The 70,744-nt window shown below is 48.0% G+C and overlaps 2 protein-coding genes across 9 annotated transcripts; one reads left to right on the top strand and one right to left on the bottom strand.

Annotated features, from left to right (window-relative positions):
* Positions 1–3,424: 3,424 nt before the first annotated feature.
* On the top strand, positions 3,425–37,154 carry telo2 (TEL2, telomere maintenance 2, homolog (S. cerevisiae)). 5 transcript variants are annotated; one of them, XM_068056684.1, is made up of 21 exons: positions 3,425–3,499; positions 4,038–4,382; positions 5,073–5,350; positions 10,263–10,331; positions 15,276–15,423; positions 16,289–16,391; positions 16,629–16,697; positions 16,793–16,934; positions 17,456–17,592; positions 18,533–18,621; positions 19,127–19,288; positions 19,868–19,956; positions 21,694–21,785; positions 27,297–27,413; positions 28,070–28,141; positions 28,258–28,434; positions 29,152–29,243; positions 32,493–32,592; positions 32,825–32,889; positions 33,490–33,605; positions 34,819–37,154. In XM_068056684.1, the coding sequence occupies exons 2-21, from the start codon at positions 4,051–4,053 to the stop codon at positions 34,920–34,922; spliced, it is 2,553 nt and encodes an 850-aa protein (XP_067912785.1). In that variant the 5' UTR covers positions 3,425–3,499; positions 4,038–4,050; the 3' UTR covers positions 34,923–37,154. The 5 variants fall into 5 exon arrangements, with proteins under 5 accessions (XP_067912785.1, XP_067912782.1, XP_067912787.1 ...); XM_068056681.1 differs by having other exon boundaries at positions 3,497–3,556; XM_068056682.1 differs by lacking the exon at positions 3,425–3,499 and adding an exon at positions 3,509–3,592.
* A 2,548-nt stretch (positions 37,155–39,702) lies between these two features.
* On the bottom strand, positions 39,703–70,369 carry LOC137383569 (SEC14-like protein 5). Of its 4 annotated transcripts, XM_068056688.1 has the most exons (17): positions 70,053–70,369; positions 69,170–69,286; positions 69,003–69,072; positions 64,079–64,228; positions 63,006–63,137; positions 62,378–62,506; positions 60,717–60,957; positions 59,345–59,457; positions 54,874–55,063; positions 52,723–52,811; positions 49,231–49,301; positions 48,550–48,721; positions 47,511–47,645; positions 46,415–46,552; positions 45,820–46,068; positions 43,568–43,743; positions 39,703–42,899 (listed from the first exon to the last, which is right to left on the bottom strand). In XM_068056688.1, exons 3-17 carry the CDS (start codon positions 69,063–69,065, stop codon positions 42,794–42,796), a joined length of 2,154 nt encoding a protein of 717 aa, XP_067912789.1. In that variant the 5' UTR covers positions 69,066–69,072; positions 69,170–69,286; positions 70,053–70,369; the 3' UTR covers positions 39,703–42,793. The 4 variants fall into 4 exon arrangements, with proteins under 4 accessions (XP_067912789.1, XP_067912788.1, XP_067912790.1 ...); XM_068056687.1 differs by lacking the exon at positions 69,170–69,286; XM_068056689.1 differs by lacking the exons at positions 62,378–62,506; positions 69,170–69,286.
* Positions 70,370–70,744: the final 375 nt, after the last annotated feature.

Here is a 70,744-nt window from a genome sequence, read left to right as displayed (position 1 = left end):
CTCAATGGGGAAAGACCACAGTGTAAGGTCCCCCCACCAAGTTGAACTGAGGGGCTGGATCCATGGGAAACCCCTCGAACTGTATTGGAAAAATTTTGTGTGCTGTAAATGTAAAAATGTATATGGCATGACAATGAAATGGAAGGGTTGTGAGGCAACTCATAATTGTATAGAAGGAACCTTTGCACTGTTTGTATTTTTTGACTTGATGCTGTTTTAAACTGTTTGGGAATGTAATTTTTACAGATTTTTATGAATAAAGTATATTTTGGAAATAAAATTAAAAAAATGTTGGCCTTCATAGCGAGAGGATTCAAGTACAGGAGCAAGGATGTCTTGCTGCAATTATACAAGGCCTTAGTGAGGCCACATCTGGAGTATTGTGTGCAGTTTTGGTCTCTACTCCTCTGAGAAAAGATGTTCTTGCTATGGAGGGAGTGCAGCGGAGGTTCACCAGACTGATTTGGGATGGCAGGACTGACTTATGAAGAGAGATTGGGTCAATTAGGCTTGTATTCACTAGAGTTTAGAAGAATGAGAGGGCATCTCATAGAAACCCACAAAATTCTAACAGGACTGGACAGACTAGATGCAGGAAGGATGTTCTTGATGGCGGGGGAGTCCAGGACCAGGGCTCACAGTCTAAGGATAAGGGGTAAGCCATTTAGGACTGAGATGAGGAGGGATTTCTTCACCCAGAGAGTGGTGAACCTGTGGAATTCGCTACCACAGAAAGCAGTTGAGGCCAAATAATTAAATATATTCAAGAGTTAGATATAGTTCTCAGGGCTAATGGGATCAAGGGATATGGGGAGAAAGCGGGAGCAGGGTACTGAGTTTGGACGATCAGCCATGATCGTATTGAATGGCGGTGCAGGCTCGAACGGCCGAATGGCCTACTCCTGCTCCTATTTTTCTATGTTTCTATTCAAGAAGGGGGGGGAGGCAGGAAACAGGTAACTATAGGCCAGTTAGCTTGACGTCTGTCATGGGGAAGGTGTTGGAATCGATCATTAAGGAGGTTGTAGCTGGGCACTTAGAAAAACTCAAGGTAATCAGGAATAGTCAGCATGGTTTTGCGAAAGGGAAATCATGTTTAACCAATTTGTTGGAGTTCTTTGAAGGAGTAACATGCGCTGTGGATAAAGGGGAGTCCGTTGATGTACTGTACTTGGATTTCCAGAAGGCATTTGACAAGGTACCACACAAAAGGTTATTGCGCAAAGTAGGAGCTCATGGTGTAGGGGATATCATATTAGCATGGATAGAAGATTGGCTGCCTGGCAGCAAACAGAGAGTATGCATAAATGGGTCCTTTTCTGATTGGCAGGATGTGACGAGTGGAGTCCCGCAGGGGTCTGTGCTGGGGCCTCAACCTTTTACAATTTATATCAATGACTTAGATGAGGGGAGCGATGGCATGGTAGCTAAATTTGCAGATGACACAAAGATAGGTAGGGAAGTATATTGTGTAGAGGACATAAGGAGATTGCAGATTGATATAGATAGGTTGAGTGAGTGGGCAAAAATCTGGCAGATGAGTATAATGTGGGAAAATGTGAAGTTGTTCCCTTTGGCAGGAAGAATAAAAAAGCAGTGTATTACTTAAAAGGAGAACGACTGCAGAATTCCGAAGTGCAGAAGGATCTAGGTGTTCTAAATGCAGGAGTCACAAAGAGTTAGTAAGCAGGTCCAGCAGGTAATAAAGAAGGCTCATGGAATGCTATCCTTTATTATGAGAGGAACTGAAAATAAAAGTATGTTATGCTTCAGTTATAGAGTCTTAGTGAGACCACATCTCGAATACCGTGTGCAGTTTTGGTCTCCTTAGTTAAAGAAGGATGTGAATGCGTTAGAGGTGGTTCAGAGGAGGTTTACTAGCTTAATACCTGGAATGAGCAGGTTGTCTTATGAGGAAAGGTTGGACAGACTGGGCTTGTTTTCACTGGAGTTTAGAAGAGTGAGGGGAGACTTGATTGAAGTTTATAAGATCCTGAACGGTCTAGACAAGGTGGCTTTGGAAAGGATGTTTTCTCTTGTGTGTGAGTCCAGAACTAGGAGGCGCTGTTTTAAAATTAGGGGTCACCCTTTTAGGACAGAGATGAGGAGAAATGTTTTCTCTGAGGGTTGTACGACTTTGGAACTCTGCCTCAGAAAGTGGTGGAGGCGGGGTCATTGAATATTTTCAAGGCGGAGGTAGATAGATTCTTGGAACCGCTCAGCAGGTCCGGCAGCATCCGTAGAAAGAGAAGCAGAGCCAACGCTTCGGGTCAGTGACCCTTCTTCCAAAGTTCCAAAGAAGGGTCACTGACCCGAAGCGTTGGCTCTGCTTCTCTTTCCACGGATGCTGCCGGACCTGCTGAGTGGTTCCAGCGTTTCTTGTTTTTATTTCAGATTTCCAGCATCCGCAGTATTTTGCTTTTATTGTAGATAGATTCTTGTTAGTCAAGGGAATCAAGGGTTATTGGGGTAGATGGGAGTGTGGAATTTGAAACACAAACAGATTAGCCACGATTTTATTGAATGGCAGAGCAGGTTTGAGGGATCGAATGGTCTACTTCTGCTTCTAGTTCTTATGTTCGTATTAAAAAGCAGCTTTGAAGTAGAAAAATGTCTCAAGGCGCTCACAGAGGCATAAGGAAAAATGGATATTGAGCCAAAGAAATTTGATTTTGGAAATGAGTAGAAGCTTAATCAAAGAGGTGGGCTTTAAAGGAGGAAAGGGAGGTAGAGAGGTTTAGGGGAGGGAATTCCAGAGTGTGGGGCTACATGATTCATGGCATGGCTATCAGTGGTGGGAGAGAGGATGTACAAGAGGCTAGAGTCAGAGAGTTTGGAGTGGGAGAGGAGGTTGTAGGGCTGAAGTTGGCAGTTCGTGTTATACCCTTTTAATTGAAACCCTTAAGGAGACACTGGGTTGCCCTAGTGTCATCAACCAAATAATTCTCAGTGCCCCATTTTCAGTGGGGTGCAATTAATAAAACCCAAATCATAAAACGGGAAACATAACAAATTAAATGTGTTTAGTTTTTAAAGTTGGTATGTATGCCCAGTTTGAGCTCATTCCCTCGCATTCTGAGCAACATGTCTGTGGTTCCAATCTCCAACAGGCCCAGAGCCTGACTGTTAGGCCTGGGCCGCGTTGTCATGGCAACTGACGCTGACTGACACACTGGACACTACCGTTCCCTTCACTTCTCGGTTTATCTCCCCGATTTATTAACCTCTGCTAACGCAATAATCTTACTAAAAACGCTGAATCTGGACGAATGCAAAGGCTCAAAATACGGCAGGCGCTCAGCAACCCTGCACCAAGGTGGCGCCGGCCCTCCATTTCCGGTCGCCTATACTACGATGGCGCACGCCCAACACTCCCGGTCACCCCCTGCGCGTTGCACTTCCGGTGTCCTCTACCAAGATGGCGCCGGATACCCACGTGCTCAGCGAGCCAATGATGTCACCTGTGAAATGAGTTGTGAGATTCCAGTCGGCAGATTCGGTAAAAAACCTTCCCCAGAATGAAATGCAGAAAAAGCGCGGGGAGCGGCGGCTGTGGGTAAATTTACTGCTGGGATGTTGGGGGGAGTTTGAGGTAAATCTGTTCCAAATCTGTTTTGAGGTACGGGTGGAATGGGGGTGAGGAGGAGGGAGGTTATAGGCCTGAGGTTTTTTTGCTGCCTGTTTTTTTTTAGATATTATCCCGTCTGTAGTTGTAATTAATAGATTTTCATGATCACCATAGTCTTTTAAATTCCAGATTTATTTAATTAACTGAATTTAAATTCCCCAGCTGCTGTGGTGGGATTTGAACTCATGTCTCCAGATCATTAGTCCAGATCTCTGGGCACTGGACAAGTAAGATAACCACAGTTCTACTGTCCACCCTACTTTTAGGGGGTTGTTTATTAGTGGTGATAAGTTCTGTTGTTCACTAACTGGAAACTGCAGAGTTCGGGGAATTGGGGTGATATTCAAGGAGCTTGTTTTGCCTAAATTTGTAACTTTTTTTTGTGTGTCTGTGTATCTGACTTTTTCAGGATCTTCACAACCATGGAGCCTGAAATTCTTGAAGTTCGTTGCCTCGTCAAACAAGCTATCATTACTCTGTCTTCCTCCAGGGACAGTGCAGAAATCACACACAGCTTACAGTCTGTCAAGCAGTACCTGGGGGGAACCAAGGCCGCCAAAGCCTCACCGCAGAGCAAAGAGTTTGTAAACACACACTATTCCCGCTTCCTACAGGTTCTGACCAGCAATCTCACTGCTGATTGGCTGCGACTTCTGCCAGTTGACCAGAGAAAAGAATTATTGGATGATTTTTTTCTGAATGGCCCGCCCCATGAAGCATACCTCGTGCTGCTGGACACTATCACTACGGCCAGGTAACCTCACAACGTGGTAGGCACCCTGTGCTGAATGATTCATTCTGCCCAACATTGTCACTGGTACTGGTGGCTGTGTGAAATTATTCCACTGTGCAAAACACATAACATTACACTTAAAAATTCAGTCTTCTAGAATGTGGGCAGTGTCTACACAGCAGTTAGGGACTGTCAGTAAAGACCCTCACACTCTTGGGAACTGCCTGTAAATATGAACGCGCTCCCAGGGCCCGTCTGGCAGCGTGGACGCGCACCCAGGGCCCGTCTGGCAGCGTGGACGCGCACCCAGGGCCCGTCTGGCAGCGTGGACGCGCACCCAGGGCCCGTCTGGCAGCGTGGACGCGCACCCAGGGCCCGTCTGGCAGCGTGGACGCGCACCCAGGGCCCGTCTGGCAGCGTGGGCGCGCACCCAGGGCCCGTCTGGCAGCGTGGGCGCGCACCCAGGGCCCGTCTGGCAGCGTGGGCGCGCACCCAGGGCCCGTCTGGCAGCGTGGACGCGCACCCAGGGCCCGTCTGGCAGCGTGGACGCACACCCAGGGCCCGTCTGCTAACGTGGGCACACTTTGGGAATTTGTACTAGGTGGGAGGAGGTATCAGGCAGCCCGTTGTTGGATAGGTTGTATGATCTGGGATTGGAGCCTGGGGCCAGATCGCCTTTTGAATCTGCTGTGATGTGGTCTTGTGTCGCAGACCAAGCTTACGACAGGAGCGATGTGTGGAGATTCTGGAGCAGTTCCTGCGGGAGGGCCGAATGTCCCAGTTAATCTGGGAGGTTTGTCTTGTACACAACTCACTACACATGGCCAGTCTGCGAGAGACACTGCTGGGTAAAATCGCTGCATTGGCAGATCACATGGCAAACAAACTGGAGAAGAGCAACCGAGCAATATTCTATCCTCAGAACTACTACCAGCTGTTGGGAGAGGAGATGATGTCTGTGTTGGAGCGAATCTTTGAGCGGCTGAAAGGTGAGAAAGGCCAAGATGTGATGTAATGGAACATAAACCGTCTTTAGCAATTAGAAGAGGCCTTTTAAAGCTTTATTGGCACCTCATCCACCACCTTAAACATTCACCTCTCCACCACTAGTGCCACAGTGACAGCAGTGTGAACTATATACTCATTGATGGAACACAGAAAGTTAACATGCAGGTACAGCAAGCAATTAGGAAGGCAAATGGCATGTTGGTTTTGATTGCACAGGGACTGGAGTGCCAGAATAAGGAAGTCTTGCTATAATTGCGCTGGGCTTTGGTGAGACCACATCTGGAGTACTGTGCACAGCTTTGGTCTCCACATTTAAGAAAGGTTCACTGGACTGGTCCCTGGGATGAGGGGGTTGCCCCACGATGAGAGGCTGAGTAAATTGGGCCCATACTCTCTGGAGTTTAGAAGAATGAGAGGTGATCTCATTGAAACATATGAGATTCTGAAGGGGGCTGGATAGGGGAGATGGCCACTGAGAGGTTGTTACTCCTGGCTGGGGATTCTAGAACACGGAGACACAGTCTCAGGATAAGGGGCCAATCATTTAGGACTGAGATGAGGAGAAATTTCTTCACTTGAAGGGTTTGAATCTTTTGAATTCTCTACCCTAGAGGATTGTGGATCCTCCATCGTTGAATACATTTAAGGCTGGGATCAATAGTTTTTGGTCACTTGGAATCGAGGGATATGTGGAGCGGGTAGGAAAGTGGAGTTGAGGTAGAAGATCAGCCATGATCATGTTGAATAGCAGAGCAGACTCGAGGGACGGTCTACTCCTATTTCTTATATGAAATATAAGTTGCTGTAAACTATGTAGTAATTCTTTGAAGATTATCCATTGTTTATGCACTGTTATACCTTTTAATGTATTTTCCCAATCCTAGATCTAAAATAGCCTGTTCTCCAGTCAGTTCCTCAATATACTTCTCTAGAAAACTACCCCTAACACACTCCAGTAGCTCGTCCTCCACAGCATTAGTGCTCACTAGGTTTACCCAGTCTATGTGCAGATTGAAGTCAGCCATAATTACTGTATTACCCATGCAACATGCTTCTCTAATCTGATTAATACCATGCCCCACACTACCGCTACTGTTTGGTGGCCTATAAACAACTACCACCAATGTCTGCTGGCCCCTGCTGTTTCTTAGCTCCACCCAAAGAGATTCCACATTTTGTTCTTTCGGTCTGAGATCCTCTCTTACTAATGTTCTGATCCCATCCTTCTTATCAGTGCAACACCACCTTCTTTTTCTTTTTTCCTGTCCTTCCTAAATGTTGAATATCCTTGAATATTCAGTTCCCAGTCTTGATCACCCTGTAGCCACATTTCCATAACGGCAGGGATAGATTTCAAACAGATCTAGCAATGCAAAACTGGGCATCCATGAGGTGCTGTAGACTATCAGCAGCAGCAGAATTGCACTCAATCACAAACTGTAACCTCACGGCCCAGCATATCCCACAATCTACCATTACCATCAAGCCGTGGGATCAACCCTGGTTCAATGAAGAGTGCAGGAGGGCATGCCAGGAGCAGCACCAGGCATACCTCAAAATGAGGTGTCAGCCTGGTGAAGCTACAACACAGGACTACTTGCATGCCAAACTGCAAAAACAGCATGCAATAGACAGAGCTAAGCGATCCCAGAACCAACGGATCAGATCTAAGTTCTGCAGTCCTGCCATAAGCTCTGCAGTCCTGCCATATCCAGTCGTGAATGGTAGTGGACAATTAAACAATGAACAGGAGGAGGTGGCTCCACAAATATCCCCATCTTCAATGATGGGGGAGCCCAGCACATCAGTGCGAAAGATAAGGCTGAAGCCAATTTGATTCACCACGTGATATCAAGAAACGACAGAAGGCATTGATACTGCAAAGGCTATGGGCCCTGACAATATTCCGGCAATAGTACTGAACTCCTGTGCTCCCTTCCTTGCTGCGCCCCTAGCCAAGCTGTTCCAGTACAGCTACAACACTGGCATCTACCCTGCAATGTGGAAGATTGCCCAGGTATGTCCTGTACACAAAAAGCAGGACAAATCCAACCCGGCCAATTACCGCCCCATCAGTCTACTCTCAATCATCAGTAAAGTGATGGAAGGTGTCATCAACAGTGCTATCAAGTGGCACTTGCTTAGCAATAACCTGCTCAGTGACACTCAATTTGGGTTCCGCCAGGGCCCAATCAGCTCCTGCCCTCATTACAACCTTGGTTCAAACATGGACAAAAGAGCTGAACTCCAGAGGTGAGGTGAGAGTGACTGCCCTTGACATGAAAGCAGCATTTGACCGAGTATGGTAGCAAAACTGAAGTCGATGGGAATTGGGGGGAAAACCCTCCGCTGATTGGAGTCGTACCTAGCACAAAGGAAGATGGTTGTGGTCGTCGGAGGTCAATCATCTCAGCTCCCGGACATCACTGCAGGAGTTCCTCAGGGTAGTGTCCTCTGTTCAACCATCTTCAGCTGCTTCATCAATGACCTTCCTTCAATCATAAGGTCAGAAGTGGGGATGTAAAGCACCATTTGCAACTCCTCAGAAGCAGTCCGTGTAGAAATGCAGCAAGACCTGGACAATATCCAGGCTTGGCTGTTAAGTGGCAAGTAACATTCATGCCACACAAGTGCCAGGCAATGACCATCTCCAACAAGAGAGAATCTAACCATCTCCCTGACATTCAACAGCATTACATCCTGGGGGTTACTGTTGACCAGAAACTGAACTGGAGTAGTCATATAAATACCATGGCTACAAGAGCAGGTCAGAGGCTAGGTATCCTGTGGCAAGTAACTCACCTCCTGACTCCCCAAAGCCCGTCCACCATTTGCAAGGCACACGTCAGGAGTGTGATGGAATACTCTCCACTTGCCTGGATGGGTGCAGCTCTAACACTCATGAAGCTTGACACCATCCAGGACAAGGCAGCCCACTTGATTGGCACCCCATCCACAACCATTCACTCCCTCCACCACCGACGCACATTGGCAGCAGTGTGTACCATCTACAAGATGCACTGCAGCAACGTACCAAGGCTCTGGCTGCACTCACCTGAGGAACCATTGCCCTCATCAGTATCCAAAATGGAAAACCGATTAGCAAGCAAGATCGGTTCAGGACTTCTGCACTGTCTGCCTGGTTCTCTTAGACTGCCTGGCAGTCACCCATTCCTTTTCTGTCTGCATGCTCCTAACCTGCGGTATGACCACCTCACTAAATGTGCTATCCATGTAGTCCTCGGCCTCGTGGATGCACAACAGTGACTCCAGACGCTGCTCAAGTTCCGAAACCCGGAGCTCAAGCTTGTGTAGCCCGTGACTCTTCCTGCAAATGTGGTCGTCTAGGACATGTGGTGCATCCATGACTGCCCACATTCCGCAGGATGTACATTCCATTTGGCCGAGCTGCCCTGCAATACCGTAACTTTAAAAACTATTTATTACAATAAGTAGAATAACTTACCAGTTACTCACCAATCAGCTTCTTCCCTGTACTGAAGAGAGAGGCAGTTACTGGAGGCTGGAAAAAGGAGCCCCTCCCTCACTGAATTCCCTCATGCACTAACTCCCACTTTACACTCTGTGCACTCAAAGTAGCTCTCAGTGCAGACAAATTTATTTTCTTAACTAATTTATAGTTCCCCTCCTTACCGAACTCCCTCATTTACCAACTCTGGTCTTCAGACTCTGTGCCCTCCAGCAGCACTCAATGCGGAGAAGCAGCACTGAGTCCCCTGAATTTATACTCTGAATATAATGCTGTGCTAGAGCTCAGAAACCAGTTTAAGTTACTTAATTAACTAGCTACAGCTACTCTTGTATATCCCTGTTTAAAACAATAAGAAACCTAACTCTCCTTTTAACTTAAACAGTAATTTCAATTAATTGCTAAATTTAAACAAAACAATAACTAGACTTCAGAGAGATTAATCCTTAAAATCCACTCACTTACTAAACTCCCATCTTTACACTCTGTGCCCTCCAGCAATACTCAGTACCTGAGGGAGGTATATTGGCCCAGGAGAGAACTCTTCTTTGAATGGTATCATGGGATCTTCTGCATCCAGCTGAGAGGGCTGATCAAAAAGACAACATCTGACAGTGCAGCACTCCCTCAGTCCTGCACTGGGAGTGTTAGCCTGAATTTTGTGCTCAAGTCTCTGGAGTGAGACTTTACCCCACAGTATTCTGACTCAGCTGAGAGAGAGCTGAGCTTCTTAATGTCTATAAAGTAGGAGAGAGTTTCAGATTGCACCAACTTACAGCCAGCACAGAGCAATAGATTCTGCCCTTCCAAACCTTCCTGTGTGTGGTGGGAGCAAATGTTTTGAGTTGTGGCTTGAGGGGACACACTGAGGGCACTGGGAACAGTTTGACACAATATTGAAGCATACTGGCTTTAGTTTGCTGTGGGCTTGGGTAGTGAGGGGTAAGCAGTGTTGGGGAGACAGTGGTGTAGTGGTAATGTCACTGAACTAGTAATCCAGAGGCTCAGGCCCTGGGGATATGGTTTCAAATCCCACCATGGCAGCTGGTGAAATTTAAATTATAATTAATAACCATCTGGAATTGAAAGCTAGTCTCAGTAATGGTGCCATGAAGCTATCATTGATTATCATTAAAAAAAAAACATCTGGTTCACAAATGTCCTTTTAGGGAAGGAAATCTGCTGTCCTTACCTGGTCTGGCCTACATGTGACTCCAGACCCACAGCAATGTGGTTGACTCTTAAATGCCCTCTGAAATGGCCTAGCAAGTCACTCAGTTGCTGAGGACAATTAGGGATGGGCAGCAAGTTTGTTGGCCTTGCCAGCGATACCCAAATCCCATGAAAGAATGAGAAAGAAATTGAGTGCTGCATCCTGACTCTCTCTTTGTGTTCTGTCACAGGTGGGATGGACTGTTCTCTCTCCTTTGTGTCTCAGCTGCTGGGGAAGGTCTGCATACAGGGACATACTGGTGAGTCTGAGTGTCACACTGGTTGGGGGATTGGGAATGACCCCTCTAAGAGTGCGGTAGGTTAAAATTATCTGAGTGTTGAGAGTGTTGGGTGGTTGCGGGGGGGTTTCTGGCTCCGGTAACGTGGCAGTCCAGGTGGAACCAGTTCACACACATACACCTTTCCAGAAGGAGGTGCCGGAGAGCACTCGGGAGCAAGTATTAACCCTGGGACCCTCCTAGACTGGGTGGATTGGCTGGTGAGGAGGGGTAGCCCTGATAGTAAAGGATGGCAGAAGGGCATGAATAAGAAGGAATCTGGCTTCAGAAGATCATGAAGTAGAATCAGTTTGGGTGGAAATTAGGAATAGCAGGAGTCAGAAAACACTGGTGGGAGTAGTTTACAGGCCCCTGAGCAGTACTTATATTATTGGATAGAACACTAAACGGGAAATTATTGGAGTGTGTAAAAAAGGTAATGTATTAATTGTGGGAACTTTAATCTGCATATAGACTGAGACAACCAAATTGGCAACAGTGATCTAGAAGATGAATTTGTAGAATGCTTGCGTGACAGTTTCTTGGAGTAATACGGTGTAGAACCGACTAGGGATAAAGCTATCTTAGACCTTGCATTGTGGAATGAAGCAGGGTTAATAAGCAATGTAATCGTAAAAGATCTCTGGTGTTCAGAAGAATGAGAGGTGATCTAAGTGAGACATACAAGATTCTGAAAGGGCTTGATAGGGTAGAAGCTGAGAGATTGTTCCCACTGGTCGGGGAATCTAGAACACGGGGACACAGTCTCAGGATAAGGGGCCAATCATTCAGGACTGAGATGAGGAGAAATTTCTTCACTCAAAGGTTTGTTAATCTTTGGAATTCTCTACCCCAGAGGGTTGTGGATGCTCCATCATTGAATACATTTAAGGCTGGGATAAATAGATTTTTAGTCTCGCAGGGAATCGAGGGATATGGGGAGTGGGCAGGAAAGTGGAATTGAAGCCCAAGAGCAGCCATGATTGTATTGAATGGCGGAGCAGGCTCAATGGGCCATATGGTCGACACCTGCTCCTATTTAGAGTCATAGATATACAGCACAGAAACAGGCCCTTCAGCCCATCATGTCTGTGCTGGCCATCAAGCACCTAACTATTCATATCCCATTTTCCAGCACTTGGCCCGTAGCCTTGTATGCTATGTCGTTTCAAGTGCTCATCTAAATACTTCTTCAATGTTGTGAAGGTTCCTGCCTCTACCACCTCTTCAGGCATATTTGTTACAATTCATCCTAAAGAGGTCATCCTAGACTGGGTATTGTGTAATCAGAAAGGAATAATTGACAATCTAGTATTCCTGGGCTGGTACATTAACCTGCTGAACCACTGAGGGACCTTGGACTCTGACTGTGATTGGACAACAGCTCTGGGTTAGATTCTTGCATTAACTGGTCACTGTCAAGTTGCAGTGTGGGAGCTTTAGTTGTCCCCAGGACCCCTAGGTTAGCCACGGTTCATGCGTCTGATTGACATCCAGTGAGCCCTGTGAAAAGTGCGTGTGATTATCCAGTGAGGACAGGATTAGCCACCAGCTGTGATGCCTTTCACAGTCAAAAAACAGCAAGGCACTATTTAAAAAAATAGTACAGTGCTGGATGCATAGAATAGATCCTTGGCACCACATCACAGCAAGAGTCACAGCGTTCAGGGGAGGAGCAGAGATGGGAGGTAAGAATGCAAACCCACCTGACAATATTCTCTGCACATGGTGTGAGTGAGAGCTTTAACACGGCGGCTGATATAGAGGCCTGGCGAGGGATACCGGATCAATACTCTGTATAAGAGCACTCTGGTATCGCAGAAGGTTGAGGCAGTTGGGTCACTGATTCTAGGAAAGAGTAGGCTTTGAGGAGTAAAAACAAGAAATGCTGGAAATACTCAGCAGGTCTGGCAGCATCTGTGGAGAGAGAAGCAGAGTTAACGTTTCAAGTCAGTGACCTTTCATCAGAACTGACAGCGGTTCTGAAGAAGGGTCGATGACCTGAAACGTTAACTCGGCTTCTCTCTCCACAGATGCTGCCAGACCTGCTGAGTATTTACAGCATTTCTTGTTTTTATTTCAGATTTCCAGCATCTGCAGTATTTTGCTTTTATTTTAGGCTTTGAGGAGGTTTGACTGAGGTCTTTAAAATAACGAAAGGTTTAGATTCTGTTCATGTGACTGTTTGTTTGAGTTAGACAGATTAGAGAGGATGATAAGTGATGAGATACAGTGGTGTAGTGGTAATTTCACTGGATTAGTCATCGCTCAGGATAATGCCCTGGGGACGTGTCGCACCATAGCAACTGATGGAATTTAAATTCAATTAATTCATAAAAATCTGGAACTAGTCTCAATAATGGTGCCATGAAACTATCATCGATAGTTGTAAAAACCCATCACAGAACTTTTTTATTTATTCATTCATGGGATGTGGGTATCACTGGCTAGGCCAGCATTTATTGCCTATTTCTAATTGCCCTTGAGAAGGTGGTGGTGAACTGCTTTCTTGAACCGCTGCTGTCCTTGGGGTGCAGGTACACCTACAGTGCTGTTAGGAAGGGAGTTTCAGGATTTTGACCCAGTGACAGTGAGGGAACGGCGATATAGTTCCAAGTCAGAGTGGGATGTGTCTTGGAGGGGAACTTGCACGTGGTGGTGTTCCCATGCATTTGCTGCCCTTGTCCTTCTAGGTGGTAGAGATCGTGTGTTTGGAAGGTGCTGTCGAAGGAGTCTTGGTGAGTTGCTGCAGTATATCCTGTAGATGGTACACACTGCTGCCACTGTGCATGGGGGTAAAGGGAGCGAATGTTTAAGATGGTGAATGGGGTGTCAATCAAGCGGGCTGCATTGTCCTGGATGGTGTCGAGCTTCTTGAGTGTTGTTGGAGCTGCACCCATCCCGGCAAGTGGAGAGTATTCCATCACATGCCTGACTTGTGCCTTGTAGATGATGGACAGGCATTGGGGAGTCAGGAAGTGAGTTACTCACCACAGAATTCCCAGCCTCTAACCTTGTAGCCATAGTATTTATGTGGCTGGTCCAGTTCATTTTCTGGTCAATGGTAACCCCCAGGATGTTATTAGTGGGAGATTCATCGATGGTAATGCCATTGAACATCAAGGGGAGATGGTTAGATTCTCTCTTGTTTGAGATGATCATGCCCACTTATGTGGCGCGAATGTTACTTGCCACTTATCAGCCCAAACCTGGACATTGCCCATGTCTTGCTGCACCTGGACATGGACTGCTTCAGTATCTGAGAAGTCACGAATGGTGCTGAACATTGTGCAATCATCAGCGAACATCCCCACTTCTGACCTTATGATGGAGAGAAGGTCATTGATGAAGCAGCTGAAGATGGTTGGGCCTGGGACACTACCCTGAGGAACTCCTGCAGTGATGTCCTAGGACTGAGATGATTGATCTCCAACAACCACAACTATCTTCCTTTGTGTTAGGTATGACTCCAACCAGCGGAGAGTTTTCCCCCTGATTCCCATTGATTCCAGTTTTGCTCGGGCTCTTTGATGCCAAATTCGGTCAAATGCTACCATGATGTCAAGGGCAGTCACTCTCACCTCACCTCTGGAGTTCAGCTCTTTTGTCCATGTTTGGACCAAGGTTGTAATGATGTCAGGACTTGAGTGGTCCTGGTGGAACCCAAACTGAGCTGCAGTGAGCAGATTATTGCTGAGCAAGTGCTGCTTGATAGCACTGTCGACAACCCCTTCCATCACTTTGCTGACGATCAAGAGTAGACTGATAGGGCGGTAATTGGGCGGGTTGGATTTGTCCTGTTTTTTGTGTACAGGACATACCTGGGCAATTTTCCACATTGCCAGGTAGATAGAAACATAGAAAATAAGAGCAGGAGTAGGCCATTTGGCCCTTCGAGCCTGCTCCGCCATTCATTATGATCATGGCTGATCATCCAACTCAGTAACCTGTTCCCACTTTCTTCCCATACCCTTTGATCCCTTTAGATCCAAGAGCTGTATCTAGCTCCTTCTTGAAAACATACAATGAAAACACTCTCTGGGTGAAGATGCCAGTGTTGTAGCTGTACTGGAACAGCTTGGCTAGGGGTGTGGTTAGTTCTGGAGCACAGGTCTCCGGTACTATTGCCGGAATGTTGTCAGGGCCCATTGCCTTTATAGAATCCAGTGCCTTCAGCTGTTTCTTGATATCATGTGGAGTGAATCAGATTAGCTGAAGACTGGCATCTGTGATGCAGGGGACCTCCAAGGGAGGCCGAGATGGATCATCCAATCGGCACTTCTGGCTGAAGATTGTTGCAAATGCTTCAGCCTTGTTACAGCACAGAATGACCTTTAGGGAAGGAAATCTGCCGTCCTTACCTGGTCTGGCCTACATGTGTCTCCAGATCCACAGCAATATGGTTGACTCTTAAATGCCCTCTGAAATGGTCTCACAAGCAACTAGTTGTCAATGGGCAATAAATGCTGGCCTGCCAGCCTCCCATGAAAGAATTAAAAAAGAACAGAACTAGACTGAAGTTAGGAGATGATTCTTTACACAGAGACCCTGGCGTGTAGAAGGTTTAGAGGGTGATCGGATTCAGTTGCATAAAATGACTAAGAGATTGAATGGGGTAGATACGGAGAAACTATTTCCTTTGGTGAGGGGAGTGCAGAACAAGGGGGCATAATCTTAAAAGTAGAGCCAGGCCGTTCAAGAATGAAATGGGTAATGGAAATTGGGTCTTCTGCCTAGAAGATGTGTTTCTATGTGACGGAGACATGAATATTTGAAGGGTTTAGTGAGGGGAGGTGCCCTGGGTGCTGTCTGTATTTGGAGTGTGAGATTCTAAAAACCCCATCTGGAATGAAGACAGACCACTTGGCCCATCTAACTGGTCCTATACTGCCGTTGCCCGGCTCTGATTGGCTGGTGTTTCCTCAGATGCGGTTCTGCAAGTGTTGGTGCCCAGGCTAACTCTTCTTACCCAATCGGATTGCATTTGGCAGCGGATCAGTTGGCGATTGGTGGAGAATGTGCCGGAGCGTTGGATGGAGTGTGTGGTATCTGGTCTGGTCCGGTTAGCAGCAGGGTGAGTGCGCACTTTATAAAGCATTGAGAGCTGCAGGGAGCAAAGAGCACCTGGACCAGCATCCCCCAACCTGAACACACGGCGGCTGGGAGCAGTCTGCCCAGAGCGAGCTGTCAGCTGTGGCTCCATGGCTAGTGCTTTCAACACAGAGTCACGCGGTGCAGGCCCCACTCCACAGAATTCAGCACAAAATCAAGGCCGACACTCCCAGTGCAGTGCGGAGGGAGCGCCGCCCTGTCAGCGAGGAATGCGGAGGGAGCGCCGCCCTGTCAGCGAGGAATGCGGAGGGAGCGCCGCCCTGTCGGCGAGGGAGCACGGAGGGAGCGCCGCCCTGTCAGCGAGGAATGCGGAGGGAGCGCCGCCCTGTCGGCGAGGGAGCGCGGAGGGAGCGCCGCCCTGTCGGCGAGGGAGCGCCGCCCTGTCGGCGAGGGAGCGCGGAGGGAGCGCCGCCCTGTCAGCGAGGGAGCGCGGAGGGAGCGCCGCCCTGTCGGCGAGGGAGCGCCGCCCTGTCGGCGAGGGAGCGCGGAGGGAGCGCCGCCCTGTCGGCGAGGGAGCGCGGAGGGAGCGCCGCCCTGTCGGCGAGGGAGCGCCGCCCTGTCGGCGAGGGAGCGCGGAGGGAGCGCCGCCCTGTCGGCAAGGGAGCGCCGCCCTGTTGGCGAGGGAGCGCGGAGGGAGCGCCGCCCTGTCAGCGAGGGAGCGCGGAGGGAGCGCCGCCCTGTCAGGATCCAACTTTCAGAAGAGACATTAAACGTGGCCCCGTGTGCCCGGGCAATGGATATCCACAATCCTATGGCACTAGTTAGTAATATTTTTAAGGGGTTGCAACACTTGTAAGATTTTTAAACCTTGTTTTTTTTTCTGATAGGCCAGAGGTTTTGTCGCGGTTGCTAGGCAGCATCATACTGAAGAACAAGAAGGCTGAGTTTGTTCTAACACACAAATTCCTTCTCCTGCAGTATCAGCACAAGGTGTGTGCAGACTGGGGAGGGCTGCGAGGGAGGGGTCAGCACCAGGAGGGTGGGGGGGGCCTGGTCTGTGTGGGAGGGGGGGGGAAATTGGTGTGGGGGGGGGGCGGGATTGGTCTGTGTGGGGGGGGGCGGGATTTGTCTGTGTGAGGGAGGTGGGGGGCTGGTGTGTGTGTGAGGGGTGGGGGGCTGGTCTGTTCCCTGTTGTTATCTCAGACTCTGTTATTGTCTCTGGTTCAGACCTCTGTGCTCCAAAGCCTGCTGGGATATCTGGCAAGAGAGACGTCTCGGAGCAGCTTGTTGGTGGAGGTGAGTGATGGGGCGGGGGGGGTCGCGGTGTCTCGGTGGGGGGGCAGGTTGGGGGAGGTGCTGTTGCAGTGTCTGAGTTTTTGTGGCTTTGCCAGGTGATGAAGATGTTGTTGGAGACGTGGGGAAGCAGCAGCTCAGTGAGACACAGCCCCATAGAACAGCAACTTTACATCAGCAAGGCCATCGTCATCAGCCTGGGCCTGCTCACCCACTCCCAGATACAGCAACACAGAGCAGGTTAGTGTGGGGGTGGGGTGGCTGAGGGTTGGGGTACACAGGGAGCTATGGGTGGGGGGTGGCACTGTGTGGGCAGGGAGAGTTGTGCGTGTGGGATGTATGGGGATTGGGGGGTGTGGGACGGGGTCTGGCGGCTATGTGGGGGGGAGGAGTGTGCGGGGTGGAGGGGGGTCCGGCAGGATTGGCTTCGCTGAGGCTGCCATTTATCTGATGGGGATGGAGGATCGAGATGCTTGGTGACACCTTTGGCTCCTCAAACTGTTAATGAGGGTGAGGGGTCAGAGTGATGCTTACATTGTGGGAGGTGAGTGAGGGATGATGGGGAGGGGGGGGTGGGGTGACAAGGGGATGATGGAGGGAGGTGTTACAGAGGGATGATGGAGGGGGGATTACAGCGGGATGGCGGGGTGGGTGACGATGTTATGATGGGGAGGGGGGGTGTGACAAGGGGATGATGGGAAGGGGGTGCAGCTGTGGTCGAGTGTTTCATTCTCTGTGTTCTCTGGGACCTGTGTTTGCAGAGCTGCTCTCTGGGATGATGGCTGGGATGGAGTGTCACCTGGACAGTAATCTACCCCGTGTTCGCCAGTTGGGGATGGTTGTTGCGGAGTGCCTCAGTGCGAGGCTGAACTCGGGGGATCACACACTCAAGTTCCAGGTAGGTCTGATGGGGCCCAAGATACGGAGCACAGTCCCACTGTGAGAGGATCTTGCTGTGCACAGCTGCAGAGATGGTGCATTTTAACAAACTACCCCCAGAGCCTTGCCACGCAGCGAATCTCTGACTCAGCAGCTGACACAAACTCCATATAACCAGCAGAATCTTTGGCTACATTGTGGAGACTGGGAATGGGAACAGTGAGCCCTGTGCATTGGGAATTGATCCTGGTTTGTTACACTGTGCGTGCGTGTGTGTGTAAGTAACTGACACTAATCATATTGCTCACCCTCATAGTCACTCAACTCTAGCACGAATTTCGATTTGATCCATTGACTGGGATTTTCAGTCGACTGTGGGGGTGAGAATGGGAGTGGATGTGCTTTGGAACTAGCGCTCCGAAATGGTGTCCGGGTCCCGACGCCCCTGAGGGTGGGGTGAGAATCCGGGGAAAAGCTCGCCTCCAATTAACAGTGAAGGCGAGTTTTTTTTTCAAATCGCCAAACCCGAAGGTTGGCGCACAGCTGTCAGGTTCAGGCAGGGAGCAATTAAGTAATTGTCTTTGAGGAAAAGTCTTTTCACTTGGGATTTTTGTGTGAGATTGGGCACTGAACCTTTCAGCTGGCCATTTGGCCACTTCTCTCCGCAGTCAGGCTGCTGGCTCTCCAACATCCTGCCTCCTCTCTCCTGCAAGGCAGCAGCAGCAGTGGGCCCAGTCCTGGCTGCCCTCTGCCTCTGACAGTTGTGCTCAGTAGGCAGCTCCCATCTCCTGGCAGAGTTTGACGTCACTAATTGGGCACTGAGCTCGCCATGCGCCCAATAGGGCATTTGTATATGAAGATTGTGTTGAGAGATCAGGACCCAGAAAATATCCGAGCATCAGGTTCCCAACCTTGGATTGAAATACGATTAACATGTTGATTTAACTTTGGTCCTTCAGTACGTGGAAGATAATGAGTCGAGGGAACTACGGTCACTGTCCTCCCCGAGGCCGCTGTCAAGCTGGCAGGCCCCTCCACAGCAACACAGGTACCTGAACCATCGATATTAGCGACACACTGAACCTGTAAAATACAAACAGCAAAAACTGGAAATACACAGCAGCTCAATCAGTGCATCACCAAGGGAAATCTTCAGCTGTTTAACCTTCCATCAGATTGCAGCTAATAAATTCGCCAGTCCAACGGGAGGCTGTTTGGGATGCATTATTTGTTGTTGCTTCTGACATGCAGTGTTCATGCAATCAGTAGCCATTCAATAAATCTCAGTATTAAACGTAGCGTGAGAGGAGGAAAATAAACATAAATTAATCCACAATTCGATTACCCTGAGTGGAAAAGTGAGACTGGAAGCTCCCTCAGTTTCACTGGCTTTGCTGGTATTTGATCTCACTGCGCTGAGAATTCACCTGGTTCCCTTTTAATCTGAAGCCAAATTTTTCCACCCTCACCTGATCCTCCTCATTCTGTGTAAGAGATGCACCGGCTATAACCGAGGGGGGCCTGAACTCTAATGAGTTTTCTTCTATTTCTAGAGATGGAGACTCACAGTCAGGGAGGAGCCAGGATCCGGCCGGGAGGAGCCAGGATCCGGCCGGGAGGAGCCAGGATCCAGCCGGGAGGAGCCAGGATCCGGCCGGGAGGAGAAACCTAGTCCACAGAGTACAGGATACAGAGTCGGAGTCTGAGCTGGACAGGTTGGTAAAACCAGTTTTCTCATCTTCCCTGTTTCACCCATTAGAATAAGAAACAAGACGGTCAGTCTTTGCTCACTTGGACTCTTGCCTCCTGAGGCAGAGGTTTGTGGGTTCAGGGTCAGTGCTAGGACCGATGCAGTGTTGAGGGGGTTCTGTCCTGTCCTTCGGGTGCATAGAAAAGGCTCTGTCTGTCTTCACCCTCTCTTTTTCTTTTTTTTTCTCTTGCTCTCTTTCCCCTTTTTTTCTCCTCCCCCCCCCTTTTTTTTCTCCTCCCCCCCCTTTTTTTCTCCTCCCCCCCCCCTTTTTTTCTCCTCCCCCCCCTTTTTTTCTCCTCCCCCCCCTTTTTTTTCTCCTCCCCCCCCTTTTTTCTCCTCCCCCCTTTTTTTCTCCTCCCCCCCAATTTTTTCTCCTCCCCCCCTTTTTTTCTCCTCCCCCCTTTTTTTCTCCTCCCCCCTTTTTTTCTCCTCCCCCCTTTTTTTCTCCTCCCCCTTTTTTTTCTCCTCCCCCCCTTTTTTTCTCCTCCCCCCCCCCTTTTTTCTCTCCAACTCCAGTTGCTTATTTCTATCTTTCTATTTGCAGTGATGATGAGTTGATCCCATATGACCTGTCAAATGACACTGAGCTGCGGAGGAGTCGAGCCCCGGTTTACATCAGTGACTGTGTGGAAGGTAACATGGTGACTGGTCAGTGTCAGTGGGCATGGTGGGGGAGGACACTGAGCGACTGGTCTGTGGGGGTGAGGGGGCGGGGAGGACACTGCGATTGGTCAGTGGTGGGGGGGGAGGACACTGTGCGATTGGTCAGTGGTGGGGGGGGAGGACACTGTGCGATTGGTCAGTGGAGCGGAGGAGGACACTGTACGATTGGTCAGTGGGGGGGGGGGAGGACACTGCGATTGGTCAGTGGGGGGTGGTGGGGGGGAGGACACTGTGCAATTGGTCAGTGGGGGGTGGGGGGGGGGAAGGACACTGCGATTGGTCAGTGGGGGGGGGAGGACACTGTGCGATTGGTCAGTGGGGGGGGGAGGACACTGTGCGATTGGTCAGTGGGGGGGGGGAAGGACTGTGCGATTGGTCAGTGGGGGGGGAGGACACTGTGCGATTGGTCAGTGGGGGGGAGGACACTGTGCGATTGGTCAGTGGGGGGGGAGGACACTGCGATTGGTCAGTGGGGGGGAGGACACTGTGCGATTGGTCAGTGGGGGGGGGGAAGGACTGTGCGATTGGTCAGTGGGGGGGGAGGACACTGTGCGATTGGTCGGTGGGGGGGGGGAAGGACTGTGCGATTGGTCAGTGGGGGGGGAGGACACTGTGCGATTGGTCGGTGTGGGGGGGGGAGGACACTGTGCGATTGGTCAGTGGGGGGGGGAAGGACTGTGCGATTGGTCGGTGGGGGGGGAGGACACTGTGCGATTGGTCAGTGGGGGGGGAGGACACTGTGCGATTGGTCAGTGGGGGGGGGGGGGAGGACACTGTGCGATTGGTCGGTGGGGGAGGGAGGACACTGTGCGATTGGTCGGTGGGGGGGGGAGGACACTGCGATTGGTCAGTGGGGGGGGGGGGAGGACACTGCGATTGGTCAGTGGGGGGGGGGAGGACACTGTGCGATTGGTCAGTGGGGGGGGGGAGGACACTGTGCGATTGGTCAGTGGGGGGGGAGGACACTGTGCGATTGGTCGGTGGGGGAGGGAGGACACTGTGCGATTGGTCAGTGGGGGGGGGAGGACACTGCGATTGGTCAGTGGGGGGGGGGAGGACACTGCGATTGGTCAGTGGTGGGGGGGAGGACACTGTGCGATTGGTCAGTGGTGGGGGGGAGGACACTGTGCGATTGGTCAGTGGGGGGGGGGAGGACACTGTGCGATTGGTCAGTGGGGGGGGAAGGACACTGCGATTGGTCAGTGGTGGGAGAGGAGGACACTGCGACTGGTCAGTGGGGGGTTGGGGGGGTGGGAGGACACTGCGATTGTTCAGTGGGGGGGGGGGCGGAGGACTGTGCGACTGGTCAGTGGGGGGGGTGGAAGGACACCGTGCGCACCGTGCGACTGGTCAGTGGGGGTCGGGGGGGGTGGGAGGACCGAGCGACTGGTCAGTGGTGGGGGGGGGGAGCGGAGAACACCGAGCAACTGGTCAGTGTCAGTGGGGGGGTGGGGGAGGACACCGAGCGACTGGTCAGTGTCGGTGGGGGGGACACAAAGCGACCCAGGGTCGGGATGAGACACTGAGTGACCGGTTGGACAGCGCTTGGTCCTTCCTTCTATTCATGGAGAGGGGAGAACAGATTCTTCATGTTATTAATTTGCGGATTCTGTGTATTTGTGGAGGACGCTGTGCTTTCACCCAGAACACAGGCTGTTAAACGCACACTCACTCAGCCTGCACTCTGATCTCTGGATTGTTTTACAGTCCTGATGACATCTGTAGACCCGGAACAAGTTGAAATCGCTTTGAAGGTTGCGGTAAACCTGATTAGAAAGAATCCAACTGCGAGCAGAGAGGTGAGTGGGGTTGGGGGGGTGGGGGGTGGTGGAGAGGAATGGGACTGGGGTAGGTGGATGGGGTAGGTTGAGGATAAAGGGCTTCATGGACTGGGTTGAGGAAGGGGATTTGAAAAGACTTGGTGAGTGGGCAGGAACATGGCAGATGGAATATAATGTGGAAAAATGTGAGGTTATCCATTTTGGTAGGAGGAACAGATGTTCAGAGTATTTCTTAAATGGTAAGAGATTAGGAAGTGTAGATGTACTAAGGGAGCTGGGTGCCCGTGTCAATAAGTCACTGAAAGCTAACATGCAAGTGCAGCAAGCAATTAGAAGGCTAATGGTATGTTAGCCTTTATCGCAAAAGGATTTGCATACAGGAGTAGTGAAGTCTTGCTTCAGTTGTATTCTCCTGCTTCTTTGGCCTGCTTGTCTCAAGAGACAATGGGTAAGCGCCTAGAGGTGGGTAGCGGTTTGTGAAGCAGCGCCTGGAGTGGCTATAAAGGCCAATTCTAGAGTGACAGACTCTTCCACAGGCGCTGCAGATAAAATTGGTTCTCGGGGCTGTTACACAGTTGGCTCTCCCCTTGCACTTCTGTCTCTTTTCCTGCCAACCGCTAAGTCTCTTCGACTTGCCGCTGTTTAGCCCCGCCTTTATGGCTGTCCGCCAGCTCTGGCGATCACTGGCAACTGACTCCCACAACTTGTGGTCAATGTCACAGGACTTCATGTCGCATTTGCAGATGTCTTTCAAGCGGAGACATGGACGGCCGGTGGGTCTGATACCAGTGACGAATTCACTGTACAATGCGTCTTTGGGGATCCTGCCATCTTCCACGTGGCTCACATGGCCAAGCCATCTCAAGCGCCGCTGGCTCAGTAAGGTGTATATGCTGGAGATGTTGGCCGCCTCGAGGACTTCTGCGTTGCAGATACGGTCCTGCCACCTGATGCCAAGGATTCTCTGGAGGCAGTGAAGATGGAATGAGTTGAGACGTCACTCTTGGCTGACATGTTGTCCAGGCCTCGCTGCTGTAGAGCAAGGTACTGAGGACACAGGCTTGAAACACTTGGACTCCGTGTCAGTGCACCATTTTCCCACACTCTCTTGGCCAGTCTGGACATAGCAGCGGACGCCTTTCCCATGCGCTTGTTGATTTCTGCATCGAGAGACAGGTTACTGGTGATAGTTGAGCCTAGGTAGGTGAACTCTTGAACCACTTCCAGAGCGTGGTCACCGATATTGATGGATGGAGCATTTCTGACGTCCTGTCCCATGATGTTCGTTTTCTTGAGGCTGATGGTTAGGCCAAATTCGTTGCAGGCAGCCGCAATCCTGTCGATGAGTCTCTGCAGACACTCTTCTGTGTGGGATGTTAATGCAGCATCGTCAGCAAAGAGGAGTTCCCTGATGAGGACTTTCTGTACTTTGGTCTTCGCTCTAAGACAGGCAAGGTTGAACAACCTGCCATCTGATCTTGTGTGAAGGAAAATTCCTTCTTCTGAAGACTTGAACGCATGTGAGAGCAGCAGTGAGAAGAAGTTCCCAAAGAGTGTAGGTGCGAGAACACAGCCCTGTTTCACGCCACTCAGGATAGGAAAGGGGTCTGATGAGGCATCGCTATGTTGAATTGTGCCTTTCATATTGTCATGGAATGAGGTGATGATACTTAGTAGCTTTGGTGGACATCCGATCTTTTCTAGTAGTCTGAAGAGACCAGTTCTGCTGACGCGGTCAAAGGCTTTGGTGAGATCTATGAAAGCAATGTAGAGGGGCATCTGTTGTTCGCGGCATAATCAAGAGTGCCAAGCCTGCTATACTCTCAGCACTCCATGCACTGCTTTGCCTGTGCTGGGATGAGGGAGCAGTACCACAGGACATGCGCGATGCCAATATCATAACCCTCTAAGAACAAGGATGACTGCGGTGACTGCAACAGCTACCGTGGAATCTCCCTGCTCAGCACAATGGGGAAAGCCTTCACTCGAGTCGTTTTAAACAGACTCCAGAAGCTGGCTGAACGTGTCTACCCTGAGGCACAGTGTGGCTTTCGAGCAGAGCGATCCACCATAGACGTGCTGTTCTCCCTTCACCAGCTACAGGAGAAATGCTGCGAACAACAAATGCCCCTCTATGTTGCCTTCATAGATCTTCAATTGTATAGAACCTTGGTTTGACTGCACCTGGAGTACTGTGTGCACTTTTGGTCACCTTACAGATTGGGAAATGTTACCTAAAGGGATGACGGTGGATAGGTAATGGCAAACATTTAAAGAGCACATGGATGAACTGCAACAATTGTTTATCCCTGTCTGGCGCAAAAGTAAAATGGCAAAGGTACCTAAACCTTGGCTTACAAGGGAAATTAGAAATAGCATTAGATCCAAGGAAGAGGCATATAAATTTGCCAAGAAAAACAACAGACCTGAGGATTGGGAGAGCAGTTTAGAATTCAGCAAAGGCGGACCAAGGGATTGATTAAGAAGGGGAAAATAGAGTATGAGAGCAAGCTTGCGGGAACATAAAAACTGACTGTAATAGTTTCTATAGGTATGTGAAGAGACAAAGATTGGTGAAGACAAATGTAGGTCCCTTGCTGTCAGAAATGGGAATTTATTATGGGGAATAAAGAAATGGCTGACCAACTAAATGCATACTTTGGTTCTGTCACAAAGAAGGACACAAATATCATACCAGAAATGTTGGGGAACACAGGGCTTAGTGAGAGAGAGAAATGGTGTTGGGGAAAATGATGGGATTGAAGGCCAATAAATCCCCAGGGCCTGATGGTCTGCATCCCAGAGTACTTAAGGAAGTGGCCCTAGAAATAGTGGATGTATTGGTGGTCATCTTCCAAAATTCTATAGACTCTGGAACAGTTCCTACAGATTGGAGGGTAGCTAATGTAACCCCACTATTTAAAAAGGGAGGTAGAGAGAAAACAGGGAATTATAGACCAGTCAGCCTCACGTCGGTAGTGGGGAAAATTCTAGAATCCATTATCAAAGATTTTATAGCAGAGCACTTGGAGAATAGCGATAGAATCGGGCAGAGTCAGCATGGATTTACGAAAGGGAAATCATGCCTGACAAATCTACTAGAATTCTTTGAGGATGTAACTGGTAGAGTTTATGAGGGGGAGCCAGTGGATGTGGTTTATTTGGACTTTCAGAAGGCTTTCGACAAAGTCCCCACATAAGAGATTAGCATGTAAAATTAAAGCGCATGGGATTGGGGGTAGTGTATTGTGATGGATAGAAAATTGGTTGGCAGACAGGAAACAAAGAGTAGGGATAAATGGGTCTTTTTCTGAATGGCAGGCAGTGACTAGTGGGGTACCGCAGGGATCGGTGCTAGGACCCCAGCTATTCACAATATATATTAATGATTTATATGAGGGAACTAAATGTAATATCTCCAAATTTGCAGATGACACAAAACTGGGTGGGTGAGTTGTGAGGAGGATGCAGAGAGGCTTCAGGGTAATATGGACAAGTTGAGTGAGTGGGCAAATGCATGGCAGATGCAGTATAATGTGGATAAATGTGAGGTTATCCACTTTGGTAGCAAAAACAGGAAGGCAGATTATTATCTGAACGGCTATAAACTGAGGGAGGGGAATATGCAGTGAGACCTGGGTGTTCTTGTACAGCTGTCGCTGAAGGTAAGCATGCAGGTGCAACAGGCGGTAAAAAAGGCAAATGGTATGTTGTCCTTCATAGCGAGAAGATTCGAGTACAGGAGCAGGGATGTCTTGCTGCAATTATACAAGGCCTTGGTGAGGCCACACCTGGAATATTGTGTGCAGTTTTGGTCTCCTTATCTGAGGAAGGATGTTCTTGCTATAGAGGGAGTGCAGCGAAGGTTTACCAGACTGAGTCCTGGGATGGCGGGTCTGACATATGAGGAGAGATTGAGTCGGTTGGGATTATTTTCACTGGAGTTCAGAAGAGTGAGGAGGGATCTCATAGAAACCTATAAACTTCTAACAGGACTTGACAGGGTAGATACAGGAAGGATGTTCCCAAAGGTGGGAGATTCCAGAACCAGGGGTCATAGTCTAAGGATACGGGGTAAACCTTTCAGAACTGAGATGAGGAGAAATTTCTTCACCCAGTGGTGAGCCTGTGGAATTCGCTACCACAGAAAGCAGTTGAGGCCAAAATATTGAATGTTTTCAAGAAGGAGTTAGATATAGCTCTTGGGTCTGAAGGGATCAAAGGGTATGGGGCGAAAGCGGGAACAGGCTACTGAGTTGGATGATCAGCCATGATCATGAATGGCGGAGCAGGTTTGAAGGGCCGAATGGCCTACTCCTGCTCCTATTTTCAATGTTTCTATGTTTACCGCAGGAAGGATATTATTGCCGTAGAGGGAGCGCAACGAAGGTTCACCAGACTTGTTCCCGGGATGACGGGACTGTGCTATGGAGAGAGAGTGGGGAAACTGGGCCTGTATTCTCTAGAGTTTCGAAGAATGAGAGGTGATCTGTTTGAAACCTACAAAATACTTAAAGGGATAGACAGGGTAGATGCAGGTAAGATGTTTCTCCTGGTTGGGGAGTCTAGAAGCAGGGGACACAATTTCAAAATAAGGGGGAAGCCACTTAAGACCAAGATGAGGAGAAATTTCTTTCCCCAGAGGACTGTGGAAGCTCAGTCATTGAGTATGTTTGAAGCCGAGATTGACCAATATCTAAATACAAATGACATAAGGTGTCTCTGTTATATCTTTAGGGGCGGCACAGTGGTTAGCACCGCAGCCTCACAGCTCCAGCGACCCCGGGTTCAGTTCTGGGTACTGCCTGTGCGGAGTTTGCAAGTTCTCCCTGTGACCGCGTGGGTTTCTGCTGGGTGCTCCAGTTTCCTCCCACAGCCAAAGACTTGCAGGTTGATAGGTAAATTGCCCCTAGTATAGGTAGTGGTAGGAGAATTGTGGGGATGTGGTAGAGAATATGGGGTTAATGTAGGATTAGTATAAATGGGTGGTTGTTGGTCGGCACAGACTCGGTGGGCCGAAGGGCCTGTTTCAGTGCTGTATCTCTAAATAAATAAATAAATAAATATGGGGATAGTGTGGGAAAAAGGACGATCAGCCCATGATCGTATTGAATGGTGGGGCAGGCTTGATGGGCTGAATGGCCTCCTCCTGCTCCTATGTTCCTATATGAGAGTGAGGGGGAGACTTGAACATAACCAGACTGACGTTGGGAGTGCAACACTGTCGGGGCAGTGCTGAGGGGGCAAGGTCCTGTCGGCGGGGCAGTGCTGAGGGGGCAAGGTCCTGTCGGCGGGGGCGTTCCGTTGTGGCCCTGTTTGCCTGTTCTGGTGGTTGATGTGTGGATATTATCTGGCACTATTTGAAGAGCGGAGAGGTCTCCCAGTGTTCTAGCCAACATTCCGCATTTGTCTTTTTATATCGTGCATGGGATCTTGCTGTGCGTGATTGCCTGGAATAACGCATGGTTCAATGTTTGTGAGTCACATTTCTGACGGGGAGCCGCTGCTATTTGTTGTTCTCTTCCACAGGTCAGTGTGCAGTTTGCGAAGGTTCTTCTCCACCTTGAGGACAAGTTTAACATCTCTGGGTTCGTGGGGCTCCGACAGCGAGGCCTGGTGGCAATCACTATCACTGACGTCATTCCTGTAAGTACAGATGTAGCAGCTGGAGGAGCAGAGCAGCCCCTTCATTCCAGGTATAGCCCCTGAACGGTTAATAAATGTGTAATATCGTCAGTCACCCACTGTTCTCACTCCACAAGCCCGTCTTGGCTAAAACTCCATCTACTGCCCACTCTCGCATCCTGACCCCTGTCGCGCCCCGCCCACAGACGCTCGCTGCCTACTGTCCTATTGCTTCATCCTTAAATGCCACATCTTCAAATTCCTTCACCACTCATTGCACCTCTGACCTTTGCTCTCTGACCCTGATCTACGATGTATCTCCCACCGCACCCCCACCCATTCCCAGCAGAAACTTCAGCCGCCTCGGTCCCACCCACCACCTCTCCTCCCCCCACCCCCCCGACCCTCTGCCTCGGTCCCTGCCCCCTGCCCTCGCCTCGGTCCCACTCTGAGACCCCCCCGCCCCCCCCGCCAGGGCTCAGGAGTCCAATGCTCCCACTGGCTCTCAGTCTTGCTGCTCTCTCCCAGCTCCACCCTCCTGCTCTCCCTAATTCTGGATCCAGCATTTTCCCTGTCCAACACTAACAGTGGCTGGGTATGTGTCCAGTGTCAGACCCATCCCCCCCTGCACTCTGCAATGTGGAATGAGAAATTCACACTGTGTATCTGTATTACAGGTCACTCAGTATCTCACCTCGGAGTTCTACACTGTGAATTATAGCCTGTCTCAACGTCTGGACATCCTGGATGTGAGTGTTTGATCTTCTACCTCCTTCACTAGTTACTGCTTTAAAGAATCTTCCCAACCTGTTGGAACATTCTCCTGGTTGCACCAACTTTCTAAGAGTTCTTTGTGTTTGCCCAGGTCCTGGCACTGGCTGCCCAGGAGTTATCCCAGCCTGACAGCAGCCAGAGAGTGGGTAGTGAGAGCCCCTTCATTCAGCTGCTGGGGGAAGAAGCTTCTGATCCACATGACCCCAGTCAGCCGTGGAAGAAAATCATCGAGGAAAGGATACGCAGCAAGACCCGTCACTTCACCAAAGTAAGAGCAGACCCCGGCGGGGTGGGAGGGAGCCAGGGCGGGTGGTGCCTGCGGGGAGTTGGCGGGGCTGGGCAGGGGGAATCGGTGAGGGGGCTAGGCTGGGTGGGGGTGTGGGGCTGGCAGAGGGGGCTGGATGGAGCTGGGTGGTTTCTGGGCAAGCAGCAGTGTCCTGGGACGGTCTGGCTGTGTGCTGTTGGCTGCAGACCTGTCGGGAGAGGTTGATGGGCCTGCAGTATGGGTTGTGGTAAATCTTGGGGAGGTTTCGGAGATCAGAGAGGGTAAAGGGCTCGCACAACTGGGGCAGAGTCAAGGATTGGTGGGTGCGAGGAAACAGGAGGATAGTTACAATCTTCGCCCTCTCTCCTTCCCGCCCTCTTACTACTATTCTTTGCAACATTACAAGCCTCTCCTTTTAATCTAATACTATCCTTAACTTCCCTAGTAAGCCACTGATGGATCTTTCTCACTGAGGTTTTGTTTTTAAATGGAATGTATTTTTGTTAAATATTTTGACCCCTTTCTTTTTAAATGTTCCCCACTATTTATTTACTGCCATACATTTTAATCTGTTTACGCCCCGCCCCCTCCCCCTCTCTCCCCCTCTCTCTCTTCCCCCCCCTTCCCCCTCTCTGCTGTTCTCTGAGGTGTTCTGAGTGTGAAGGGGAGGTTCCTGCTCTTGGTGTGTTTACAGGCAATCTGATTTTCCCTCTTTGTCAGGGAGCGTCGAGACCAGAACCCAAGGCTACTCCCAACCGGCTCAGTCCAGTAGTTGGACATTTCTTCTTCCCTCTAATCAGGAATTATGACAGGTAACATCTTTTCAGTAACATTTCTCTCTGTGAATCATCACAAGAATCTATGTGTCTGTTCATCATTTTCTTTTTAATTAATGGGACACTCTGTGGGCGGCACAGTGGCACAGTGGTTAGCACCACAGCCTCACAGCTCCAGCGACCTGGGTTCAATTCTGGGTACTGCCTGTGTGGAGTTTGCAAGTTCTCCCTGTGTCTGCGTGGGTTTCCTCCGGGTGCTCCGGTTTCCTCCCACAAGCCAAAAGACTTGCAGGTTGATATGTAAATTGGTCATTAGCAATTGCCCCTAGTATAGGTAGGTGGTAGGGAAATATAGGGACAGGTGGGGATGTGGTAGGAATATGGAATTAATGTAGGATTAGTATAAATGGGTGGTTGATGGTCGGCACAGACTCGATGGGCCGAAGGGCCTGTTTCAGTGCTGTATCTCTAAACTAAAACTAAACTAAACTAAAACTCTCTCAAAAAAAAAATGATGTCGCCAATCATAGTCCCCAAACTGATCAGTCACGTTACAGAAAATGACTGTTCCCCTCCCCCAATCAGCTCGTTCCAGATCCCACAAGAACAACAACTTGAATTCATCGAGTGCCTGAAATGTACAACATCTCAGTAATTGATGCCAGATTAGCAAATTACAGATCAAGAGAGGGGACAGGAAGCTCCTGGGTTCCGAGGGAGAGAGTCCCAGACAGTTGGCCTGAGGAGAGCACTCTGTATGGCTGTGATCAGTTGTCACTCCAGCCCTAGGCCTCCCCATTAGACTCAGGCCCAGCTCCTTGTTAACTTAATACTTGGATTTCCAGAAGGCATTTGTCAAGATGCCACATCAAAGGTTACGAAGCGAAAAGCTCATGGTGTTCGGTGGGTAACATATTAGTATGGATAGAGGATTGGTTAGCTAACAGGAAACAGAGAGTAGGCATAAATGGGTAATTTTCTGGTTGACAAGATGTAACGAGTGGTGTGCCACAGGGATCTGTGCTGGGGCCTCAACCATTTACAATTTATATAAATGACTTCGATGAAGGGACCAAAGGTATGGTTTTAAATTTTCTGACGACACAAAGATAGGTAGGAAAGTAACTTGTGAAGAGGATGTGAGGCGACAAAGGGATATAGATGGGTTAAGTGAGTGGGCAAAAATTTGGCAAATGCTGTATAATGTGGGAAAATGTGCCCATTTAAGATGGAGATGAGAAATTTTTTTCTCTGAGGGTTGTGAGTCTTTGGAACTCTCTTCTACAGAGACCCGTGTAGGCAGCATCACTGAATATTTTTAAGGCAGAGGTAGATAAATTCTTGACCAACAAGGGAGTCAAAGGGTATCCAGGGCAGGCGGGACAGTGGAGTTGAGGTCATAATCAGATCAGCCATGATCTTATTAAATGACACAGCAGGCTCGAAGGGGCCGAATGGCCTCCTGCCCCTAATTCATATATTTGTATGTTCACAGCTTCCTGGCACAGACCTAATACAGGCCAAAGTAACTGTTCCTCAGTGAAGGCCTACAGTTTCCAGTCTGCTCCCGTGTTTCTGCCCCTGAAACTCTGACTTTCACCTCAGATTCTCAGGTCTCATTGTGGTACCAAGGCCAGATTGACCACTGCTTTATTCCCCCCCCCCCCCCCCCCGAGGACACACTGACCACTGCTTTATTCCCCCCCCCCCCGAGGACACACTGACCACTGCTTTATTCCCCCCCCCCCCGTGGACACACTGACCACTGCTTTATTCCCGCCCCCCCGAGGACACACTGACCACTGCTTTATTCCCCCCCCTCCGAGGACACACTGACCACTGCTTTATTCCCCCCCCCGAGGACACACTGACCACTGCTTTATTCCCCCCCCCCCCCGAGGACACACTGACCACTGCTTTATTCCCCCCCCCCCGAGGACACACTGACCACTGCTTTATTCCCCCCCCCCCCGAGGACACACTGACCACTGCTTTATTCCCCCCCCCCGAGGACACACTGACCACTGCTTTATTCCCCCCCCCCGAGGACACACTGACCACTGCTTTATTCCCCCCCCCGAGGACACACTGACCACTGCTTTATTCCCCCCCCCCGAGGACACACTGACCACTGCTTTATTCCCCCCCCGAGGACACACTGACCACTGCTTTATTCCACCCCCCCCGAGGACACACTGACCACTGCTTTATTCCCCCCCCCGAGGACACACTGACCACTGCTTTATTCCCCCCCCCGAGGACACACTGACCACTGCTTTATTCCCCCCCCCGAGGACACACTGACCACTGCTTTATTCCCCCCCCCGAGGACACACTGACCACTGCTTTATTCCCCCCCCCCGAGGACACACTGACCACTGCTTTATTCCCCCCCCCCCGAGGACACACTGACCACTGCTTTATTCCCCCCCCCGAGGACACACTGACCACTGCTTTATTCCCCCCCCCCCGAGGACACACTGACCACTGCTTTATTCCCCCCCGAGGACACACTGACCACTGCTTTATTCCCCCCCCCGAGGACACACTGACCACTGCTTTATTCCCCCCCCCGAGGACACACTGACCACTGCTTTATTCCCCCCCCCCCGAGGACACACTGACCACTGCTTTATTCCCCCCCGAGGACACACTGACCACTGCTTTATTCCACCCCCCCCCGAGGACACACTGACCACTGCTTTATTCCCCCCCCCGAGGACACACTGACCACTGCTTTATTCCCCCCCCCCCCGAGGACACACTGACCACTGCTTTATTCCCCCCCCCCCCCCCGAGGACACACTGACCACTGCTTTATTCCCCCCGAGGACACACTGACCACTGCTTTATTCCCCCCGAGGACACACTGACCACTGCTTTATTCCCCCCGAGGACACACTTACCACTGCTTTATTTCCACCCCCACCCCCCCCCCCCCCCCCCCCCCCGAGGACACACACCACTGCTTTATTTCCACCCCCCCCCCCCCCCCCCCCCCCCGAGGACACTTACCACTGCTTTATTTCCACCCCCCACCCCCCGGCAAGGCAACACTGACCACTGCTTTATTCCCCCGAGGACACTGACCACTGCTTTATTTCCACCCCCCTCCCCACCCCCCCCCCCCCCCCCCGAGGACACACACCACTGCTTTATTTCCACCCCCCAGCAAGGCAACACTGACCACTGCTTTATTCCCCCCCCCACCGAGGACACTGACCACTGCTTTATTTCCACCCCCCGGCAAGGCAACACTGACCACTGCTTTATTCCCTCCCCCAGGCCACAGACACGATTTGACTTCCTGGCTGAAGAGCCTCTGATGATGGGACGTCTGATTCACACGCTGGCGATTCTGATGTACTTTTCTGTGAATGTCCCGGTGAGTGACCGACCTGGAGGTGGTGGGGTGAGCAGCACAGGTCGAGGGCGGGGGCAGTACGAGTGTGGGGCACAGTTCAGGAATGTGTGTGTGTGGCAGAATTCAAGGGACAATGTCCAGCAATTTAAACAGAAGCACTGGTGCTTGGTGTAAGATTTGATGTAATGTTAGTGTTGGTGGTGGCTGGAGTGTGAGCTGTGTGTGTGTAACTGGTGGGTTTATCCTCTCCTAGATGGCCATTCACATGGGGAAAGCTCTGCTGGATTTCACCTGGGCTATTCGGTATCACACAGATGCGTAAGTAGCAGCTCGAGTGCCTGTGGCCTCAGTGTTAACCCCTTCCCTTCTGTGATTGAGCTTTTACAGTCGATACAGCCTCTCTTCAGTTGCACTCTCTGTTTTTCTCCGCTTGCCTTCTCTCGAGTTCCTGCTCTCCTTTGTTCAGCGTGAGCCATGACGAGGAGTGCGAGCAACATACTGATTGGGAGGCATCACAGTCCCAGTGCTGCTCTAAGAAAATGCTCCTCTAGTAATCACTTGAAGGTTGTCGGGTCAGGACTGTCCATTTGTCTAATATTACTCGCTGGTGGAGCCTCGCGGATATTTTGATCGATGGTGCACGGCCCTAGTGGGGGGAGGGTGATGGAGGCTCTTGCTTCCATCAGTGGTATCTGGACCTGTCTCCAACTCCAGCCTGTGTATCACCACTGCTTCAGACTGCTTGGAGCACCCTTGGGTAGGGTGGGGATTGCATTGTTGGGCTGTGACCTAGATGAGATGCTCAGTGTTGGGTCACTGTTGCACTGCTTTGATGGTTTGTGCTGTGAGCTCTCTGATTAATTGCCTGTAATGGGGTGGCTATTTAACCCACTCTCTGCTCTCTTGTTGCTTGCACAGGTATGTGCGGCAGGGCACACTGTTTGCTGTCTCTTCAGTGTTGCTGAGTGTACCCAGCCACATCCTCCTGACTGAAGTCTCAGATGAACTCCTGGAAGTGAGATCCTGGCTTGCAGGTGAGTCCATGACAGAGTTACAAGCACTTCATCGCCTGGGTAATGCAGCAAGGTGGACACTGACCTTCCTGCTCTGGGACTTGGGATCAGTCCCAGCCCACAGCCGCTGGAAGTCTACAAGCTGGGCTTTCTCAATCCGTGTCCTAATGGAAATGGCACAGAGCTTAAAGCTGGACTTCAGCTGGTGCAAAATTGAAACAGAGGGTGACAAATGAATGAATGCTGAATCATCACAAAAACCTTCAGACCCTCCCTTTGCATCATATAGTAACAGAGCTATTGGTCCCTCAAAGCATCCACACATTCTGAAGCTGCTCAGCTGTGGCTCAGTGGGTCTCTGAGTTAGAAAGTCATGGGTTCAAGTTCCACTTCAGAGACTTGAGCACAAAATCTAGGCTAACACTCACAGTGCAGTGCTGAGGGAGCGCCGCGCTGTCGGAGGGTCAGTGCTGAGGGAGCGCCGCGCTGTCGGAGGGTCAGTGCTGAGGGAGCGCCGCGCTGTCGGAGGGTCAGTGCTGAGGGAGCGCCGCGCTGTCGGAGGGTCAGTGCTGAGGGAGCGCCGCGCTGTCGGAGGGTCAGTGCTGAGGGAGCGCCGCGCTGTCGGAGGGTCAGTGCTGAGGGAGCGCCGCGCTGTCGGAGGGTCAGTACTGTCGGAGGGTCAGTGCTGAGGGAGCGCCGCACTGTCGAAGGGTCAGTACTGAGGGAGGGTCAGTGCTGAAGGAGCGCCGCACTGTCGGAGGTGCACTCTTTTGAATGAGACTTTAAACTGAAGCCCCGTTGCCTATTGTAGTTGCTATGCAGCTGTGCTAGGCAGGTGTTGTTCTGGGGAATGGGAATCTCCTGTGGTGGGGAGAATCCAAAACCCCTTTCTGCAGGTAAACTGGCCGACCGCCTGGGAGATGACCCTGGCTCCCCGTCATCGGAGGATCTGAAGGGGTCCAGCAGGTGATAAGCATAGAAGGCCCAACAATCTAAGTACTGCCTTCCAGGTCCCCTCTGAAGTGGGCTTTGGGCCTGAGGTGGCTGGATTTCCCCCCCCTCCTCTGCTGTACCCCCAATTCTGGCCACTGACCAGTGTTGAGGGCCAGGCCTGCCTCTAGGGTCGGAGCAGTGAGGTGTGAGCTGTACCATGAGAGTTCCAGATCCCACTGTGTACAGCAGTGTCCGACTTCCAGCACTGCAGCCTTGCCTTACGATGTTGTTGTCTTGCCAGATGTTGCGGAGAATGATCCAGATGAGGATTGCCGCAGGTCAGCTCTACAGAGCCTGCTCTTACTAGAAAACATCAAGAAGAAACTTGGCATCTTCCCAGAATAACTGAATGTGAAGAGCTTTGGCCCAGTCCCATCTGTTAGCGTTCCTGGAAACTGCAAAAGACACTTCCTTGTAATCAGGTCACGGCGAACTGGAGTGTGAGGCATCATCTGAATCTGGGCTAGGACAGGGCAAGTAAATGCAAGGACTGTGCACAATTCAGGAAGGCGAGTGGCCAATAACAGACTGTCCTTGGAGGCTGACGTGAGTGAGAGAAATCTGAACCCAGAGTTTTTTATCCTCCATGCGCGATCGTAATTACAGAATAGTTGGATCAAAGGTGGTCAGTGAAGTGTTAAACTGTCTACGGTAAAGTGGATCATGGTCTCTCAGTCCCACATCTAACATGTGTACATGCGGGGACTTGTTAATTTTCTGACCTTGAGATGCAGTCATCTCTCCGGGAATGTACGTACCCCCTATCTTTTTGTCTCTGACGAAGGTGCCAATTCTCACCAGGGTCTGGCCCTGCCCCAGTGTCAGCAGGTACCTCAACATCAGCGTGCATCGTTGCTGATCCTACTAAGTATTCTTGCAGCAGGAATTGAGCAATGAGGAGTGGGAAAGCTGCCTAAAGTCTCCTTAATCCAGTGACGCCAAGGTAAATCGTAGCTCAACCTAATGCAGCACGGACTGAACCTGTGAGCTCCTGGTTTGTGTTTTTGAGCACCACATGATATATTTAACCTACTACAGGAGCGAGCATCCATGTAAGTTAATAAATGCTGTAAGAGTATGAGAGAAACAGCCAAGTGGGACAGTGATTCATTTTTCTCCCTCTGCTGATGTTTAATAACTCGGTCAGTTTGGCTAAAGTGAGTTTGAGTGGCTGAGTTTGACAGACAGGTTGCTTTCCCTCTCCTTCCTGTGCTGAACTAGTGACGATCCCCTGGGGGAGAGGTCACAGTTGGCCTCTGTGCCAGGGTTGGAAAAATTGGCCAGAAAAACTCCCATGTTGATCCAGCAGTAACCCATTCCCCACCAGGTGAACACTGCCTGCAGCAGCTTAACTGTGAGCTGGTATCAAGGCCCAGTCTGCTTTCATTCTCTGTTCCAGTAAATATTTCTTGTGCTGGTTTGTACAGTCTGGGGTTTCTTGTATTTTTAGAATGAAAGGTATTTTTTCTCACTCACGTGTTCTCTCTTTCTCCAGTAAAGCTGTGGAACTGCCCTGTTTAGGGTTGGGTTTGGTTTGGTTTTGCTGCAGCTTTTTAATTTTCCCTCCTCCACCTCCCATCTGTCCTGAAGCCGGTAATCCCTCTTACTGGGGTGCCGTGCTGGCAGCCCCCCTCTAGCTTCCCAAGCGCCCATTCTTGTGGATATTTAGACAGCGAGTGGTAGTGTGCTACTCGGCTGTAGGAGACCTCACCGCCGAGCCCAGCCCTGTTCCAGATCCGGCATCAGACTTAACCTGAAGGCACTGAGGCCAATCCCCTCCCTCACCCTGACTGGAATCAGCACAGCCCAGGCACAGTCCCAGGCTGGCAGGCACTGGTTAGCATGTTTGCCAGCTCTGCTCTCTCTGGCATTGTTCCTTGTGTTTTCAGACAAATCTAACTTGTTGCACTGGCTGGATTTTATTCTTCTGCTGATTTCTCATTCTCCTTGTCATTTCAAGCAATGAGCAGAGTGTTCCAGAAACAAAAGTATGTATTTCCATCTTTACAGAAGTAACAGGGCTTATCAGTTGTAAGGAATTATAAAGTCACTAATCCTCTTTCTCCTTCCAGTTAATTCTCAAGGTAAGATGACCGTGTTCAAATCAGTAGGCAATATGAGCCCAGCCTGAAACCCTTAGAACAGGGCTTGGATCCAGTGTCACGTGTTACAGGAGCCATTTATTACAGGAGCTATTACCTTACAGAAAGGGCTCTCCATGGTCAAAGAACCTTCAATTGTCACTTGCCTTGTCTTTTACCTTGTCTCTATAAAGTGTGGAGGCAGCAAATACCAATCAGTAGAAAATATGGAGGGGAAGCTAGAGACTCTTTATTCTGAATTTTTGGGGAAAAAAACGGGGTTAGATACAGAGTAAAGCTCCCCTGACACTGTCCCCATCAAAACACTCCCAGGACAGGTACAGCACGGGGGTTAGATACAGAGTAAAGCTCCCTCAAAAAAAAGGAAAAAAACGGGGTTAGATACAGAGTAAAGCTCCCTCTACACTGTCCCCATCAAACACTCCCAGGACAGGTACAGCATGGGGTTAGATACAGGGCCTGAGGGATAAAGGCCCCCTCGATGTGAAAAATATAAAAGGGGCCTGGGGTATAAAGGTCACCTTGTTTAAAAAAAAAAAAAAAAAAAAAATGGGGTTAGATACAGAGTAAAGCTCCCTCTACACTGTCCCCATCAAAACACTCCCAGGACAGGTACAGCACACGGGGGTTAGATACAGAGTAAAGCTCCCTCTACACTGTCCCCCATCAAACACTCCCCAGGACAGGTACAGTACGGGGGTTAGATACAGAGTAAAGCTCCCTCTACACTGTCCCCCATCAAACACTCCCCAGGACAGGTACAGTACGGGGGTTAGATACAGAGTAAAGCTCCCTCTACACTGTCCCCCATCAAACACTCCCCAGGACAGGTACAGTACGGGGGTTAGATACAGAGTAAAGCTCCCTCTACACTGTCCCCCATCAAACACTCCCCAGGACAGGTACAGTACGGGGGTTAGATACAGAGTAAAGCTCCCTCTACACTGTCCCCCATCAAACACTCCCAGGACAGGTACAGTACAGGGGGGTTAGATACAGAGTAAAGCTCCCTCTACACTGTCCCCCATCAATAAGGAAAAAAAAAAACGGGTGTTAGATACAGAATAAAGCTCCCTCAAAAAAAAGGAAAAAAACGGGGTTAGATACAGAGTAAAGCTCCCTCGACACTGTCCCCATCAAAACACTCCCAGGACAGGTACAGCACGGGGTTAGGTACAGAGTAAAGCTCCCTCGACACTGTCCCCATTAAAATACACCCAGGACTGGTACAGCATGGGGTTAGATACAGAGTAAAGCTCCCTCTACACTGTCCCCCATCAAACACTCCCCAGGACAGGTACAGTACGGGGGTTAGATACAGAGTAAAGCTCCCTCTACACTGTCCCCTATCAAACACTCCCCAGGACAGGTACAGTACGGGGGTTAGATACAGAGTAAAGCTCCCTCTACACTGTCCCCCATCAAACACTCCCCAGGACAGGTACAGTACGGGGGTTAGATACAGAGTAAAGCTCCCTCTACACTGTCCCCCATCAAACACTCCCCAGGACAGGTACAGTACGGGGGTTAGATACAGAGTAAAGCTCCCTCTACACTGTCCCCCATCAAACACTCCCAGGTCAGGTACAGTACAGGGGGGTTAGATACAGAGTAAAGCTCCCTCTACACTGTCCCCCATCAATAAGAAAAAAAAAAGAAAAAAAAAAAACGGGTGTTAGATACAGAATAAAGCTCCCTCAAAAAAAAGGAAAAAAACGGGGTTAGATACAGAGTAAAGCTCCCTCGACACTGTCCCCATCAAAACACTCCCAGGACAGGTACAGCACGGGGTTAGGTACAGAGTAAAGCTCCCTCGACACTGTCCCCATTAAAATACACCCAGGACTGGTACAGCACAGGGTTAGATACAGAGTAAAGCTCCCCCGACACTGTCCCCATCAAAACACTCCCAGGACAGGTACAGCACGGGGTTAGGTACAGAGTAAAGCTCCCTCGACACTGTCCCCATTAAAATACACCCAGGACAGGTACAGCATGGGGTTAGATACAGAGTAAAGCTCCCTCTACACTGTCCCCCATCAAACACTCCCCAGGACAGGTACAGTATGGGGGTTAGATACAGAGTAAAGCTCCCTCTACACTGTCCCCTATCAAACACTCCCCAGGACAGGTACAGTACGGGGGTTAGATACAGAGTAAAGCTCCCTCTACACTGTCCCCCATCAAACACTCCCCAGGACAGGTACAATACAGGGGGGTTAGATACAGAGTAAAGCTCCCTCTACACTGTCCCCCATCAAACACTCCCAGGACAGGTACAGTACGGGGGTTAGATACAGAGTAAAGCTCCCTCTACACTGTCCCCCATCAAACACTCCCCAGGACAGGTACAATACGGGGGTTAGATACAGAGTAAAGCTCCCTCTACACTGTCCCCCATCAAACACTCCCCAGGACAGGTACAATACAGGGGGGTTAGATACAGAGTAAAGCTCCCTCTACACTGTCCCCCATCAATAAGAAAAAAAAAGAAAAAAAAAAAAACGGGGGTTAGATACAGAGTAAAGCTCCCTCTACACTGTCCCCCATCAAACACTCCCCAGGACAGGTACAATACGGGGGTTAGATACAGAGTAAAGCTCCCTCTACACTGTCCCCCATCAAACACTCCCCAGGACAGGTACAATACAGGGGGGTTAGATACAGAGTAAAGCTCCCTCTACACTGTCCCCCATCAAACACTCCCCAGGACAGGTACAATACGGGGGTTAGATACAGAGTAAAGCTCCCTCTACACTGTCCCCCATCAAACACTCCCCAGGACAGGTACAATACAGGGGGGTTAGATACAGAGTAAAGCTCCCTCTACACTGTCCCCCATCAAACACTCCCCAGGACAGGTACAATACGGGGGTTAGATACAGAGTAAAGCTCCCTCTACACTGTCCCCCATCAAACACTCCCCAGGACAGGTACAATACAGGGGGGTTAGATACAGAGTAAAGCTCCCTCTACACTGTCCCCCATCAATAAGAAAAAAAAAGAAAAAAAAAAAAACGGGGGTTAGATACAGAGTAAAGCTCCCTCAAAAAAAAGGAAAAAAACGGGGTTAGATACAGAGTAAAGCTCCCTCGACACTGTCCCCATCAAAACACTCCCAGGACAGGTACAGCACGGGGTTAGGTACAGAGTAAAGCTCCCTCGACACTGTCCCCATTAAAATACACCCAGGACAGGTACAGCATGGGCTAGATACACTTTCACGACCGGTGGGCACCGCAGGGGCTGGAGTGCATCGTCGATGCCAAGAATGTCATTTCAATTTGAGTTTGGTTTTGCTTTATTTGATTTTAATAAAGTTATTTTATTTTTAAAAAGGGTTAGATGCAGAGTAAAGCTCCCTCTACACTGTCCCATCAAACACTCCTAGGGCAGCTACAACACAGGTTAGATACAGAGTAAAGCTCCTTTCACCCTTCTCAAATAATGTGCTTCAGCCCCATACAGTAGGTGCAGCTATGTACTGTGCTGTCAGCCACTGGGAACTGTGCCTAACTTGATTTCTCACACACACACACCCTACAGGCAGCAGACTCTGGCAGTTTCAGCCCAGGTGGTCTATGCTGGCTGAATCCTGGTCAGTGAGGTAATGACCAGTATCTCACCCACAGTGTCATTCAATCCCTCAGCCAGGGAGTTAAAGGACGGTGGGAAGCTTCATCTTTGGCAGTGACTTAAACTGTAATAGGGACTGAAGCTGCAAACTGTGGCTGACAAGTCATAACGGTTATAATGAACACCCTCAAATATACTGCACCTGACCAGAAGGGGCAGTGATATGGGAGTGCCCTAGTCATGTACATGCCACCTGACAGGAAGGGGTGGTCCCAGCAGAGCAGCCGGTTTTAGCTTTTCACAATGCTGGATCTGATGGAAGCAAATACTGATCGTATATTTTATAACAAGGGGATTTATGTTCCATCACATTTCTTACTTGTGCCTTGTTGGTGGAGAGGCTTTGGGGAGTCAGGAGGTGGCACACAGTCAAAGAGCCAGACTTTGACCTGCTCTGGTATCCCCCACACTGTCAAACCGTATATAGGGGAGACAGTGAGCTTCATGTAAAAAGCAACACAAATTCATATAATCTAGCTCCTCAACAAGGAAGATTTTAACACCTATATACACTACATTAAAATCGGACAGTACTCAGTTATTCTAATATCCAATTACTTTACACTTTAAGGTTTCAAATGTTAATTCCCGAGGTTCAAATTTGTTAATTCTAACATCAGCTAAATACATAGAAAAATGTGCACATCAAAAATATAGTTTGACAGAGGCTCCTGTTCCAGTGCATACACCAGCCTTGAATGTTCAGAGACGGGATTTACTCAATCATAGGGTGTCCAAGGGGTCTCGAGTCCAGCGAAGCCGGGGGGGGGGGGGGTGGGGGGGCAGGGGAACTTTGAACCCCTGTTCCCAATAATCTGTGATGTTCTCAAGTTGCTGATATGAACAGATTGTGTTGTTTTGATTTCATATTCATCTACTGACACAATCGAGCTAAAATCAGCCCCCTCCCAAATCCAGGCCTTTGAAATTCTAACCCACGCAAGGAAACCCATTACTCCAGGAAATTCTTCCCCAGAGGAGCTCAGTTACAACCTGGGTTCGAGGGTCACTGGTTGGACACCCCTGCTCTGTAAGGCAAGTTGAAATTGTGCATTTACTAACGCTGGTAAATATAGGACAGGAATTATTGCTGGTTTTTTTAAGCCAGTGGGGATTCATCAGTAAGCTGAGAAGAGGCATCAAAGCGTCCAGAATTATCTCAACACCAATGCTTCTCATTTTTGTGAGAATTCACAATGTTGGATTTGAGGTTTTCAGACCAGTCAAATACTGGGGAGTGACAGCAAGTGCGATCCTTACCCTGCTGAATAAACGTGTGCTGTATGTGGGCCGGGGGGCTGCACAGCTTGATCCTGGATATGTGACAGTAAATGTGAGGACACTAAGTGTTTATAACAGACGCCTCGATGGGAGTTATTATTACAAGTTCCACAGCAGCCAGTAAGGGTCTGGGTTGTTGTATCTCTGGAGCAAAAGGTCAGCCAGCCGAGGAGCATGTTTAATGTTTGTAAAATCCTTAGCAGAGAAGCGACCCTAAGGGGTTTGCAAAACTAAAGGACTTTTACCTTCTCCCCCCCCCCCCCACCCCCGTCCATGGCAGGGGTGATTCTGTTAACAAGATAATCAAGTAATCAAATGTAACTCTCTTTGGTAGCAGTATGCCCCAGGGTGTAAAGGTCTCCAGTGGGGTTTCACCCTGCATATTTAGCAGTCTCCAGTTAAAAGGTTTAATATGATTTGTGTTCAGAATCCAGTTTAAAATCCACCTAATCGTAAATCAGAAGGCAGTTGGTGGTGGGGTCCTGATACAGGTCTGTAAGAGGCTGGGAAGAATGGGTGATAGGGATGTATGCAGGTTATTCAGCTTGGACAACGAGCCCCAAACTGCAGGTCACAAAGATAATATTAATCAGCACCAAGTAAGTTCTGAATGAGAAAAAAATTCCTCACAGCAAAAGCAGTTAAAGAACTGGATAAATATCATTAGAAAGGAGTGATGTCTCAGTGCAGATATAGACAATCAAACACAATGTGACCCCCAATCTGCAGGGGTCACAGAGAGGTGACTGAATGGCTTCCGTCGTGGGCAATGTACAAAGTTAAGTTGTAAGGTTTGATATTAAGTGTTGCTCGATGAGAATCTTTCCTCGAAAGGCTAAATCAGCCGAGAGGAGCCCATGTGATGGAGCACACTGTCCATGGGCTGGGGAAAGACTGAGCTAAAGGCCCATTGTCTCTTCTGCCTGGAAAACATTGTTCAAAGTTGTGCGTTCGATACACAGTGTAAGGAGATCAAACTAGTAAAACATATCCTCTACGTACAATACAGCAGACGTCAAACCCTGAAATGCTGCATGGTCTCCTGTGACATTATTGCACTGAAGTGAGATGAGTGATGGCCTGGCATTGGACCAACACCCAAGCTCATGTTAGCAGCCATTGTTGCAGCTGGTCCTGAGGCAGTTGCAGTTCCCTGGTTCAGTGGCTCGTGACAATGTGTCGCAGTCCAAGAGCTTTCTATCTGGAAATGTGTGAGCTGCTGCGAGACTGGCTGGAGGAGGTGGTAGCAGCACTGAGCTGAGAGAATCTGCTTTGACAGGACTCCAGGCTACTCATGGACCCCCTGTAAAGAGAAAGGGCAACTGTTACATTGTGCTCCTTATCACATCTCTTCCATAGGTACTGCCCCCAGTAACACCTGAGACATGGGAACAGGAGGAGGCCTTCAGTCTCTCAAGCCTATTCTGCCACTCAGTGAGATCACGGCTGATCAGTGTTTGACTCCAACCATGTGCCTTGGCTCCATATCCTTTTATACCCTCATCATTAGTCTTGCTGCACCTCAGCAGGCTATTCGAGCATAGGGGGGCATCACAGTGCTGACATCTGCATGCATGCACTTTCAGCAGAGGTCACTGGAGGGCGAGCAGGAGTAGGAACCTCAGCTGATTGATCAGGATGCTGTAGCCGTTGTGATCTGCTGCTCCAGCTGTAGTTTAGGGACTACCTTAATATAATTCTCTGCATTGAAAACACTGTCCCATTAGCTAATGTGACAACAGACACAGGTGGCAACACACAACCCTGCACCAGAGAGGTTACATCGGGCTCAGCCCTTTTACTGAGGAAGGGCCAATCAGCAGATTTTACCAGTTCAGGACCCTGGCGCTGCTTTTCTCTCATGTCAGGGTATCCAGATTGAAGCAGGACAGTTGCAGGGGGTTGGGCTGCAGTGCTAGCTGAATGGGGCAATGCTTGTGTGTCAGCTGAAGGCAAACTATAGACACCCACCTGAAATCTTCTGACGCCAGCACCTCAGTGTAGTACATGATTTTGCACTTGTGGGAGGAGACTTGTAAAGAAGCCAGTACATCATCAACACGAGGGAGGTTTGAGGAGCATGACCATGGACTGTGCATCTTCCACTGCAAGACGTAGAATCCGGGCCAGCGAGTCACGTGTGAGCCCTGGAGACAGAAACCATGTGATCCTGAGTTCCCTAAATGGGTAGGGTTGGCAAAACCACCCGGCAACTGATGGAGATTTCAAACACACTTTTTAAAAAACTTAATCTCAAAGACATCCTCCATCCTGCCTCTCGCGCCAGTCATGGCTCAGGGGTAGTACTCTCGCTTCAGAGTCTGGAGGTTGTGGGTTTAAGCCCCATTCCAGAGACTAGAGCCCATAAGCCTGGCGGACACTCCCAGCGCTGTACCTGAGAGAGTCTAGAAAGGGTGTGATGAGGCTTGTGAGTGGATGGTGGAAGAGAAGTGGGGGCAGTGAAAGGCAAGGAGGGAGGAGAGGGGGGGGTGTGGGAAGAGCAGCCACACAGTCTGGAATTTTGTCTCTCTCCTATAAGAAACTCCTTAAAACCCACCTCTTTAACCCAGCTTTAGACCTCTCCTCCTAATAGCTCCTTTTTTGCCTTGGCATCCATTTTTTCGATTATGCCTCTGTGAAATGCCTTTAGATGTTTTTCTATATTAAAGTGTTTCATGAATACAAGTAGTTAGTGTTGTTAAAAAGTAGTGTTTGGACTGAAAGGAAACTGAACTCCTTAGAGTGAACTGGTCACTGAAAACTGAAGAGTTTAAATATTCATGTGAAAATGATCAGAGAGAATTCATTTGATACTTAAAGAAGTGAGAAAAGTAATTGGAGTCATGGGTGGAATTTTTTAGTTCATTAAATCCTTGGCTACTGTATGTGGAGAATGGAAAATAGTTTAAGTTCCAATTATAGAACTGTTACAATCAGTGACTATTTTTAATCTGTAACCCGGGAAAAAAAAATGAAGTCCATCAAGTTTTGTCCTCATCAGGCAGACAGAGGATGGAACAGTTTCTGTAAAGGTTATCCAGCGTCAGTGTAAAACACTCCCAGGGCAGGTACAGCTCGGGGGTTAGATACAGAGTAAAGCTCCCTCTGCACTATCCCAGCAAACACTCCCAGGGCAGATACAGCACGGGGTTAGATACAGAGTAAAGCTCCCTCTACACTGTCCCCATCAAACACTCCCAGGACAGGGACAGCACCGGGGTTAGATACAGAGTAAAGCTCCCTCTACACTGTCCCCATCAAACACTCCCAGGACAGGTACAGCACCGGGGTTAGATACAGAGTAAAGCTCCCTCTACAGTAGGGCTGTCCAACATATGACCTGCTGGCCAGGATCTGACCCACCAAAGGTTTCTATCTGGCCCGCGGGTGTATTTCAGAAGTGAGAAATTTCCCATTGACGTCTTTCAGACTGGCTTTTTAAAACATTGCGCTGTCAGTTTCACAGCTGACAGGTGCTGCATGAGAACGTTAACAACGGTTTCCCAACTTCGGACAGATTCCAACTTTTTTTTTTAAAGTCCGCCGGAAAGTCTCAAGTCCATACAAAGCTCAGAACCGCTGTTCCCAATGTCAGCACCTGTCAGCTGTTAAACTCCGCAATTGTTTTTTAAAAACTGACCAACCACAAAGCTGCTGTGCTGAGTGCTCCTGCTCCCTGCATCTGTCAAATAGAGGGGGTGGGGGGGGGGGAGGGGGGTGTGGAACAGAGAGAAAGGGACAGAGAGAAAAAGACAGATCAAAATCACTCCTGACAGGTGGACATCTATCTGGAATACTCTGCATTGTTACTACAAGTGTACGGGCAAACATTGACTACTTGTGCAAGCAGAGAAATACCAGTGTCCAACATAGTGATGAGAAAGTAACTCAATAAATTAATCTTCTCATTTAAAGTTTCTTCACAAAAATGCACATTTGTTGTTTTGATTAACAGTAAGATAAATTTTTAATGCCTTTTTTCTTTCCGAAATTGTATCACCGTCCCTCCGTGTAAGACAAAAATTGTAATGTGCGCCCCTCCCCCCCCCCCCACCACGTGAACAGGTTGGACAACCCTGCTCTACACTGTCCCCATCAAACACTCCCAGAACAGGTACAGCACGGAATTAGAATTCAGGAGGGTTTTGGTGTATACTGTTAAGTGTAATGTTACTAATTTTACTCGAGTGCAAGGGGGCTGATGTACAGCCATGGAAGCAGACCTGGACGCTTTCTCCCTCCCGACAGATGAGGGGTGTTTCCACTGGGCTGTAGTCTACACCCAGCACCCAGCTCTTCTCTATCAGCTGCACATTGTTCCCGCTGGGGAGGGGAACCAGTGGGCTGGCCGAATCCTTGCGATTGATCTGAGGTGCCCGCTTGGAATGGAAGATGTTAAACACCACATCACCCTTCAGGATGTCAAAGTCCCAGGTGATGACTGACGAGGCCTCCAGAATCTCAATTGCCTTCTGCAAAACAAAGCAAACTAGACTGAAAGGCAGACCCAGGGAGAAAGCACAGCTGGAGTAAAGAAATAGGCTCTCATGAACAGTGTCAGACCAACCTGGGAGAAATGGATGAAAACTTACTGTACAAGGATAGAGTTCCAAATCATTCTGCAGTGTAAATATGCTTCACTGTAACTGTGAAGTTACTGCTAATGCAGCAGGTTAAGGATAATTCACTGTGTGACTGTACAGAGTCACTGTTTATTCAACTGGATAAGGATTATTCAGTGTAACGTGTGGAGTTACTGTTTATTCAGTGGAGTTAATTGCAATCACAGGCTGTGCACGGTTAATGATGATTCAGTACCTCATGTGGGACTCCTTTGAGGATACTGGCTGACTGATAAATGGTTTCGGTCCAGAGTTTGATTTGATCTTCATTTTCCAGCATTTCCTCCGTCTGGTACAAGGACTTGGGAACCATTCCTCCTTCTGGGATATTACACTGTAAACAGAAGCATAGGATAGCCATGATTAATAAAACATCACAATTAAAGTACACCTTTCCCACAGCCCATGTACACTCTGCCTGCCCATTTAATCTCCTCTCACAGGCCATGTACACTCTGCCTGCCCATTTAAACTCCTCCCACAGCCCATGTACACTCTGCCTGCCCATTTAAACTCCTCCCACAGCCCATGTACACTCTGCCTGCTCATTTAATCTCCTCTCAGAGCCCATGTACACTCTGCCTGCTCATTTAATCTCCTCCCACAGCCCATGTACACTCTGCCTGCTCATTTAATCTCCTCCCACAGCCCATGTACACTCTGCCTGTCCATTTAATCTCCTCTCACAGCCCATGTACACTCTGCCTGCTCATTTAATCTCCTCCCACAGCCCATGTACACTCTGCCTGCTCATTTAATCTCCTCTCACAGCCCATGTACACTCTACCTGCTCATTTAATCTCCTCCCACAGCCCATGTACACTCTGCCTGCTCATTTAATCTCCTCCCACAGCCCATGTACACTCTGCCTGCTCATTTAATCTCCTCTCACAGCCCATGTACACTCTGCCTGTCCATTTAATCTCCTCTCACAGCCCATGTACACTCTGCCTGCTCATTTAATCTCCTCTCACAGCCCATGTACACTCTGCCTGCTCATTTAATCTCCTCTCACAGCCCATGTACACTCTGCCTGCTCATTTAAACTCCTCCCACAGTCCATCACTCTACCCATTCTGCAGCTTTTCTAACCCAGAACAAAATGAAATTATTTGAAAGGTTACAGGCTTCTGTAGTTTACTATGTTACTGTCACTGACAGAATGTTGTAACGTCACCCCTTACACAGCTTGAACTGCACCTCCCCCAAACCTCTGCACCACCCTCACTGTCCCCCACCTAAGTACCGCCCTCACATTGCACTGACTGACCCTCCATACCAGCAACTCGTACCAGGCAGTCGCCACCCAGGAAGTCAGGAACAATCTCTTTGTCGATGTAATCCACGAGCCCTCCGGTGCCTTGATAGTTATTGCCACTGTAAATGAGGAATTTCTGACGGGTGTTCTCGTTGATGAATGGATTGACCTGAAGAACACACAGAAATGGGAGGTGCATCAGGCTGTTTTGGGTATCTGCCCAAACTCTCAGACTCAGGGTGGTCCAGGAAGGTTGGCCTTTCTTTATCCATTCTTGGTATGGGGGGGGGGGGGGGGGAAATCACTGGCAAAGCCAGCATTTATTGCCCGATGAAGGGTCACAGACCTGAAACGTTAACTCTCTACACAGATACTGCCAGACCTGCTGAGTATTTCTGGCACTTTCTGTTCTCATTTCAGCATTTATTGCCCATCCCCTTGTTGCCCCAAGCTTGATACAGTTGAGTGACTCGCTCGGCCACTTCAAAGAGCAGTTAAGAGTCAACCACATTTATGTGGCACACAGGCCCAGACTGGGTATGGACAGCAGACTTCCTTCCACATAGGATATTAGTGAAACAGTGGGTTTTTGTGCCTCCTTTAGCTGCATGGCCACTTTTCATGAGAGAAACTTTTTGTTGATAGATTTGTAAAATTGGATACAATATTATCAAACCGGATATGGTGGGATTTGATATCTCATTCTCTGGATCACTCCTCTGGTAAAACAGAATCACTCTGTTACTGTATCCAAGTGTCACAAAAACCTGGTATTTAAACCAATATAAAAATGGCTTGATCTGTACAAACCAGAAATTTTGGGTTTGGTACCTGGGCCGTGTGGGGCTAGCCGATCTCAGAAAACATCCCTGGTCCAGAGGGGAGGAAAAAATCAGCCAAGGGTCCTGCTGCTGCCCAGTGAGTGGGTTCTACTTGGACGTTGAGTGAGGACAGGCTTGTCTGTGATACCTCTACAGTCCAGTTATCACTGTCTGGGCACCTGTTGGATGTACAGGGAGTCCTGGACAGTAAAATTGGGAAGAGGACAGGAGCAGCATCAGTTCATCACTCACCAGTGTCCAAAGGACAGGGAAGACTCGAGGTGCCCTGACAATCAGTAGCCGGCCCAGCGTCTCCGGGTAATTTGCTTCCACCACCTCAATGATCCTCAGTAACGCCTTCACTCCTGGCCGCCAAAGGTGCCTCATGTTCAGCCCTTCCAGGTCAACCAGGCAGGTCCATGATCTGCTCATTCAATCAAAAACCAGAGTTACTCACTGACCCAGCCCTCCCCCACTGGCTGCCCCTCCCACACTGACCCAGCCTGTCCCAGCTATACTCCTACTAACCCATCCACTCTCCCACTGACCCATCCACTCCCCCACTGCTCCTGCCCCTCCCAGCTTGGAGAAACCTCTCAACTATCTCCCCCAGCCTTGGTGAATTGTTTCTATAATCAGTCGCCATTGAGCTGCACCGACTCCCCTATATTTCCACCGACCGAGCTCCCGTCCCCTGGTCTCTCATGTAACTGAGTCAAAATCGGGTAACTCTACAAAGGATGACCTCTGAAGAAAGAAAGTGAAAGTGAACGACAAAGAGTGAGTGAGTGAGAGTAAGCGAGAGTGAGAGCGCCGGTGTGATAATTGTGAAACTGTATCCCAGCAGGAAGCAGCACTTTCAGGAGCAATGAGAGAGAAATCAAGAGGGTAGAGAGAGGCAGGGGCAGTGGGAATGTACAAAACTTCACTGACGTGATTGGTCGGCCAAAGACTTTAGTGTTCTCTTCACATCTTTTCTGCCCATCCTCGTTGATCGACAGAACCTGGAACAAGAGGAAGAGCTCTTAGTGATGGCTGCCAGCTGTACCAGGGCAAGTGCTGAGATTTCAGGGCACAGTCTGATCCCAGGCACTGTCCTCCTGTGACTGAGCCTGTGGCCCAGAGCTGTGGATTTGGGAGTCTGGCCCCATTCGCACTGATCTGCGTAATGACACCAAAAATCCATCTTACAATTACATATTTATCTGACCACAGGAATCAAAGACAAAGCCACAACTAAACATCATTAACACAATGACAAGAAAGACAGCTTTAATCACCCTCCTCCCCACCAATAAACAACAATAACTTGTATTTATATAGCACCTTTAACATAGTAAAACAGCCCAAAGAACTGTACTGGTGCAATTTATCAACCAAACTTTGACACCAAGCTACATAAGGACAGGTGACAGAGGTAGGTTTTAAGGAGCATCTTAAAAGGAGAGAGGCAGAGAGATTTAGAGAGGAAATTCCAGAGCATAGGGCCTTGGCAGCTGAAGGCGTGGTCACCAATGGTGGAATTAGGGATGCTCAAGAGGCCAGAATTAGAGGAGCACAGAGATTGCGGAGGGTTGTGGGGCTGGAAGAGATTATAGAGATAGGGAGGACACAAGGCCATGGAGGGGTTTGAAATCGAGGTCATGTAGTCATGATTGACACAGGAGGCCCCATTCAGCCCATCAAGTCAATGCCAGCTCTCTAGAGCAATCCAGTCAATTCCATTCCCGGGCTCAATCCCCATAGCCCTGTAAGTTTATTTCCCTCAAGTGCCCATCCAGTTTCCTTTTGAAATCATTCATCATCTTCGCTTCCACCACCCTCCTAGGTAGTGAGTTCCAGGTCATTACCACTCGCTGCGTAAAAGAGTTCTTCCTCACATTCCCCCTGAATCTCTTGCCCAAACATTAAGTCTGTGTTCCCTAGTCTGTGTATTATCAGCTGATAGGGACAGCTTTTGACTCTGCCACCCCTCCAAGTTTGGTATCATTGGCAAATTTTGAAGTTTTTCTCTGTATTCCAATATTCAAGATATTTATATATATCAAAAAAAGTAGTGGTCCTAGCACTGACCCCTGGGGAACACTGTCTACCATCCATTTACCACAACTCGCTGTTTTCTGTCCTTAAGTCAGCTTTTTATCCAAACTGACAATGACCCTCATTCCATGAGCCTCAGTTTTGTCAACCAACCATTTATGTGGTATTTTGTAAACCCTTTCATTAAATCCATATTGACAACAGCCACCACATTCCATTCATCAACCTTCTCTGTTACTTCATCAAAAATTCAATTAGATTAGTCAAGCATGATCTGCCTTTTACAAATCCGTGCTGGCTATCCTGAATTAACTCAAACCTCTCCAAGTGTCTGTCGATTTTTTTTTCCCCCTTGATTATTGTTTCTAAAACCTTACCACCGATGTTAGACTAACTGGCCTGTAGTTGCCAGGACTGTCCTTACACCCTTTCTTGAATACGGGTGTCACATTTGCCAGTTTCTAATCCTCTTGGCGCCTCCCCTGTGTTCAGGGAAGTTTGGAATATTATGGCAAGCCCTTCTGCTATCTCCATCCGCACTCCCTTTAGCATCCTGGGGTGGAAGCCATCCGGACCAGGTGACATCCACTCTAAGCACAGCCAGCCTTTCCAGTACAGCCTATCAATTTTCACCCCATCCATTACCTCTACTATCTCCACTTCTACCACTATTTTGTCAGCATCCTCTCCCTTAGAAAACACTGATACAAAGTACTCATTATTCTAATATAAAAGCAAAAGACTGCGGATGCTGGAAATCTGAAACAAAAACAAGAAATGCTGGAATCACTCAGCATCTGTGGATGGTGCCAGACCTGCTGAGTGATTCCAGCATTTCTTGTTTTTGTTTACTCATTATTCTAGTCTTGCCCTGTGCCTCTAAGTATCTATCACCCTCTCTGTCCTTAATAGGACCCACTCCACCTCTTACTGCCCACTTACTATTTACAGGCTGCTAGAAGATTTTAGGGGTCCCTTTTATGTTAACTGGCAAGTGTTGCAGACTGGAAGCTAATGTAGTTCAGTGAGCACAGGAGTGATGGGTGAGTGGGACTTGTTGTGAGCTAGGACACGGCCAACAGAGTTTTGAATGAACTCAAGTTTACAGAGGCTGGCCTGGAGAACATAGGATTAGTCAAGTCTGGACCCGTTCAGAGATCCTGCTCGCTAATTTTGAATTCTGAGCAGAAACACAGAAGAATAGAGAGGAAATGAACATGTGGTTCAAGAAATAAATAAATCTTTGCTGTGTCAGGTCTGGTGACATAGTCGTCATGTTACCAGACTAATAATCCAGACAATCTGAGTTCAAATCTGACCATAAACCTCCTTTCAGTTTAAAGAAAAAATCTGTGGCTAGTCAGTGATCTATTCCGACCTTGGACAGAGTCACCAGAAAGATAGCAGGGCTTAAAAGGGTTAAATTCTGAACACAGGTTTCACAGACTGGGCTTGTATTCACTCGAATATAGAAGATTAAAGGATGATCTAATTGAAGTGTTTAAGGTGATTAAAAGATTTGATTGGGTAAATAGAAGCTATTTCCTCTGGTGGGGGGAGTCCAGAACAAGGTAGCAGAACCTTAAAATTCGAGCCAGGCCGTTCAGGGGTGATGTCAGGAAGAACTTCTTCACACAAAGGGGAGTGGAATTCTGGAACTCTCTTCCCCAAAAAGCTGTGGATGCTTGGGGGAAGGGGGGGGGGGAGGGACATCTCAAGTGGTCAACCAAAAATTTCAAAACTGAAATTGATGGAGTTTTGTTAGGCAAGATTATTAAAGGTAAATGAAAGACTTGCATTTATATAGCGCCTTTCACAACCACCAGATGTCTCAAAACGCTTTACACCCAATGAAGTATTTTTGAAGTATAGTCACTCTTGTAATGTAGGAAAAGCAGCAGCCAATTAGCGCACAGCAAGCTTCCACAACAGGTGATCTGTTTTTGTGATGTTGATTGAGGGATAAATCTTGGCCAGGACACCGGGGAAAACTCCCCCGCTTTTCTTCAAAACAGTGCCATGGGATATTTTACATCCAGCTGAGCAAGCAGATGGGGCCTCAGTTTAATATCTCATCCTAAAGACAGCACCTCTGACAGTGCAGCATTCCCTCAGTACTGCACTGGAGTGTCAGTCCGGATTTTTGTGCTCAAGCCCTGGAGCGGGACTTGAAGCCTGAACCTTGTGATTCAGGCCAGAGTGTTACCCATTGAGCCACAGCTGACACTCTAAATGGAGTTAAAAGATACCGATCAGCCACGATCTAACTGAATGGCAGAACAGAATCGAGGGGCTGAATGGTCTCCTTGTGTTCCTGTGTTCTACAGAACAACACTGGTCAAGGATTACTGCACACTTGAGGCTGAATATCACTGACTGACTCACATGTCGTAGAATGGCCTCCTCCCTCACAGCTTTCAGCAGCCCCTTTGTGTCCATCTGTCCCAGGCGCAGGATGTACAGTGGCCGGCCATCTTGGTCAAGGAAAGAGAAGGAAATCAAGATTTACATTCAAAGTTGCAGCCCCAGCACAAGATCCCCAAAACCGACCAGCCTATCACTGACAGGTCACCAGTAACCCTCGGAGTTACCCAGAGGGTGTGCCAGCTGCCAGGTATCTGCTTGGCAACATCTTATAGATCTTACAGACAGGGACCGGGAATCATAGGGTCATGGGCACAATGGCACAGATGGAGGCCAATCAGCCATCGAGTCCATGCTGGCTCTCTGTAGAGCAATCCAGTCAGTCCCATTTCCCCACTCTAACCCCAACGCCCTGTAAGTTATTTCCCTCAAGTGACCATCCAGTTTCCTTTTGAAATCATTCATTGTCTCCACTTCCACCACCCTCGTAGGTGGTGAGTTCCAGGTCATTACCACTCGCTGGGTAAAAAAGTTCTTCCTCACATTCCCCCCTCATGTCTTTTTCCCTAAATCTTAAATTTGTGTCCCCTACTCCTTGTACCTTCAACTAATGGGAACAGTTTTTCTTTGTCTACCTTATCCAACCTGTCATACTCTTGTACACCTCTATCAAATCTCCCCTCAATCTCCTTTGCTCCAAGGAGAACAACCCCAGCTTCTCCAACCTAATGGCTCACTGGTGCTACTGGTTGTGTCTTCTTTAGCTCGATTGCCTGTGGGTGTCAGAGAGGAACTGCCCAGGAATTTTTCCTATTGGTTGAAGGGATTTTCCCCATTTTTTGCCTCTTGCAGGAATCTGTGTGACTGCGGGAGGGGTGAGGCTGTTGCAATGGGACAGACTTGACTGCGGGAGGGGTGAGGCTTTTGCAATGGGACAGACTTGACAGACCGCGCTGCTCAATCCTGTCCTTCTTGCACTTTCATGTAATGAAAGCCGCACCTTTCAATGAAATGTACAGCACACAGAACCAGTTAAACAGAAAGCTGAGCAAACACCCAACATCTGTGCAGACCCACACTGGGGGCTTGGGGTCAGCTCAGGTGATGTGAGATCTCCAGGGATGCATCAGAAGGCTTGTGCAGTACACCAAACCTTGTAGCTTGACAAGGAGGCATAAGAAATAGGAGCAGGAGTAGGCCATTCGGCCCCTCGAGCCTGATCAGCCATTCAATAAGATCATGGCCTCAACTCCACATTCCTGCTAGCCTCCCCATGACCCTTAACTCCCTTGTCAATCAAACATTCTGTCTAACTCAGCCTTGAATATATTCAATGATCCAGCCTCCACTGCTTCTGGGAAAGAGAATTCCAAAGATTTACAACCCTTTGAGAGAAGAAATTCCTCATCTCTGTCTTAAAAAGGAGACCCGTTATTCTGAAACTGTGCCTCCAGTTCTAGATTTCCCCACGAGGGAAACGTCCTCTCAGCATCCACCCTGTCAAGCCCCCTCAGAATCTTTTATGTTTCAATAAGGTCATCTCTCATTCTTTTAAACTCCAATGAATATAGGCCCAACCTGCTCAACATTTCCTCATTTGACAACCCCTTCATCCCTGGAATCAGCTTAGTGAACCTTCTCTGAGCTGCCTCCAATGCAAGTATCCCTCCTTAAATAAGGAGACCAAAATGGTACTCAGTACTGTAGGTGTGGTCTCACCAGTGCCCTGTACAGCTGTAGCAAGACTTCCCAACTTTTATTTCATCCCCATTGCAATAAACGGCAACATTCCATTTTCTTTCCTAATCAAAGACACTCAGATCCCTCTGTACCATGCCATTCTGTAGTGTCTCTCCATGTAAATAATATTCTGCTTTTCTATTCTTCCTGCCAAAGTGGACGACCTCACATTTTCCCACAGCACAAGCCCCACTTCATGGGCAGCAACTAAACAAAGCAAATGTTTGTTCAATTGACAGGGAAACTACAACCCATGAATAAAGGAGGAGCTACTAACATCCTGAATCCAAGATTCAGTAATAACCTGAATCCTCCCACATCCCATTAGTCTCCATTAAAGTGGGAACTGAGACTGAAGTCACACCCAGGATCTGAGTGTAGGAGTCCGGCCCAGGAATCCTCCCAGTTAAAGTAATGAACTTGAAGGATTACCTCTGTCGTGATAATGCCAGCCTCCTGTATAGTAGTTGATCAGCACCTGGGGAGGTCTCCACACCTCGAGAATATAGTCCACCTGGTATTGTTTGCGCCAGGTAAGGGACTGACACAAGATCTCTCGCGCCTTGTCAATATTGAAATCCCGAGCCCGCAGGAAGCGCAAAATGTGTTCATCTTTGGGAATCTGGAAAACACAACAGTGATAGGTCCTGTTAACGCTGCCTTCACACATGCACAGGATTGACACCAGTATCTGGGCTTGTACACCAGCACTCACAGCAACACACGAGCACTCCATTTACACCTGTAATCTCAGGTGTAGGCAAATAATGCATTTACGCCAGCACCCACTGAATAGGTGAACTGTACGTATCAAAGCACTCAGTTTGTACACTAGTACTGCCCTTCCATCAGTACAGATTAGGAAGGCCCGTCGGTCTATCCATTGAAACCTAGGGCTATTCATGCAAGAAAACCTACTCAGATGGGTTGATATTACCAAACCATTGGAGACTGCACTTCAAATGTACAACACACTTCAACTCCAACCTGCCCTTCTGCAGAGTGTTGTTGGTTTCAACATAGTGACTCTAGCTGCAGCAAGGATACAGAGGGCAACAAGTCTTAATTCCCTCCTGATTTGTTCTGGATTAGTTCAGAATATCCACTATAAGCCCACTGACTCCCACAGCTACCTTGACTACACTTTCTCACACCCTGCCTCCTATAAGGACACAATTCCATTCTCCTAGTTTCTCCGTTTCCGTTACATCTGTTTGGACGATGTAGCTTTCCATCCTCGTGCTTCCAATATGTCTTCCTTTTCCTTCAGCCGAGGATTCCCCTCAACTGGGTCCGTTCTATTTCTGCACTTCCACTCTCACCCCTCTCCCCGCCCCCCCCACTCCTCCAGAACCATGATAGGGTTCCCTTTGTCTTCACCTTCCACCTTACCAGCTTCAACACTCCGCCATTTCCACCACCTCCAGCGTGATGCTACCACCAAACACATCTTCCCCTCCCTCCCCTTTCAGCATTCCAAAGGGACCATTCCCTCCTCAATACCCTGGTCCACTCCTCAGTCACCCCCAACACATTCCCCCCCCCCACACCCCCCTTTCCTACCATACCTTTCCATACAAGCACAGGAGATGCAACACCTGCCCTTTAACCTTCTCCCTTCTCACCGTCCAGGGCCTAAACACTCCTTCCAGGTGAAACAGTGAATTACTTGTACTTCTTTCAATTTGGTATACTGTAATCGCTGTTCACAATGTAGTCTCCTCTACACTGGGGAGACCAAACATAGAGAGGGTGACCACTTTGCAGAACACCTCTGTTCAATCTGGAAGCATGACCCCGAGCTTCCTGTCTCTTGTCATTTCAATTTTCCACCTTGCTCCCACCCTAACCTTTCTGTCTTGACCTGCTGCAGTGTTCCAATGAAGCTCACTGCAAGCTCGAAAAACAGCACCTCATCTTTCGACTGGGCTCTCTACAGCCTTTCGGACTCAACACTGAGTTCAACAATTTTAGATCATAACCTCTGACCCCATTTTATTTTATGTTTCTTTGCTGGCTCGATTTCTTCTCTCGTTTCCTTTGCATTCAACGGCACCTATCCTGCCATCCACACCTCCTTTAGATACAGCTGTTGTTTCTTTGCTGGTCCCATTAACACTCCCTTTGACTTGTACCGTAAAACCTTTTGTCAGTTAATCTCTCCTGCCCTCCAACCAATCACAGACCTTCCCTTTTCGTTCTCCCCCCTTTCACTTGCTCAAAACATTTCTAACTTTTTCCAGTTCTGATGAAAGGTCACAGACCTGAAACGTTAACTCTGCTTCTCTCTCCACAAATGCTGCCAGACCTGCTGAGTATTTCCAGTTTTTCCTGTTTTATTTTTAGAAGCTGCTTGTCCTGCCCTCTGGAATTCGAGTTGTGTTCAAGAGAACAGATTACCCAAACAACACAGCAAACACATGCAGATCAAGCTATCACCCTCCTCTAACTGTATATGCCTGTTGGTATTTATGGATGCATGTGTCTGTTTTTGAGGATGTTTGTGTGTAAGAGTTGAGTGCTGTGTGTATGAAAATTTTCCTGAGTGAATATGTGTTTTAAAGGCAGTGATGTGGCCATCTGTGGGAAGAGGTTCAAATAATGAGTCTATGCCCTCCTGATGACCAACAAATATGACAAAGATAAATGAGAGACTGTTAGATACTGAGGACCCCATGTAAAGATGCCCATCCAAATTGTTAACTTTTATCCAATAAGACAATAAAACAAACTCATTAAGACAATTAATCTCAAGAAATATAGCTGCCCTGGGTATGTGAAAGGCAGCATTTCAGAAAGGTGTTGACTGGAGGACACAGTGACAGTTGTATTTGAACCTGTCTTCCTGATAATCCACACTAGCCCTACTGGACAATGCTTAAACGCTGACTCATGCTGACACACACACACACACACACACACACACACACACACACACACACAGGAAAATGTTACCTTTTCTGGCTTCCAATCACCTGCTTCAGACTATAAAGAGCACAGAGAAAGACATGACTTTGAGGTGCAGCACTTGGACTGAGATACAAGACAACATTCCACAATGGCATACTCATGTCAAGCACTTTCTGGCAGTAGGATGTCTCTCCCTAGCATGAACCAGGTAAATCTGTAGAAAGTTTGCAATGATTCAGGAATCATTTGCTGGAGGGACTGTGTCTATTCCAAATATTCAGGTACCTAGTAAAGATCCCAATCATTCATCAGGAGTGGATTTTTTTCCATTGATCTCAAAACCTAGAGATTATTTTAACGCCATGAAGGACCTCGAGGTGAGTAAACCTCCTAATAACAAGATCACCCTTCAATAGGCTCAGCAAGGATTCTGTCACCTGCACAGCGATCACTGTGACTGATATATTTGTCCTGCTGTTCTACTTCGATGGAAAATCAGGGATGCATCATTGGAAACTACTTCTCAGTCGACTGAGATTCAGAACCCATTCTGTCTATGCATGAGAAATTCTAGTGTTCCTGACTCCATGTTAGATACCCAGACCCATCCTACTTGCACGTACATGACCAGAGCCAATTTTAACATCACAGTAGCTATCCAGACCAAATCTATCCATATGAGAGATACTGTGACCCAATCTATCAGTGTGCTTTGATGTGTTTGAAAATAAAAATAAAATGGCATTAATATCCTCATGATGTCCCAAAATGCTTCACAGTCAACAAAGTACTTTTGAATTGTAGTCACTGTTGTAGTGTAGGAAACATGGCAGTCAATATGTGCACAGCAAGATCCCACAAAGACCATGAGATAATTGACCAGATGAGGAATCAGCAATCTTTTTTTTAACCTGAAGAGCTTTTTTTTTTTTTAAAAAGAAAAATTACCAAAAATAAAAATTATTGGGAGCTGCAAGATGAAATTTTGACATTTCTGAACCAAACAATTTGCAAATTGCCAAGTGTCGCTGGTAGAATGCATAATTTGAATATATAATAACATACATGTATTGAATTTATGTATCGATAGAAAAAAAATCAAAATTAAAATAGACCAAATTCTGAAATATTGCGTTTTTTGACTTTAACTAGAATTTTGTCAGTAAAGTTATCTCTAAATAACTTAAAATGCGGAGAATTAAGATAATTCTTTTCAGCTATTGATTCTTGTGATTAAAAAAGAATCTTCTGATAACACTCAGAATAATGTATTGTCTCAGCTACATTAGAAACAATAATGATCACAATTATAAAATCAGTTCCTTGAAGCAAAGGCGTTATCTATAACCATGGTGTAGCTATACCATTCAAACAGGTTTATTTAGAGCGTGGTGATGTTTATCGTTTAAATAATCATTTGAAACAGTAAAGTGCAGCATAATGATTAGCTTTAAATCCCCAGAATAAAAACATGAATCTTACTTCTTTTTGCTTAATTTTTTTAGACTTTTTTATGTTAACGCAATCCAACTAGAAAAGGTTGGGAGCCGCAAATAAGATATTCAAAAGCTTTGGAGCCGCAGGTTAGACTCCTGGTCCAGATGAATGGGGTACCCATTGGAAAGATGCACTAGAAATCTTGCAGATCCAGGACTTATTCTGTCTTAACAAAGCAGAAGGTTCTGAGAAATGGGCAAGATTCTGCCAGGTGGCAATGACTAGTGGGAATCTGTTCGGCATCTCCTGATGACCCCAAGCTATATGCTCAGGTGCTGAGTATAAGAATCAATGCATTCAAAGAGATGGACCAATTAAGGGGAAGAGGATGTTGTTCGGTCACCTTTGAAATGCTGCACCTACCTCCCCCGGCTCATAGATCCCAAATCTAAAAGAAATTAGCTCTGTTCACTCTTTAACCAATCTTTGACTTGTTTCATTGGATTGACTCGTGTTGAGCTCAGATAGTTTCACCCTCGATTTGCCCATCACGTACCTTGCCTTTGTGCGTTTCTTGGAGCCACTGTCGAAGCTGAATCAGACAGCTCTCTTGCATCGGGGTTAGTTGTCCCAGGTACCGCTCGATGTAATCAGCATCGAGCTTGTCAGCTGAAAAACACACAGATAAACCCAATGTTGACTTGTTTTTATTGAAGAACTCAATAGCCTATGCCACTCATTGAGATTTATGCGCAACAAAGCACTTGTGACTCATCTCTTGATTCATTTTAAGTGGCCAAAAAAGCCCAAAGTAGGAAGTCTTGGGGATAATGGAGAGACAAGACTCGGAGCTAACTGGGCTATTTTGAGTAGTTTACCTCTTTGCCCCAACTTCTGGTCATTTCACCTGATTTCTCTTCTACTTTTTCCTGTGTCTGCTGGTCCCACCCTGTGTACAGTTCTGGGCACCACACTATAGGAAGGATGTGATTGCACTGGAGAGGGTGCAGAGGAGATTCACCAGGATGTTGCCTGGGTTGGAGCATTTCAGCTATGAAGAGAGACTGAAAAGGCTCGGGTTATTTTCCTTAGAGCAGAGAAGGCTGAGGGGGGACCTGATTGAGGTATACAAAATTATGAGGGGCATAGATAGGATAGATAGGAAGAAACTTTTTCCTAACAGAGGTGTCAATAACCAGGGGGCATAGATTTAAGGTAATGGGCAGGAGGTTTAGAGGGGATTTGAGGAAAAAAAATTTCACCCAGACGGTGGTTGGAATCTGGAACACACTGCCTGAAGGGGTGGTAGAGGAGGAAACCTCACAACATTTAAGAAGTATTCAGATGAGCACTTGAAACGCCATAGCATACAAGGCTACGGGCCAAGTGCTGGAAAATGGGATTAGAATAGATAAGTACTTGATGGTCAGCACGGACATGATGGGCTGAAGGGACTGTTTCTGTGCTGTATAGCCCTATGACTCGATGACTCGAAAGCACCTTGGAGCATTTTGGTAAATATAGGCAAGTTTATAAACCTTAGGAATGAGCAAGAGAGTGGAAATAATTGGATAACTCTTTGAAAGAGCCAGACACAGACATGATTTGCTGAATGGCCTCCATTTGTGCTGTATCAGTCTACAAAGTTATTGTTTCATTAGGACACATATTGTCTCTCTCCACGAAGGCAAGGGTAAGTGACCCAACCTTTGCCATAACATTAACAAATTAATATCCCTCGATTGGATTACCTACCGCCTGACAACTTTTCAAAGACCCGTTTGCCCCACTGTCCTCTGTGACTGGGGAATCAGCCCTGTGGCTCTCCATAAGCACTAAACTCATTGTTACTCATCTGATTCTGTATTAAATTTTTAAAACTACCTCCCTAGGAAGAGGAGTCACATCTGATGTGTGCAGAAACCTACCATCTGGTGTTGTGGGCAGTGTTTCCTGTGCACACAGGCTGGTCAGTGGTTCTTTGGTACTGCTGTGTGCCAGCACATTCGCTGGCTCTACCCTGAGATCTGACAATGGTGCTAGTGCTGGTCGGCCGGACACTGGCACCATTTCCGCTGTGGCGACAGACACATGAGGAGTCCAGCGGGGAATGTGTCGGATACCCTGCGCAGTCAGCTCGTTCAGGTAGTGTTCAATAACTTCTTTACCCTGAAATATAACGGAATTGGTTACAAATATAGTACCTTGCATTTCATAAAGAGTTAGACCAGCAGCATTGAAGCACTTTGGACAGCAGTCCCACTCAGCACCAAACCAACAGAAAGTATTTTCTGACTAGTTGCTCACTAATTTGTCAGATTGACTCAGTGGGTCGCACTCTGGGTCAGAAGGTCAAAAGTTCAAGTCCCACTCCAGGATTTAAGCCCATAATCTAGGCCGTTGCTCCAGTGCCGTACTGAGGAGATGCTGCACTGTTGGAGCTGCCGTCTTTCAAATGAGACATTAAACTGAGGCCCCGTCTGCCCTCTCAGGTGGATGTAAAAGATCCCATGGTCACTGTTTCAAAGTAGAACAGAGGAATTCTCCCGAGTGCCCTTTTGACATTTATCCCTCAAGCAACATCACTAAAACAAATTAACTGGTTATCCATTCATTTGCTGCTTGTGGGATCTTGCTGTGCCCAATCTGGACACCAAATTTGCCTGTGTTATAACGACTTTTATTTATATTGAGCCTTTAATGTAAAAAAAAATTCCATCATGTAGGTAAAAGAAAAAATTTCAGGTCGACACTTCAAACAAGTAATTAATTAATTGTAAAACACATTGGAAGGTTATGATGTATTAAGATGTATAAATGCAAGCTCCTCATTAATATTAAATTACCCAATAGGAAGTTTATTAAAATGATTACATTTAGCACTCCTCATAGCTTCCTAGTGAGGTCCTGAATCGCACAGACTAGGGCAGGTTAAATTCTCAGTCTGATCGCAGAGGTACTGGTTGAGGATTCTACAGCTGGATTCAGTTTCCTTAGGCTGAAAACAGGGAATATTAGCCACGATTCCTGTTCCTGATCACGCTGCAGAAAAGTGTCTGTGTGTCTGGAGGTCAATGAAGGGCAGGGTTGCATTCAGCTGTGATGCCCTTGTAGCTGAATAACCTGCTCACACATGGGAAGTGGACACTTGAATGAGGCACCAGAAAGTTGTTGACTTATGTAAATTGTCACTTGGGGACTGTTCAACAGCAAATACAAAGTGCTGGACTAGAACCCCGCCAGTTAAATCCTGGCTGACAGTCTGGGGGTTGGAGATGATCTGGTAATTTAAAGGCATATCTGCAGTCTGGTCCTCAGAGGGATTGGGAAACATTGACTGCATTGGGTGCCTCGAAGGGAGCCACACTGTCAGTGGACAGAACAAGTCAGGGCGCTGGACACTTTACTGAGACAGCATCAAACCCATTTTACAAAGGACTATTTCAGCCAGCGCAGAAAGGAAATTTCCATCTGATGAATTTGGGCTGGATTTGAATCTAACTCCCTGGATCATCTGTGCATAGTCCTGTTAGTCCTCACCTCCACCACCCCAGTCACTGAAGACAGAGAGAACAGGAAAGTCTCCTACCCTCTTGATGTTGGCAGTGTACTGTCTCATTGCAATCTTTTCCACTGTACTTTCAAACCCAAAGAATGACTTGATGTCTAGCGATGCAGACTGCTCAAAGCAAGTCCAATCCTCATTGTCAGGGTGAACCTGGAGGAGGGAAATCGACATGGGCTCATTAAAAACTGACATCCACACAAAGTCCCCACTCGGACTCTGCACTAGCTGCCCATCGACCTGAATACTGCAGCTCCAGTAACATAGGCAATGCATGGAAATAGGAAATGCAGACAGTGTCTAGACAGCAGGCAGACAGACCTTAGACATTGTGCAGATAGAACACAAACAGCAACCAAACAAATAGCGGACAGAAAATAGAGAATCCAGACAGAAAGCAAACTGGTGTACACAACACAACAACTTGTATTTATATAGCATATAATAAAACATCCCAAGGTGCTTCACAGGAGCAATATAAAACAAAATAATGACATCGAGCCACAGAAGGAGATATTAGGGCAGGTGATCAAAGAGATAGGTTTTAAGGAGCATCTAATGGGAGGAGAGAGTGGTGAAGATAAGCAGAGGCTTAGGTTTAAAATACTGAGTGATAAAGCACAGCTCCGAACTACTAGGCTCTACAACTCACACTGTAACTGCAGATCTCATTGACGAAGACTCTGTTGGAAAATGTCTCATTGTGAGCCTCGATCAGCAATGTGCGCTCCTTCCAGTTCACTGTGTTCTTCTGGATGAAGGAGACATATTCCACCCCAGCGATCTGCAATGGGTCACAGAGGGTGCATCACAGTCAGATGGCAAGGGGGGGGTGGGGGCACAGCCACAACTATACCAGCCTATTCCATCACCGGGAACAGACTCAAATGGCTGAAAGGCTCAGAACCAGTGCAATAATCTTCAAACAGGGCACAGCACTACGGTAATCTAATATTCAGAACGCAGCCCAGCGTAAACCCAGCACAGCCCTGCCCAGCACAGGTCATAGAATCACTGAATGATGCAGCACAGAAGGAGGTCATTCGGCCCATCATACCTGTGCCAGCTCTTTGAAAGAATATTCAATTAGACCTACTCACTTGCAAATTGGAAGATTCGATTCCCTTTTGTAAGTTACTACTGAATCTGCTTCCACCGCCCTTTCAGGCAGCGCGTTCCAGATCACAGCAAGTTGATGCATAAAAATCATCAATACTTTCAATCTAGGACAGGTGTAATACTGCCACTCAAGATCTGATGCACCCAGCCCAGCAGAGCTCCGAAATTCCAATCTCAGCCCAGCAGAGCTCTGATATTCCCACCTCAGCCTAGCAGAGCTCTGATATTCCCAGCCTAACCTGCCCAGCAGAGCTCCGAAATTCCAATCTCAGCCCAGCAGAGCTCTGATATTCCCACCTCAGCCTAGCAGAGCTCTGATATTCCCAGCCTAACCTGCCCAGCCCAGGTCCGACACTCCCACCCCAGCCCAGCAGAGCTCCGATATTCCCAACTCAGCCCAGCAGAGCTCTGATATTCCCAGCCTAACCTGCCCAGCCCAGGTCCAACACTCCCACCTCAGCCCAGCAGAGGTCTGATTACTCCCAGGACAGGTCAGGGATGCACAGGTCAGATGCTGCTGGTCCAGTGTGAGGTGTTATCTGTGAAGGGCCTTTCTATAACAGCTGGATTTGGTGATTACACAAATGGCTGACAACACTCACTCACCTTCTTCAGCAGTCGTGGTGCTTCCACATTCAGCTTGCAATTCCTCTCCACAATGTGCAGCGATTCATCTTCACTCTTGTACTCACTGAGTTTCTCACTACCCAGGAAAACGGGGATCAATGGGCATGTCGGGAATCTCTTCTCATAAGCCTGGAATAGAAGGATCATTCCATCAGACAGCAAAGAAATAAACAGGCCGTAACCCTCGGATTTCCATAGCATTGATAATCAAATCAACACCCGAGAATGTCAATATCTGGTGGAAAGATCAAATCCAACATTTCTACTCTCCTCGGTCTCACATCAGACATTTGGCTAGTTTTGCCAATTTCTCCCTCTCTTCCCCTGTAGGCTGTGGCTCTTGCTGCCGAGCTGACCATTATTTATGTGTGCGGCTATGTGCCAGTACTGCTATTTTCTTTGGTATATCCAAGATATTGGCACAATGGAAATTCCCCTTTATTATTTTAACTGAGTGATGTTGTGGATAAGCAATGGAGTTAGTGTCAGTTAGTGCATGCTGCCCTGTGGTAGACTGTGCCCACCTGCTGGCACCTTCCCAATATTTACAGGCAGAGGTGCACCTAATTGGCAACAGACTTGTGAGACGAGCTACAGGCTAACACAGCTGCGCCATCTGTTGTAAGGTCACTTGTGGCTAATATATACAATAGGGATGCACTGTCAGTGGCAGTAATGGTGGATATCCTAAATCACACCAAGTCCTATTCACCCATCACCCCTGTGCTCACTGACCTACATTGGCTCCTGGTTAAGCAGTGCTTCAAATTTAAAATTCTTATCCTTGTTTTCAAATCCCTCTGTAGCCTCGCCCTCCCTATCTCTGGAACCTCCTCCAGCCCCACAACCCTCTGAGATCTCTGCACTCCTCTAATTCTGGCCTCTTGCACAACCCCAGTTTTCATCGTTCTGCCATTGGTGGAGGTGTCTTCAGCTGCCTGGGCCCTAAGCTCTGGAATTTCCTCCCTAAACCCCTCTGTCTCTCTACCTCACTTACCTCCTTTAAAATGCTACTTAAAAACTACCTCTTTGACCAAGCTTTTGGTCACCTGTCCTGATATCTCCTTATGTGGTTTGGTGTCAAATTTTGTTTGATAATGCTCCTGTGAAGCATCTTGGGACATTTTATTATCTTAAAAGGTGCTATATAAATATAAGTTGTTGTTGTTACACCCCTCTGGTTTGTATAAAACACGAGCTCGGCCTCAGCTGGAGTATTGTTTCCAGTTCTGGGCACCGCACTGTAGGAAAGATGTGAGGGCATTGGAGAGAGTACAGAAAAGATTCACGAGAATGATTCCAGGGATGAGGAATTTCAGTTATGAAGATAGATTGGAGAAGTTAGGACTGTTTACCTTGGAGAACAGAAGGCTGGGAGGTGATTTGATAGAGATATTCAAAATCATGAGGGGTCTGGATAGAGTAGATCGAGAGAAACTGTTCCCACTTGTGAGAGGATTGAAAACGAGAGGGCACAGATTTAAAGTATTTGGTAAGAGAAGCAAAAGTGACATGAGGAAAAACTTTATCACACAGCGAGTGGTTAAGGTCTGGAATGCGCTGTCCGCGAGTGTGGAGGAGGCAGGTTCAATTGAAGCATTCAAAAGGGAATTAGACTGTTATATGAGAAGGAAGAATGTGCAGGGTTACGGGGAGAAGGCAAGGGAATGGAAGTGAGAGAATTGTACTTTCAGAGAGGCAGTGTGGACATGATTGGCTGAATGGCCTCCTTCTACACTAACAATTCTGTGATTCTAGGCAGACTGCAAAACAGTCCTACAGGGAGGATATTCTGGAGAAGCAAAGAGGACCATGCTGCTGACTGCCCCTCATACTGGAGCAACACTATGTTTACCAGCCATCAAATGGAGTGGAGTGTTGTACTGCTCCATCCCTTGGCCACAGATCCTGTCCCCTTCCTCTACATCTAATGAGCCAGCTCACTGGGAACTGTCAGGGACTGTTGTTACCACAAGATCTTTGCAAAGGCAACAGTAGATACCTTAATATTAGCAGCCTTTGTCATTGCTGCCTGCAATTTTACCCCCATTAGCTGCCACATACCATTAAGTGGCCATGTTATGTTAAACTGACTTATCTGTAAGCAGCATTTAGGTTTCCCATGGCCTCCACCAGTCAGCACTGAATGGCAGATCCAATTTAGTTTGGAACCTGGGCCATATTATGTAAAAGACGACCAAATCTCAGGAAGGGCGGTGGGAGTGATTATTGGGTTCAGTGCATTAATGGTCAAGTAACATGGGACTAATTCCTGATCAGACAATTTACCCCAGTCTCCAAGTCTGACAGAATGTGAATCCAATTCTGTGAGTAGATAACTGCATCTTTATTTGTCTGGATGGCTGTTGTGATTTCCTCACTGGATAATGAATGTGGAATACTGACAATCGCTTTCATTTTACAAACACAGTTCTATTTAAAGAAACCAAACAGTCCTTTATTAGAATCTGTCAATGAGTGGGTATTGTGCTGCCAAACCTCATAGGTTATCCTAGCATGTATCTACAGGTGACACAGAATGTCCTGTGTGCACATGCACGAGAAAGACAGAGAGAGGCATTACCCTGTCCTATGTGTTTGGGACACACAGACACAAAAAGGAACTTGGATTTATATAGCACCTTTCAAAACCTCAGGATGTCCCAAATTGCATGGGACAGGCTTGTGTCACATGTAGATTCATGTTGTTAGGATGATCTATGAACTTTACTGGCATGATGCCCATTCATTGACAGCTTCTAAAAAAAGGAATGTGTTTCCTTTATTTACTACAGATACACACTGTGGGTATGAGAGAGAGGGGGAACGAGGCAGACAGACACGGCCAGTTCGGATTATTACTGAGTGAGAAAGAAAATGAAAGGCAGTGATGGATGGCCGTCTTTGTGTGTGAAAGAGACAGGCAGAAACAGAGCCTATTGTTTCATAACTGTGTTCCTTCTGTAGCAATGCTAACATCGGCTTGCAGCCTCTCAGCAAGCCTGTGGGCAAATGCAATCCTTTAGGGGCTGAGAAAATGTTTCTGGACAAGTTAGGGGGAGGTGGGGGGGGGGGGGAGGGGAGATGAAACAGAACCCTAAGTTTCTGCTAACCAGTTCAAAGAGCATGGAGGGAGCTGGCAGGTTCCGGCTCTCCTCTCTTACGCAAGATGATCTCAGACAATAGGGACCCTGTGTAAAGAGCAGCAGGCACATCTGTTCTGTGGATGGACAAAAGGAACACGTGACCACACTCACAATAGGTCCTGTGTGATGTTTGTAAACTCTGGGACTCAGTGACACTGCTGGCTCTGATTGTTCATTCCCAATAGGTCCCTTGAAAAGGTTTCGCCCCCGAAGGAGCTGACTCTCTCTCAAATTGTTTAATGGATATCCAGGATGTTCCAGTACCTTGCTAAAGAGGGTATTTCTTAATGTGTCACTTAGTTAGGATTCGGAGGGTATACACCCTGGGGGCATCACAGCTGAATCTGATCCAACCTCGCCCAATTTCCAGCAGGACTGACTGCAATTTCTTGTCATTGTGGCTCAGTAACACACTAAAGGCACTAGGGTAGGTGCAGTTACTGATGGACACTCAGAGCTGACAGCAACCTGCAGCCATTCTGGTTTCTCATGTGGTCCATGTCCCAGGACTGGCTCCGGAACAAGCTCAAGACTCTTGGGTTCTGACACCAAGAGTTCAGAACAAGATTAGAATGCACTGTGTAAAAGGTCACCTTCACAATCAGTATTTACTGAACAGCATTAACTTCTACACCCTTTTTCTTTCTCAGTCTTAAAATATTTTGCTTACAAGTTATGTTGATCACAATATTGAGCTTGCTAAAGGAAGAGGCATTACTGAGTGACAGTGTGAGGGAACTGTTAGAGATACAGTCAGGAACACAGGGTGGGAGGAGTGTGAGGGAATGGGAGAGATGGTGGGAATAGGAAGGATGGAAGTTAAAAAAAACTGCTTTGCCTTTAACATTTAGAGTAAAACTTTCACCCAAAGAAAAAAAGACTTGCATTTATATAACGCCTTTCACAATCTCAGGATGTCCCAAAGTGTTTTACAGCCAGTTAAGAGCTCTTGAAGTGTAGTCACTGTTGTAATGTAAAAAACATGGCAGCCCATTTGTGCACAGCAAGAGCTCACAAACAGCAATGTGATAATGCCATAGGGATCAGTGCTGGGCCCTCAACTATTTACAATCTATACAAGGGATTCAAAGGTTATAGCGGGTAGACAGAAAAGTAGAGTTGAGACCACAAACAGATCTTATCAAATGGCGAAGCAGGCTTGAGGGGCCGAATGGCCTACTCCTGCTTCTAATTCGTATGACCAGAGCATTTGTTTTTGTGATGTTGAGTGACAGATGAATATTGGCCAGAATAATGGGGGGGGGGGGGGGGGGGGAATCACCTGCTGTTCTTCGAAACAGTGTCATTGGATCTTTTACATCCACCTAAAAGGACAGACTGGTTTAACATCTCTTCCAAAAGTGGGTACCTTTGACAGTGCAGCACTCCCTCAGTACTGTATTGCAGTATCAGCCTAAATCTCTGGAGTGGGATTTGAACCCACAACCTCTACCTCAGAGAGGAGAGTGCTGCCCACTGAGCCACAACTGACACACTAGCTGTGGAGGAGGTTATCGGTGAAAGACACTGATGGTAAGGACACAAGAAACAATTAGATGCATTTCTGTGGCGAGAAAGGATCGAAGGATATGATGGGAAGGTGAGGTTGACCAATGAAAAAGGCTTCTTAGACCCAAAGGCCTTTTCTCATCTTCACCCGATCAACAGTAAAGTGTAAAAGTAGAGCAAAAGTCTCGATGTGTTGGTTACAGTGTGTGTAACAGGACATCCAGTCTCATTAAACATCATTAACTCACCGCCATCACCATCTCAAAAGTGTACTTGTAGACCCGTACTGGAGACTGGTATTTCTGCACCATCTTCTCTCTGCAAGTTCAAACACGTCCATCATTATATAAAGTACGGAATGAGTAAAACCTATTACATTTCTAACCTTTGCCAGTTCTGATGAAAGGTCACTGACCTGAAACGTTAACTTTGCTTCTCGCTCCGCAGATGCTGCCAGACCCGCTGAGTATTTCCAGTACTTTCTATTCTTACACAGATGGCAGATTTCAAGTCAGCCCTTTCCTTCCCAAGCCTAAATCAAACGGAGCCAATTTAAGCTGCAGAGAATCAGACAGAACCCTGGGCGGACTGCACCATGAATAGTGTAGTCAGCATTATAGACACCAAGACACGGAGGTGATGCAGAGACAAAGGGTTAATCATCAGCTTAAAGCTACACACAAGAAGTCCAACTTCAGAACTAATTGACCATTTCATTCATATATTTCCAAGTACAGTCAGTATACAATATGAAAAAGATTTACATAAATGGGCTTAAGTTTTTTTTTCCCTGAACTGAGTTAGCAGAAAGCTGCAGTGAGGGACCATTAGTCTTGGACACTGAGAGCAGGGAAGGTTTTGTATGATTTTATTAAACCAGTTGTTTGGCAGCAAACAACCACAATCCTATAGTTAATGGAAACTTTGGGCAGCATGAAGATTCAGGGAGGCATCTGCGATGAATTCACAGTAAAAGCACCAACCAGAGGCTCGGCTCCTGAACTCTGAAACTTAAAGCAACAGGATCTACCACATTTCGTCTTCAATTAAACTCCTTGCTCTTTTCTTCAGACTTTGAGCCACTAATGGGAGCCCTGGGCCGGTATTCCCCTGGCAGCAAGCTCAGGGCGGATTGAGCATCAATGGCTCCAGCTGAAGAATCATTGAGCGAGGGAGGAGGGTACAGCACCGCCAGCTTACATTCCTGATCAGAGTCAACCAGTAGCGACATGTAAGAAATCCTCTCGCTTCATTCCATCGACTCGGCTCATTAAGATGTAGTTGCGCAATGCCCTCACCTGAGTGAATATTAAAGCTTTACAAAGTCCCCAACTCGTGGTTATTTATCAGTCGTTCGGGATGTTTGAACAGCTCAGTTCTGCTGAAAGGTCATTGACCTGAAAGGTTAACTCTGTTCCTCTCTCCACAGAGGCTGCTGAGCGTTTCCAGCATTTTCTGTTTATCCATTAGCATCCCTGCTGCCTTCAGTTAGACTCCCAATGTCCTGAATCATCCGTTTCCCGGCACCACGAAAACTGCCAAAGTCCTAAATCATTTCCGTACAGAATTCCGGGCGTCCAAATCACTTTGCGCCAAGACTTCGGATCAGTCTGCACCCGGAATTGGACAGAATTTACACAGATCAGTGCAGGAAACATGCCACATATCCGGGGGGAAATAACACGGCGAGTTTTTACTGGAATTGAGTAACTTGACTCCTCCCTTAACCAAGCTGCCGGAAGACAACACTGTCCTGACCCAAACTGGGACATGATTTCTCTATGGGAAACTAAACCAGATTTAAAGCTGGTTCATTACCAAAGCCTGAGCTCTCCGAAAGTTTACTTCCAAACTTCACTGCTGGAATTGGCAACATCTTTTTATTCTCCGAGCGTTCCTACCGCTGTACTGCAGTGAATACATGTTCACTGGCCCTGAATTCACCTCCAAAATAGTTTACTCGCCCCATGAACTGCAGGAAAACACACGC

This window comes from Heterodontus francisci, chromosome 24 (genome assembly GCF_036365525.1).
Source record: "Heterodontus francisci isolate sHetFra1 chromosome 24, sHetFra1.hap1, whole genome shotgun sequence".
NCBI classification, from domain to species: domain Eukaryota; kingdom Metazoa; phylum Chordata; class Chondrichthyes; order Heterodontiformes; family Heterodontidae; genus Heterodontus; species Heterodontus francisci.
Note: the sequence above shows the minus strand (reverse complement) of the source record. Positions and strands in the feature narration are given on the sequence as shown.

Excerpts from the sequence above, each read along its gene's own strand:
- telo2 (XM_068056681.1), top strand. The coding sequence starts at position 3,519 with ATGAAATGCAGAAAAAGCGCGGGGAGCGGCGGCTGTGG. Across the intron at positions 4,383-5,072 it reads GACACTATCACTACGGCCAG|ACCAAGCTTACGACAGGAGC; the intron begins GTAACCTCACAA and ends CTTGTGTCGCAG. Across the intron at positions 32,593-32,824 it reads ACTTTTCTGTGAATGTCCCG|ATGGCCATTCACATGGGGAA; the intron begins GTGAGTGACCGA and ends ATCCTCTCCTAG.
- LOC137383569 (XM_068056688.1), bottom strand. The coding sequence starts at position 69,065 with ATGGTGCAGAAATACCAGTCTCCAGTACGGGTCTACAAGTACACTTTT. Across the intron at positions 60,958-62,377 it reads ACACTGCCAACATCAAGAGG|GGTAAAGAAGTTATTGAACA; the intron begins GTAGGAGACTTT and ends GTTATATTTCAG. Across the intron at positions 46,553-47,510 it reads TCCTGGGTGGCGACTGCCTG|TGTAATATCCCAGAAGGAGG; the intron begins GTACGAGTTGCT and ends TTCTGTTTACAG.